Source organism: Musa acuminata, chromosome BXJ2-7 (assembly GCF_036884655.1).
Source record: "Musa acuminata AAA Group cultivar baxijiao chromosome BXJ2-7, Cavendish_Baxijiao_AAA, whole genome shotgun sequence".
Taxonomy (NCBI): domain Eukaryota; kingdom Viridiplantae; phylum Streptophyta; class Magnoliopsida; order Zingiberales; family Musaceae; genus Musa; species Musa acuminata.
Genome location: NC_088344.1, coordinates 12,441,884 through 12,510,880, shown reverse-complemented (window position 1 = coordinate 12,510,880; position 68,997 = coordinate 12,441,884). Strand labels below are relative to the sequence as shown.

General features: G+C 40.0%; 10 protein-coding genes across 13 annotated transcripts in view; 5 read left to right on the top strand and 5 right to left on the bottom strand.

Moving 5' to 3' along the window:
• Positions 1-371: 371 nt before the first annotated feature.
• Positions 372-6,074, top strand: LOC135617281 (adagio-like protein 1). 2 transcript variants are annotated; one of them, XM_065117339.1, is made up of 3 exons: positions 797-924; positions 2,475-2,598; positions 4,113-6,074. In XM_065117339.1, the coding sequence occupies exons 2-3, from the start codon at positions 2,582-2,584 to the stop codon at positions 5,713-5,715; spliced, it is 1,620 nt and encodes a 539-aa protein (XP_064973411.1). In that variant the 5' UTR covers positions 797-924; positions 2,475-2,581; the 3' UTR covers positions 5,716-6,074. The 2 variants fall into 2 exon arrangements, with proteins under 2 accessions (XP_064973410.1, XP_064973411.1); XM_065117338.1 differs by lacking the exon at positions 2,475-2,598 and having other exon boundaries at positions 372-924.
• Positions 6,075-8,086: 2,012 nt separating this feature from the next.
• Positions 8,087-11,890, top strand: LOC103991921 (uncharacterized). 3 transcript variants are annotated; one of them, XM_009411464.3, is made up of 3 exons: positions 8,087-8,238; positions 10,095-11,023; positions 11,610-11,890. In XM_009411464.3, exons 1-3 carry the CDS (start codon positions 8,146-8,148, stop codon positions 11,644-11,646), a joined length of 1,059 nt encoding a protein of 352 aa, XP_009409739.2. In that variant the 5' UTR covers positions 8,087-8,145; the 3' UTR covers positions 11,647-11,890. The 3 variants fall into 3 exon arrangements, with proteins under 3 accessions (XP_009409739.2, XP_009409737.2, XP_009409738.2); XM_009411462.3 differs by having other exon boundaries at positions 8,097-8,295; XM_009411463.3 differs by having other exon boundaries at positions 8,102-8,295; positions 10,095-11,017.
• Positions 11,891-12,791: 901 nt separating this feature from the next.
• On the top strand, positions 12,792-15,514 carry LOC103991922 (ribulose bisphosphate carboxylase small subunit, chloroplastic 3). Its single transcript, XM_009411465.3, has 3 exons — positions 12,792-13,083; positions 13,778-13,909; positions 15,110-15,514. The coding sequence occupies exons 1-3, from the start codon at positions 12,934-12,936 to the stop codon at positions 15,353-15,355; spliced, it is 528 nt and encodes a 175-aa protein (XP_009409740.2). The 5' UTR covers positions 12,792-12,933; the 3' UTR covers positions 15,356-15,514.
• Positions 15,515-25,289: 9,775 nt separating this feature from the next.
• Positions 25,290-25,917, bottom strand: LOC103991935 (homeobox-leucine zipper protein HOX7-like). Its single transcript, XM_065115534.1, has 2 exons — positions 25,580-25,917; positions 25,290-25,467 (listed from the first exon to the last, which is right to left on the bottom strand). Exons 1-2 carry the CDS (start codon positions 25,915-25,917, stop codon positions 25,290-25,292), a joined length of 516 nt encoding a protein of 171 aa, XP_064971606.1.
• Positions 25,918-32,967: 7,050 nt separating this feature from the next.
• LOC135617280 (protein ENHANCED DISEASE RESISTANCE 2-like) lies at positions 32,968-34,300 on the bottom strand. Its single transcript, XM_065117337.1, has one exon. The coding sequence runs from the start codon at positions 34,142-34,144 to the stop codon at positions 33,161-33,163; it is 984 nt and encodes a 327-aa protein (XP_064973409.1). The 5' UTR covers positions 34,145-34,300; the 3' UTR covers positions 32,968-33,160.
• Positions 34,301-36,792: 2,492 nt separating this feature from the next.
• On the top strand, positions 36,793-38,649 carry LOC103991925 (WRKY transcription factor WRKY51). Its single transcript, XM_009411467.3, has 3 exons — positions 36,793-37,549; positions 37,656-37,781; positions 37,881-38,649. The coding sequence occupies exons 1-3, from the start codon at positions 36,873-36,875 to the stop codon at positions 38,053-38,055; spliced, it is 978 nt and encodes a 325-aa protein (XP_009409742.2). The 5' UTR covers positions 36,793-36,872; the 3' UTR covers positions 38,056-38,649.
• A 2,454-nt stretch (positions 38,650-41,103) lies between these two features.
• On the top strand, positions 41,104-42,239 carry LOC135617279 (protein OXIDATIVE STRESS 3 LIKE 4-like). Its single transcript, XM_065117336.1, has 2 exons — positions 41,104-41,613; positions 41,698-42,239. Exons 1-2 carry the CDS (start codon positions 41,297-41,299, stop codon positions 42,047-42,049), a joined length of 669 nt encoding a protein of 222 aa, XP_064973408.1. The 5' UTR covers positions 41,104-41,296; the 3' UTR covers positions 42,050-42,239.
• Positions 42,240-46,519: 4,280 nt separating this feature from the next.
• On the bottom strand, positions 46,520-53,234 carry LOC103991927 (coatomer subunit beta-1). Its single transcript, XM_009411470.3, has 4 exons — positions 50,910-53,234; positions 48,067-48,576; positions 47,107-47,192; positions 46,520-46,932 (listed from the first exon to the last, which is right to left on the bottom strand). The coding sequence occupies exons 1-4, from the start codon at positions 52,965-52,967 to the stop codon at positions 46,728-46,730; spliced, it is 2,859 nt and encodes a 952-aa protein (XP_009409745.2). The 5' UTR covers positions 52,968-53,234; the 3' UTR covers positions 46,520-46,727.
• Positions 53,235-55,901: 2,667 nt separating this feature from the next.
• Positions 55,902-60,155, bottom strand: LOC103991928 (protein SMAX1-LIKE 4-like). The gene is made up of 3 exons (XM_009411471.3): positions 58,231-60,155; positions 57,583-57,781; positions 55,902-57,494 (listed from the first exon to the last, which is right to left on the bottom strand). The coding sequence occupies exons 1-3, from the start codon at positions 59,499-59,501 to the stop codon at positions 56,025-56,027; spliced, it is 2,940 nt and encodes a 979-aa protein (XP_009409746.2). The 5' UTR covers positions 59,502-60,155; the 3' UTR covers positions 55,902-56,024.
• Positions 60,156-64,883: 4,728 nt separating this feature from the next.
• Positions 64,884-68,997, bottom strand: part of LOC103991929 (probable inactive purple acid phosphatase 28) — a 12,750-nt gene continuing 8,636 nt past the window's right edge. The window contains exons 3-4 of the mRNA XM_009411473.3: positions 66,633-67,024; positions 64,884-65,451 (exon numbers count right to left, since the gene is read on the bottom strand). Of these exons, the coding sequence (XP_009409748.2) occupies positions 65,008-65,451; positions 66,633-67,024 (836 nt within the window). The 3' untranslated portion in view covers positions 64,884-65,007. The remainder of the gene's footprint in view (positions 65,452-66,632; positions 67,025-68,997) is intronic.

Here is a 68,997-nt window from a genome sequence, read left to right as displayed (position 1 = left end):
GAAAATATAATTCGACATCAACATTAAAAGATTTACATGAATTCGAAAAAGAAATCATCCAGACATTATTGCCTGTTGTTGTGGATAACTGAGCAATAATTAGTCATTACACATATCTTCACATTAATTCTTCTTAATTTAGTTCTATTAAGCATGAATAATCCAATTTGGACGCCGTAAAACAATCGTCGCAGGCTTCGGTAATGTCCGCAGACTCTCCCACCTCACAGTCGCACGCACACGACCGCCCGCCCGCATAAAAATGGCCCATCGAACCACACAGATCCGCCGTTAACCACTACTAAAGGGCGAGAAACTGACGGTGCTTCTCAAGCCACCGCACCGAGATCGACGTACGCGCGGTGGGAAGCGACCGAGGGCTCGCGTTCGCGTTCCCCCTTCCAAACCCGCTCCCGTTTCGGAGTCGACGCTGTGCGGCCAACATTTCGACACCCTTCTCTCCACACCATCCACTCGTTCTCCTCCCCCACCCTTCTCCTCGCCATCTGCCCCAAACCCTCGAGAATTCGAGGGAGATTCCGGCGAACGCATCGAAACCCTCGCGTTCTCGGATCCCGAAGCGGCTTCCTTTTCCTTCCGATCGGCGTGGTTCCTCGGCTCTCGCTGCGGTTCCCCGCCTACTAGATGGGGTGAGGAAGAGGTTCGATCTAGATTAGGCGGCGCGCGCTGGATGGAGTGGGACAGTGATTCCGAGGGCCCGAGCGACGGCGAGGAGGAGGGCTTCCTGCTGAGCGGCGGCGCGGGGGCGTTCTCGTTCGCGGTGGAGGGCATGCTACGGCCGGCGTCGTCGTGCGGGTTGGTGGTTTCCGATGCGCTTGAGCCTGACTACCCGATCATCTATGTCAACCGGGGCTTCGAGGAGGCCAGCGGCTATCGCGCCGAGGAGGTGCTTGGAAGGAACTGGTAAGTCTCAAGTCGCTTGAGTTTAATTTCGGTAGAAATTTCTTCTTTTTTTGGGATATAGGCATCCGTGAATTCGGTGTTTTTTTATTGTTTTCTGTAGCTCCATGCGCATTGATTTTTTAGTCCTTTCATTCGATGGGAGGAGGATGTGCAATTTGCTTATTAGTGGGTTTGTTCTTGTTAGACGTATTAAGGTATTAACTTTGATCTTTGTGTTAGCATCCATGCCCTCCTACATAAATAACTACGATCATAGGTTTACCCAACACCCACTCCGACTAAGACTAACCGGCTAAATCGATGCAGTTTGAGACCGTTTGAGATTAAGGCATTTCTTAGTTGCATTGATTGTTTGATCTATGATATCGTATCAATCTGTCGAGGCGAATTGCAGGGATATTCATAAAAAAAGATGAAATAATGGCTACTATATCCATTTCTTTGGATGAATAATGGGCAGTGATTTGTCCTCAAGATAAGCAAAAAGCAAGAAGCACTGTTTTGCTTTTAATATTGTTTCATGATAAAGCCATTGAGTCATGGTCTTTCAAAATTTGAATTTGTTGCAATGATGATATTTAGTTGTAGTTGTTGTCTCTATAATGCAAAAGTTATAACTTTGACCTAGAGTTTTCAGGGCACGAGACTCATGGATACTCAGGCTATGAACCTTGAATCACTTGAGGCTCATAAGCTTCATGAACACCTGTCTTTCTTTATGAGCTTTTTCAAAAGAACAAGCACCTCAAAGGCATGCATGTAATATAGTGTGTTTAACTTTTGTCTTCATTACTAACGTGAAATATATGTGATGCAAGAGTAAAATTTCGTATGCATGGAATATAGAGTGTTTAATTTTTGTCTTCATTACTAATGTGAAATATATGTGATGCAAGAGTAAAATTTTGTTTTTTCGTCAAAAGGAAGGGCCAAACAATAGGGAAGTTTTTCTTTTATTGGGAGGCACAAGACTCAACCATACAGTTGTGACATTATCTATTCCTTATTCTCATCCTCTTCTCCTTTGTTTTCTCTTTGGTTCTTTTGTGCCTTCCATTGCGGTCGTTTTATTTGTCTGATACTTCGTTCTTCCTTTTTCTTTTTTACAAAATTTTGTGTTGTTGAATTTTTACAATAGATACAAACACTGACGTTTGAGCTAATAGGCTGACATATCTTTATATTATATAGTTAAATAGTTTTTAATGAACAATGATTGTGCGTCAAATTTTGTTTTGTTTTACCTTTTATTTATCTGTATGTGCTTATCTTGTGCACCTTGTATCTTGCCTTTATTCCCATTCCTAGCACCACTAAATCTTGTCACTTCAATATGCCTTGCATTTTTCACAACTTTATTAAGAAAATGTATCCAGGTTACTCAATTTGCTTTTACAGGTTGATAGAATAAAACATGGGTGGTTTGAGGGGAAGAAAAAGCTATATAGAATAAGAATGCCTTTTGCTCTATTAATGTTTTTGTACTTTAAATGCATTTCATGTGACATCAAAGGGGTTTAGTTGGCTTATGCTGGTCATGTGTCTGTTAGGCTGTTGCATCAGTTAGTACATATCACAATGTGCTTGTGGAAGGACACATCCATATGCTCTCACCCATTCAAGCAAAGACGTGTGCCGTGGCATATCAGATGTGACAATGGTTTCTTATCCATGGTATGCACAGTACAGAGTTGCACATTGTGAACCTGCCCTCCTCTATGTCGTTCTTGCGTAACTCTACCATGTGATGTTCTGTACATAGATAGAATATCTGAACTCATGGCCATGTCATGTGTTTTTCTGCACATATAACCTCACTCGCTGAAGTTTTAGAAAGTCTCCTCACCCAGGCACGTTGTTGCAAATGACAACTCCTTTAATGTGAAACTGCGTACCTGTAATAATCAGTCCTTCACGCTTATATGTATATGTATATATATGTATGTATATATGTATATATGTATATGTGTATATGTGTATGTATATGTATGTATATGTACATGAATTTGTGTATATATATACATATGCATTATATATATAAGTTTATTATTTATTTTCTGTTGGGACTAGCAGTCCAAATGGTGTGGTTGTCTATCTTTTACAAGTACAATGAGTCATAAAGGATCTGTCAGAAATTGGTGATATTTGTGTATTTATTCTCTTGCATGTTCTGATCTGGATATTAATTCAACTATGATAGCATGCAAGTGCTTGCTGGTTTGGAGCCTCCATTATTTGTTTGCCTTTTTTTCTAAAAGTAAATACTAGAGATTAGAAGAATTTGGTATTCAGAGGGTTTAGGGGTTGGTTGGCCCAGTTCTAAGCGTTGGATCTTGAAGTCCATTTTCCTTACTTCTAGTTTCTACCTTTATGTTCTTGGGTTGATATAGGTTCTCACATCTCAGTTCTGAAGCATGCTTATTACTCATAAATGGGGTCAAACTCAACCTTGTGTGTTCCATTGATGCTTGTGGTTTTTGGGGAATCTATGATCTTGATTTCTTTCTCAACTTCAAAGATATATGAAGCATGGCATGGCATGGCAAACTTCTCCTAATGGAGTGCAACTAACATGGACTAGCAGATTGTGAATTTGCAACTACCAGATGTCGAGATGACTGTGTTGGATTACTAAAAAGATAAACAATATATTTTTATTATCATGAAAAATTAGATGTAGCTTAAGTAGAAGATAAAATAAGGGAGTATTATTTAAGATAGTATGAACGTGCCTAACTGAGATTTATAAAAGCCCATTAAATGAGGTGAGTCAATTAAGATTAGTGGTGCTGGAAGTGGTAGAAAAATATCTAAAAAGACTCTGTAAAAGGACTTTTTTGTTTTCTTTAAGTCTGACTGGTAGTATTGCCCTAAACCAACTTTAGTGACCGGAAACGATCCATATGGTTGACTCCAGTTACTTGAAACATTACAATGAACCAATAGCAGTGTAGTGTTTTCCCAGTCAATTTATACTTCGTTGTTCACTTTTTCATTCTAATTGGATATACATGTCCTGTTACACTTGAATAAAGTTTTTCACTTTTTAGCAACTGATCTATATTGAAAAGTTATTATTTTTATGAAAAAATTCCCTGGCTGTAAATACTTTAGCGAGTGCTTACAAGGATCTTCAGATCTATATGTTTATTTAATGTGAACCATTTTTTTGTATTGTTTTTCTTCAGCCGGTTCTTGCAATGCAGAGGACCATTTGCTCAAAGGCGGCATCCTTTAGTAGATGCCACTGTAGTTTCTGAGATACGGAAGTGCCTTGAGGAGGGAATTGAATTCCAAGGTGATCTATTGAATTTTAGGAAGGATGGTTCTCCATTGATGAATAGGCTTCAGCTAACACCAATTTATGGGGATGATGATATCATAACTCATTATATAGCCATTCAGTTCTTCACTGACACAAATGTTGAATTGGGACCTCTACTTAGTTCTACCGTTAAGGAATCTGCCAGACCTGATCGTTTGATAGCTAGTTATGTGGTCCAACCTATTTCAGCTGGTCATGGACTTATCTGTCGTGAACTTTGTAGCATGTTGCAACTGAGTGACGAGGTCTTGTGTCAGAAAATATTTTCAAGGTTGTCTCCAAGAGATATTGCATCTGTTGGTTCTGTATGCATGAGGCTGTATGAACTTACAAAGAATGAGGATCTCTGGAAAATGGTTTGTCAGAATGCATGGGGCAGTGAAACTACTCGTGCATTAGAAACTGTTCCAGGAGCTAAAAGACTTGGTTGGGGAAGACTTGCAAGAGAACTAACCACCCTAGAAGCTGCTGCATGGAGGAAATTGAGAGTTGGAGGTGCTGTGGAGCCATCTCGTTGTAACTTTAGTGCTTGTGCAGTTGGGAATCGGGTTTTTCTTTTTGGTGGAGAAGGTGTTAATATGCAACCAATGAATGATACATTTGTTTTGGATCTGAATGCCAGTAACCCGGAGTGGCGGCATGTCAAAGTAACCTCTGCACCTCCTGGTAGATGGGGTCACACATTATCTTGCTTAAATGGATCTTGGTTGGTTGTGTTTGGTGGTTGTGGTACCCAGGGCTTGCTCAATGATGTCTTCATCCTAGACTTGGATGCCCAATTTCCAGCATGGCGTGAGATATCTGGACTTGCACCTCCCATGCCCAGGTCATGGCATAGTTCTTGCACTCTTGATGACACAAAGTTGGTGGTTTCAGGTGGGTGTGCTGATTCTGGAGTACTTCTCAGTGACACTCACCTATTGGACGTCACAATGGAGAAACCTGTATGGAGGGAGATCCCAGCCTCATGGACACCACCTTCCAGATTAGGGCACTCTCTGTCAGTGTACGATGGGCGTAAAATTCTGATGTTTGGTGGTCTGGCTAAGAGTGGGCCCCTTCGACTTCGATCTAGTGACGTGTTCACCATGGACTTGAGCGAGGAAGAACCCTGTTGGAGGTGTATTACAGGTAGTGGAATGCCTGGTGCTGGGAATCCAGCTGGAATTGGTCCACCACCCCGCCTTGATCATGTGGCTGTTAGCCTTCCTGGAGGGAGAATCTTGATATTCGGAGGATCTGTGGCTGGTCTTCACTCAGCTTCCCAACTTTATCTTCTGGACCCAACCGAAGAGAAACCAACATGGAGGATACTGAATGTACCTGGTTCTCCACCTCGATTTGCTTGGGGCCATAGTACATGTGTTGTTGGAGGAACAAGAGCAATAGTACTTGGTGGCCAAACTGGAGAAGAGTGGATGTTGAGCGAGTTATACGAGCTGTCTTTAGCGAGCTCAATTATTTAACAAGGGAAAGATATCCGATTTGCTTCTGCTAATATCAAAGCATATATGCTACTTTCCATGGAGGAAACAATGACCATATCTTGTCTGCTTTTGGAGATCTATAGATATTCCAGCAGAAGATGTAGACCTGATTAGCGATATATTCTTGCTTGTTTCTTGCCTGGACATTCAAAGATCAGTTCCTCTATACCTTTTGTCATCCTTATCTGGGATTTCTACCTTAGATGTAACATCCAGAAGGTACTAGCAAAGTTTACTATTTTCTTTCTTTAAATATCTTGCTTCTGGCAAGAAATTGTAATAGGAAATCAAAGGGGTTGCCTGTATATGGAGTATTCTATTACATATTTGCCGCTTGATATGTGTTTGTAGTGGTTGAGATATGTCTACTCTATGGTGATATTTTACTTGGTTTTCTGAACTCTTAGCGTATTTGTTGGAACCTATAAAATTTCAATGGTTCAATTACTGACACACGCTATTAAGTGATTCTTGTGCTTGATCCCATGTATCATTTTGCTGCTGTTAGGTGTAAATAAAGTTGTAGTTCGTAAATTTATTACAGAATTAACGAGTGGAAATTGTAACAGGCTGTAAGATAGATATTGAGTCGATTATTGGCTCTTAGAATGTTATGTTGAATGATTGTATGTTGTCAATCCTGATGATGATTCTCTCTATGATTGAGCTGCAGAGTGCACGAGTATGATTTTGTTGCACCTCCACGTTGCTTAGCATTGCAAGCATGTTTGTTTCAGTGTTCAGCTTGCTGAGTCTTGCAACCGCGAAAACTGAGCGGTCGATGCAGGGGGTTGTAATCAACCGAAATTCCAAAAAAAATCCTTTTTGTGTGCATTTTGCATTTTATAGGTGTATGTATGTGTTTGCAGAAAACTATTACGAATTCTCAACGAGCCGTCGGCGGAAAAATAAGCTATTTCCACCTTTGGAATGCACTTGTGCTACTTGCGGTGGGAATGGGAAGAAGAGGTTGATGGTGGTGTGATAGATAGCCGCTCCAGTTGTACTGCTATTGGTGATGAAGACTGATGCTGAATCAAATCAGGTGCTACTTCACTTCGTGCTTATATTTTGTTTGATTGGTAATTTAATTGTGCATATTATTATTCGATGGGCTTAATTTAATTGTGAAAATAAGCATTTCCACCATGTAAGAATACAACTACTTTCTTCACAATAAATGTGATGAACTACAATTCCGTTTTTCTTTGATGAAGTCATCTGCCTAATGTTTGACTTGAAACTACCATCGAACTTTCCTATTTGCAGTGTTGATCCATCCTTGCCCCTTGTTTTTATGTATCAGGTCAGTCTATGGTTCCCTTCCCAGGTTTCCACCACGAATGTGATCGTTCATGGTTGACTTCATGCAACATTCGCAAGTCTAGTCTACCTCGTGTGGTGGCTTTGACTCGTGCAAGTAGGAAAAAATTGTCTCCTACTTGATTTTAAGAGACAACATGAGATGAGATGGACAAAATTGAATCGTTTTATAGTTGGCCGTATGTTCATATCTACATCAACCTAGATGGGGATGATAAAAGACTTTGATCGTGGCAAATGAAGGTGAGTCAAGTCATTTGAATTGCTTTAATTCACATTTATAGCCTCTTTTATTGTTCCTAACATATTACTATCATCACCCTTAACCTCATCACTATAGTTTGATTATATATACATATATATATATATATATATATATATATATATATATATATATATATATATATATATATATATATATATATATATATATATATATATATATATATCATCTTGATCAAACCGAGAACGTTGACATCTTTATATAATTATCATCTTATATGAAATAGATCAATATTGTTGCTATCTATCTTATCATATTTTTTGAACTATTAATCCTGCTTTGCTGATGACCCCTTCAATTGATTAACGTGCAAAGCGATCCAAGTTATCCCCGACTTAGAATTGTTTATGTATAATTATTATCCTTATCGATCCATCAAAACTTCATTAATTTAATATGTTTAGGTTTAAGTCCGTGTCACGGACTTGTATGTAATTTAATATAATATAACATAAAATATTAATTTTTTCCAAAAGAATTGACTTGTGGAGGGCCAAACACACATAAAATACATACAAACCATCCAATCAATTATAAGTTTACATCATATATATATTTTTTCCGTTCAAGCGTTCACCAACTTCATCCTTGTGCTTTGCACGTGGAACCCACGTGGCAAATTCAAAGTCACTCAGCTGTAATTTTTCAACTCATAAAAAAAATATTAATATCAATAAAATATTTATAATATTATTACTATTTTAAGAAAAAAAAGTGGACTTTTTATCCTCCCTTAAGCTCCTCTCCACTTCTCCGCTTAGTGACGTCTCTCTCTCTCTCTCTCTCGCCTTCCACTTTTCTGCATGCCAAATAGAGATCTAGGGTTGGGGTTTTCACGTTTTCTGGGATCTGACGGCCTCTTACCTTCTCTGGGAAACCGAGGGATCTTTAAGAAGGTTTGCTCTCGCTTTCTTCCGATCGATATCGCCCTATTGGGCATCAGTTTGATCAAGGTCTTTTTTTAGCTGTGCTGATTTTTAATTCTAGAATTTTGATGGCAATTTTTGTTTGTCTTGTTCCGATTCGGGCATGCGATGTGTTTCCTTCGATTTGGCTGCAAACAATTGGTTTTAAGATGGTCCAGATCGAGAATTGTTCATGCTGCGTTTTCTGTGATTTTGGCAGTAAAAATTCGGTTTTGTTGTGTTCTATTGATCTGATGAATCAGCTTCTTGTTTTTGGCATACCGATGATTCCTGCCCATCGGTGTGCACTCGTAATTTGTCGATGGTTCCTATGTATAGACTGCGCGGCGTTCTTTGTAAACTCGATTGATTTATGTCGTTTTATTTGGTATTCCAAGTTCCATTATGAATCTCTTTAGATGATGAAACGTTATGCTGAATTGATACATTTTTGCGGAATTTATAGTTCACGCAGTTTTCGCTCCATCTCTGGCTTCTAGTGCTTACTAAACACTCGGGTAGTCCGAATCAGCGAAGGGGTAGTGAGCAAATGGTTTGTCAGGGCGACCAGTAAATTCTATAGAATAGATACCTGCTCTGTAATGTTTTCTTGGAATTGCAATGATGCAAATGGGATAGTGTATTTATAACTCAAGAGAATTGATTGAAGGAAATGGCTTTATCTAAGTCTTCGAAACAAAGAGGAGGATTATTTGACCACACTGACTGAATTACTCATAGAATATAAGAACTTTCTAGTCCAGTTAACTATATTAAACATGAGCTATTGTTACTCCACATTGCAGACCCCATTGTTTTCTAGGTAGATGCTATTTGTGGAGGTGTAGCCTATTGGGCATCTGTCACCTGTATTAGTTTACATTTGTTGGTAATATGTTGACATGGCGTTCTAAGTAACTATGGATGGAGCTTTTCATGTCTTGTCAAGGACTTGAGGACAAAATTTTACAGTAGAAAATTCTAATGCATTGAATTTTTAGCAGACTCAGTGATATGCCTGGAATTTGATCAAGTTCCTAACTTTTCATGTATTTGATCAAGTTCCTGGAATTTTTAGCAGGACAAACTACTTAGTGTTTGGTTCATTTCCGGCATTGTAATTGGAATTTGAATTAAAACATAATGAAGTTTGAATTGGAATAACCGAATATTTTCAAATTTTTGGTCATGTACTCTTGGGATTGAAATGTCCGGATCCTCTTGACATTTGTTTGCCCTTCAACTACAAAGTAAGTATCAATATTAAAGTTGTTTATAATAACCAGTAGTACTATATTACCTCCAAATATTTTTATTATTAATGTGACAATTTTTTTTTTTTATCATTTTTGTTACTGTTATGTTGTATTTATGTATTATGCTCCCTATATTTAGAAAGAAAATGGAGGAATTTAAGGCAAATGCACAATATCTTTGAATATCACCACCGAAGCATATACAGTTCTAGGATTATTAGTCTGGTGCTTTGCCACCCTTGACCTTGTCATAGGTTCTTGTAATGTTCACCTTTATGACAAAGCTGTTTCTCTCCTTTGCTTTAGTTTTTTATTTTAACAGAGGCTTTATGGTTGTCAATATCTTAAATGATCCATTTTCTGAGATTATTAGTCTGGTGCTTTGCCACCCTTGACCTTGTCATAGCCTCTTGTAATGTTCACCTTTATGACAATGCTGGTTCTGTCCTCTACATTTCCTTTCTATTTTAACAGAGGCTTTATAGTTTTCAATATCTTAAAATGATCCATTTTCTGGAACCTTTCTCCTTTTTCGCTCTTTGATGATATGTCAGGTCCTTAACGTGGATTTTTGCCCAATTATTTATGCAGAAAAAAATTGTGATGGCTTCATTCACATCTGACAAGAAGGCAGTCAAGGTGAACCCCTATGTGGACTGGGTCAACATAAAATTGGATTTTGATTGGAAAGATGTGACTTGCTCGATCTGTTTGGATTTTCCTCACAATGGGGTACTACTCCTATGCTCTTCATATGACAAGGGGTGTCGGCCGTTCATATGTGATACTGATCAAAACCACTCAAATTGTTTGGAGAGGTTTAAAAGTGCACACGGAGTGCCTGCTGTTGCAAAAGACATATCAGCTTCAAATGGTGTTTCTATGGTATGCATTCAGGACATCTCTTCGAGCCCCAGCAGCCAACCAACCTGCCCACTGTGTAGGGGAGATGTAACAGGGTGGCTCATTATCAACGAGGCCCGTGTCTACTTGAACACGAAGAAACGATGTTGTGAAGAGAAACATTGTGAATATGTTGGAAACTTTTCTGAGCTTCAGAAACATGCTCAATTGAAACACCCACATTCACGCCCTTCTGAAATTGATCCTGCACAACAACTAAACTGGGAAAATTTCCAGCAGTCGTCTGAGATCATAGATGTTTTGAGCACTATACACGCAGAAGTACCCCATGGAGTGGTTTTGGGTGATTATGTCATCGAATATGGAGATGCAGAAGCTGGTGATGAATATGAGGATTTCCATAGGAACAGGGGCAAATGGTGGACGTCTTGTATATCTTGTAGGGTGTTTCCGAAATTTAGGAGAAATCGACAAAGATCCAGTGGAGGTGTACGAAGCAGTCATGGGTCAAGTTCGGATGGATCGTATCGAGGTGAAGGTTCTTCAAGATCTGTAGATATAAGAGAGTATAGATTTGCTGAAACTGATGATGAACTTGCATGGACTGGTGTTGGTGCTGCAACATCACTGATGATTCCCAGCCATTACAGGTGGGAGTAAGTTCTTTCTCAGTTCATACAAAATTTTGGCAATTATATGATCTGATATGTTATACACAGTGTTATGCGTCATTTGCCGAAGGTCCTAGAAACCTTTTTCATAATAACCTGCCAAACAACCTTAATTTGTGGGACTAGTGTTGGGTATATATTTATCCGGTCAAACAATGTAACCAATAAAATAGTTTTTCTAACAATGTAACCGATATAATAATTGGTGATTCTAACAATGATTCATTTATGTGTTATTTAGTTAGAGGGGGGAGAGGTTAGTAACTTAATAAAATTTGTATAATTTTCTTTTCTTTAACCAAATGCAAAATCGAGCAAGTAATTAACTTGTGCGTGGAATAAGTTTACTCTTCTTTACCCAGTGATACATTTCTTATTTACTCTTCTTTACCCAGTAATACACATTTCTTATTTCCTGCAAAATGTGGTGCATGTGTGTGTGATTTAAAGTATGAGATAATGAAATCAAACTGATCACAGAAAGACAGGCAAGACGAAATCCGAGATAGATGGGAGTAGACTAATACTTTTGCATTTTTTGCTGATATGCTACCTGTTTCATTATTTACAGATATGGGAGGCACCAGTCCCGTGTCTATTACCGATGATCTCACCGGAATGTGCAGCAGCTAGCCAGACCGGTTAAGACCGCCCTTATATCATGTTAGATCTAAATTCTTTCTGGTTGATATAGGCTTTGCTTGTCGACAGGCATGTATATATAATAACCATAGCAAAACACACATGGCAATCCTAGATAAAATAGTAAGGGTGCATCAATGTGGTTTTACCTTCTTGTTGTAGGCTTAATTTTGTGGTTTAATAATAGATGAAAAATACTAGATTCACTTAGATCCACACACACATGAACATGATCTCTTAGGGTACATCAATCTAGTATATGCTCCACAGTTTTTTTCTTGGATGTATGCTATTAATTGAATTCAGTGTCTGAATGAAGAGGTGACTCCTTTCAGCTGCTCCAAGTTATGGTCTCCTAATCCTGTGTTGAGATCAATTCTAGTTAAAGATCTTGTAATGAGACGAAGGAACAGAGTACATTGATATCATCAGAGTACTGTGAGATCACTCACAGTGCGCTGATATGATCTCTAACAGGAGAGCACCAGCCACAATTCCATGCGTGGAGTGTACTTACTACGTCGATATCATAAGCTCCATTATACCTTAGCAATAGGCACTACAGTGCTTGTAGATTTCCAATTCAATACCTAATCCGAACTCAAAATCTGAGGTCTGGGATGGGGATTTTGGTAAATGCGTTCCAAGACTTGCTATGAAGGGAACTCTAAGATCATATGACGGTCACGATCGATGCTAAAGTTTAGCTCAACTTCATTTTTCTCCGTATCACATTCTTTGGAACAATTCAGTTGATAAGTTGACATGAATCACATATTGGAATTCAGAGAGTAAAGTAGTACAAGTAATGTAATGGTTCGAACACTGTAATCTAATGGGTTTTCACACGCGAAAAAATTTGCCTCGTTGATCTGCCAAGCACACAGTGGCCATGTCCCGTGAGCCATGAAAGATCAGAGACTACAAGTGTCCAAACACAGTGAGAGGGGCCAAGGTGGAGGAGGAAGGTTCGTGAACCAAAGCTAGTGGGAAGGAAGACTGCGTCATCGAAGCATGCGACTTTACCGTGTGCTCCTCCACTCTCTTCTGTTGGCTTTGGCCATTTGTTTCATATTTTAACAGGTTGGTATTAAAGGTGGCAGCAGTCGGGGCGGTGGCGGGGACATCAAAGTTCCATCATCCACTGCAAACCAAACCCTCTTCCTTGCGCCCACCGTCTCTTTCCTGTACTTTTATTCATCGGCGCCCACTTATAGCGACGCGCTTACTCTTCTCGAGAGCAGCAAGGTGAGATGTCAGCTGCGTTCCTTTCTGCTGGGGCGGTCGCCGGCTACGTCGGCCTGAGGGCTGATGCTTCAGCTAAGCGTTTTCCAGAGAAAGACTGCTCCGTTGGGTGGCGATCGAGGACCGTCTCCAATGGCTTCAGAACTCGGTGCATGAAGGTATGCTTGTGAGGATCCTATTTTGGGAGGTTTCTATTTGTTTCTTTGGATTTTGTCTTTTGAAGGTCTAAAGGTTCGATTAAAAATAAGAGATGTGAGTCTTATTGGAACTCTTAGATGTATTAATGGTGTTGGAGATTGAAATCACCTTACTGCATGTGAATACTTGGGAAAGACATCTAGACATCTGTAGGGGCTCAAATCTTTTTCTTTTTCCTGGGATACTTTAGATTGTTTGTTATTTTTCTTATTCTTATAGAAATCAACTTTGGGTGATGCTCTTCCCATTGACTCTGTTTGACTTTATGACACCTGCTTAATTTTATATTGTTATGCAACTGCATTTTTCTTTTTTGCTTTTATACTCTGAATGAATCCAAGTCAACATTGTTTGCATCAAGTAAAAGCAGTGGCATTTAGGTTACTAAGAGAATGTAAAGCATGTTAGTATAAAGTGATTTAGCATGTGGAGACACAATCTAACTGAAGCAATACCAATGAGATTTATGTCTTGAGCATATTTTTATATCAGCTCTTGGTCAAATGAGTCAATTGAATTCCTAAGCTTGCTGTCAGAGTCGAGTAATTCAACTATGATATGTGTCATAGCATCACTAAGAAGCTTAACATTCATCCAAGTTTGGGGTTTCTTCCTGATTAGACTCTGCCTTTTTTTGCTTTGATGTGTAATTAGACATGGAACCCATTCAATAACAACAAGTACGAGGCGCTTTCTTACCTGCCACCCCTCTCCAAGGAATCAATAGCGAAGGAGGTTGATTACATGATAGCTAAAGGATATATCCCCTGCTTGGAATTTGATGAGGTATTGTTCTTACTAGGACCTTATTTCTTTATTGGAAATATATTTATTGATTAGAAGTTCATGCATCAATATCGTCATGTGTGATCGATTAGCCTTAATAATTGATCTTCATGAGGTGAGTATTATACTTCATATAAGGAATAAAGATCTACCATATTGTGATTGTGATACTGACTAGTTTTAGTGCAAATACGATGTTGACTAGTTTTAGTTTTGGTTAGTTTATTTTTATTAGCAATAGATCCCTTTGCATAAAATTTGAATGCTACCGCTACCATAAAATTAGTAGAAAGTTTGGGATGCTAATCCTGATCAACTTGGTGATCTTTTATAATGACTGTATAAAAATTGATGCCAAGGTGAAATGTCTTATTATTTCCACACTGTTTTGCATGTGGAAGCCAGGAATGGTAGGCAGATTCACAAATTTAAACTTCAGTTTGGTTGATGTGGCTTTTATCATGTGATCGATCCTTTCAGCAATATATCTTTAGTTGACTTATGAAGTTGAGTTTTTTTTCTTTTTGTTAAGAAATGATTCATTGTTGACATACATTTAAGGGTTTTCTGTGACTACTTAGTAATTAACATATTTCCACCTTTTTTTTTTCCTGGAGTGACAAACTGGGAATGGCAGGAGTATTAGTCTTTGGTCGACATAATTTTTTGGCACTTCGTTTGCAGGATTTAAGAACACTGAAACTAATAAGGTTGTTACAAGTTTCTGATAATTCTATACCCACCCAACAAGTGTTTGATCTTGCTTGAGGTATTTGTTTAGCTGCAGAGTCGAAGTTCTGCAGTGTCATAAAATTTTGCTAAATTCATGGAGCCATCTCAATTTTAAGCAGTGCTTTAAAAGTTGACCATGCATCAGATTAAAAAACAATGATGACGATGATGCTGATGGTGATTACAGTGGTGTAGATCAATCTAAAATATTGCAAGTCGTGGCTCTTTCAGAATCTACTAAGGCAGAGGTTTAATCACAAACTTGTAGTGCATATCTGTTTCTGTCTTTAATCATCATTTAGATCGTCAAATAACAACTATCAGAATGCTTGTGAAGTTTTACTTTGGCATTCAGCAAAAATCCTCATCGCTTATTGTTGCATTATCTTTTTTCCGATGACCATTACATGATTATCCATCACCATTTATCTTGTCAAATTCCTGATCTTAAATTTTGGGCCATCGAAGGTGGGACAAGTGCACAGGACCAATAGCCGAATACCGGGCTACTACGACGGAAGGTATTGGACACTCTGGAAGCTACCAATGTTCGGATGCACGGACCCAGCCCTAGTCCTTGAGGAGATCGAAGAATGTAAGCAGGTTTATCCTAATGCTTACATTCGCCTCCTGTCCTTCGACAGCCAGCGACAGTGCCAGTGCATGTCATTTGTCATCCAGAAACCCACATCCGCCACTGTTGCTAATGCCTAAACCTCTTGTTGTAGGCACTTGTGCAAGATAATAAGGTGGGAGAAAGAACTCTTTTTAAGGTTTCGGAGTTGGATGTTTGTGGTAGTTTCGGTTAAATAAGATGAAATGCTTGTCATAAGATTTCAGTTTGCTAAATGTGCCAGGCAAGTATTTAGTTTTTGATGGCATTGGCAATTTGTTCCATTAAGTTATCCATCAGCAGCAGCTAAGATCTACATGACGTTTACTGGTGCTTTGATGAATGATCTCCTGCATCATTCAAGAACATAAATTCTCTGATATTTTGATGATAGGCATGTGAACTTGAACTTTTGGATCTGGTTGCTAATTTATGATTTTTTTTTAATACCAAGTTGGATAGGTTCATCACTATTTTAGGTCAATGCCTTGGATAGAATGAACCTCCTCAAAATCAATTTAGAAGTTTTGAAATCTAAATAATTTTTTTTTAGGGTTAGAGGAAGAGTTGGATAGATGAGGAAGATGAAACTAGAAAGAGAATCAAAACATGATCAAGCCAAACATGAGATTTGGCTAACCTTTTCGGTTATTACACCAAGTAAAATAAGAGTCATTGTAACCAAAGATCTATTAAGCCACGGAGAAAATTAAATTATGAAAACTGAACTCATTGATGAAAAAATGGTTTTCTTTCTTAGTTCAATATTTAAAAGTAGATACAAGATGATGTTGTCATTATTTGTTGTATATAGTCGACTTCAATGAATGATGTATATGACTTGACTTAATTAATTTTTATTATAAGTTGCTAAAATAATAATATTCTATCCCTATCTAAAATTTTTGTATCCTCTAATTCCAATCTCAAATTTCTATTGATTTTAAATATGATCCCCTTTATGTTCCTGGGCACTATATATTTGTACAGACATTCCACTTTATAATTTGACGAGTAAAACCCTATCAAACTGGATTAATATAAAATATATAACATTAATTTTCCTGCAGGTTCAATTGAGTTTAAGCCAATTCCAGAAATAGTTGCAGTTGAATTTGTTCCTTCAACAATTATAAATAAAGAAGTTTAACTAGGCATAAATATTATATTGTATAACATTATTAGTGGAATAGTTTTAATGGTTTTACTTCTAATAGTATTTATTATAGTTTGTATTTTTTTTTTTTCCAAAGGAGGAGTAAAAATCAGAAACTTAAAGAGTCTGACAGACGTTCACGTATAAGATCAAGATATTTTCAATATCTTTTTATTTCATCTTAGAGTCTAACTGCTCAAATGAAGTTGATACTTGTATAATATGTTTAGAAGGATTTACTCATAGAGAGAATTGTTAGATTGTCTTGTCATCGTATCTTTCCTGACCTATGCATAAATTATACAAAAATAAAAAAATCAAATATGATACATCAGATTTAAGACGCAAACATTTCAATGTCATCCAGAAAGCCTTTATTTGATTTGTAGACCAACCATCATGAGCAATGGGCTAGAGACGAAAGGAGATTGAGAATATCTAGTCTTTTTCTAGGTGAGAGCATAGGATCTAAGATGATAATTTTGATAGTCCTTACTATCAAGGTGATCTCCTAAGGAATCTTAATATAATTAGACATAATTTCTATTGGCCAATAATTATCATCAAAATATAATCAGATCTATAATATATATTACATAATTAGATATGATCACATAATCTAACATTCTTCCACTTGACCCATTAATTAGTAAAGTATTACAAAAATTAAAATTAAAATAAATAAAATAAAAGTTTATTTAAAAATAATTTTCTTTAATTAGATTCTAAAAAATTTTATAAAAAAATTTATACATGATCATGAATTTTAAAATAAGCCAATATGTCCAATAAGCATAATAATATTATATTAAGTCTAACTATTAAGGCAAATCATAGCGAATGTACCATAATACTATTAATTTTTCGTAATATAATCTATAATAATCCTTATAATTTATTTGTCAAGATAATTTTATTATTATATTTAATTATAATATGCATAAATATAAATATAAATAAGATAATAGAAATAAATAATTTTTATTAAAGAAGAAAAATATCAATAATAGCATCCACCTAAACATACATTGTTATATCTTTTATGACTTGCTCACAAATTTTATTCTAAGAATATATTCTTTAAATATTTTAGATTATAAGCTTTAGTAAATAGATTAGTAATCATCAAGGTGGTGTTTAGGTTCTCAATTGATGGTTGTGATTTCTAAACTCTTTCTCTAACCACCAAGTACTTTATCTCAATGTGCTTGGAATCACTAGAGTACTTATCATTCTTAGAGAAGAAAACTACTATAGTATTATCACAAAATATATTCAGCGGTTTGACAATTGGATCGATCACACCAAGTCTGAAGATAAAATTTCATAATCGTAAAACTCGATTTTTGATCTCAAAGTATACTATAAATTCAGCTTCTATTATTGATAATACAAAAAGTGATTAGTTTATACTTCTATAAAAAATTTTCTCTCTAACTAATGTAAATATAAATCCGGAAGTGGACTTCTTACTATCGAGACAATTTACAAAATCAATATCTAAATATCTCGTCATTTTAAGTTGATATGATATCTTATATGTGAGTATATAATCTATCGTCCCTCGTAGATATCTTATAACTTTCTTTATAACTTTACAATATTTCATTCTTGGGTTGTCATGGTATCTACCCAGCATTCTAACTATAAAATTGATATATAATCTTATATAGGTTTGAGTATATAATAGACTTTCAACTGCACATGCATAAGAAATATCATTTATTTGATTCTTTTCTAAATTATTTTTAAGACACTAGTTTTGTTTGAATCTTTCACATTTAGTAATTGATGTATTATTAGCTAAACAAAACTACCTATTAAATTTCTTTAAGATTTGATGAATATATCGACAATCGTAATAATCTTTGGGATCTATCCCTAAACATCTTAATCCTAATAACATAAGACACCTCATTCATATCAACCATATTAAAATTCTTGATAAGAAACATCTTAGTTTTGTACAATAAATCAATATCACTACTAGTAAACAAAATATTATCCACATATAAAACCAATACAATAAGCTTGCTTTTACTAATCTTTAGATATATGTACTGATCAGCCATATTTTTTTTAAACATGAAGGAAGTAATGATATCATAAAATTTTATATACAATCATTTGGAAACTTGTTTAAGACTATAAATGGATTTTCTAAGTTTACAAGCTCAATTTCTCTTTTTCTTTTTTTAAATCCTTCGTGTTGTTCTATATAGATTTCTTCATCGTGATCCTCATTCAAAAATATTATTTTTATATATATTTGATATAACTCAAGATCATAATGATCCTCAACGAGTTATTTTTAGAAGCTAGATAAAATGTCTTATTATAGTCGATGCATTCTTTAAAAAAAACTTTAGCAACAAGTTTATTACTCCTTTAATTATATTTTATCTTAAAAACATATTTACAACTAACTCTTTTATGGTTATTAGGTAATTTGATGAGTTCTCAAATACTCTTTTGGTCTATTGATTTTAACTATTATTTCATTGCATTATATTATTTTTTAAAATTACTATTTTCCTTGGCTCATGAAAATAATAAAGGGTCCCTTTTAATCTCTGTGTGATTCTTATAATATATTATTATAAAAAAATGATAGGTCTTTTTTTTTCCTTTGAGATTTTCTCAAAATTATCGATTATGGACATTCTATAAAATCATTAACCGTGACATCAACAAGTTTATCAATGTTATTTGATTGTTTACCTTCATCAATTCTTTTAGTGATTTGAGGAATGATAATCTTCGGAATATAAAATGATAAATGTGTATTAGCTTGTATCTCTTTGATATCAAAATTGATCATTTAAGATTTTTCACTCTCATTTATTTTATCATTTTTTTAAGAATATTATATTACTAGATTTTACTATTCATGAAATATGATTAAAATAATAAAATCTGTATCCCTCCAAATCTTATATTATCAAATGGTAGTATGATCTTGAATCTAATGCAGGTGGTGTGCAATACCATGCATAACAGGCGAACAAGATTCTTTTCCACCTTCTCCGATAGTACAATTTAGGGATTTCTCATTCTGTGTTCAACAAGAATGTTGCTTTTCACCACTGCCCATCTTTTTCCCATATTATTTCTCTGGTTAATGTTTTGTAAGTTGTAACATATGCTTAATTCGCACAGCCTGTAGGATAACAACAATCTCTTCATGCATCCAATTATTATAGTTAGGAATTCCTTAATACTGTTCTTCTAATCCCCATGAGCACCTGAGCTTAATTAGTGATGAGATTGGTATATATATATGATTAATTGGTTAGTTAAGGAAAAACTGATAAATAATTTAACAAAGATAAAATTTATTTTATTGTTATTGTATAATTAAATAATTGAATGTTTATCATTTTCCTTAGGACTTCAACGATAGATTGGTTGAAAGCTTGGACTTGAGGTAAGTGGCTCGTCCACCCAAATAGGTGTTTTTAGCACAATAATATTTATTTATAAATAGTTTAAATCTGGGTAAGCATTTAGTTTTATTGTTTGGATATGATAACGTGTTATAGGCTTTGCTTTAAACATGATTTATGTTTACTATGATTGTACTATGATATGCTTTCATTATGTGTTATTATGATTGTTTTAATCATATTTTTTATCATAAATTAATGCACGTGATAATAGCAAATATTTATATTATATATGTATTTTTAAGTTAATTCTTATTAATTTCACTATAAGAGCTTGTACCTCGTTATGGTATCCAAGAGTGGTAAACCTTTAGTCCGATGAAGGGATGACATTTAATTCCACCGAGACGAAAGCAATGAGGTAGTAGGAGTGATACCCGCTAGTAATTTTGTAGGAAAAATTATAGAGAAAATAGTTTATAAGATGATTTTTTAGGATAATATGCTATCATCATATGAAAGATGTACCTTTATAAGATGGTTGGAGTTGTGGATTCAATGTGCTCGACTCTCCAAGCATTGCTAATATCAATGTCTCGAAGCACATCTCTATGTCTCCAAAAAGTGAATTTGGATTTAATCAAAGGAAATGTTAACTTGATTGATCCAATAAATATTCAAATATGAAGAAGATATGGGTATTTTCCACAAGTAATAATACAATATTATAAAAAAAAATTTACTATTTAAAAAAAAAAACCATGATTGGTCAACAATTTTCCTTCATAAACATATGTTTGATAGAGAGAACATTTAGAAAAAAAGATTAACAAGACAAAAAAAAAATTAATGGCAATATTGGCAACCACTATTGTTTGTGTTGAGTGTAATAAGAAACACACCAAGGTAAACATTTTAAAGCTATAAGAAGATACTAAAATTTTATTGATATTTATCAATCACAAGGTAAAATTATGCATTTTCTATATTTTATTGGAATTAAAGATATTTTGTGTGTTTCCTGTCCTATATTTATCATTATGATAATTTTAAGAAAAAATATGTTGTATATTAGAAGATTTATGAAAAGAATAATTCAAAAGAACTAAACAACGATGATACTCAAAATATTTGTCCACGTGAAATGAAAATCATCTTCAACCGGAGGGATCCGACATTTTTTTTCTAAAATTAGGAGCATTTATCTTTTGACATTTCTTTATTGTAATATTTCAATTTATTTTAGTTATGTAATATTTTATTTTCTAGTTTTAGGTGTTTTGAAATTCTTATTAGATACGATATATCGGAAGGCATCTTATTCATTTAGAATAGGATATGTAAGCTAAAAAAGACATTTTATGATATTATAAGATAATTCATGATATATATATATATATATATACATATTTATTTATTTATTTATTTTCATGATGACTGTTTTACTTCATTCTTTTTATGAATCTTTGCTAATATCTGCACACTTTGTTTCAGACTTGAAGGTGAGAAGAACATAGCCCCTGCAATGGTATGAGTCCTGTAAAAGGTACCAACATGGGCTCATAGGAATAAAAGGTGGACTTGACTTAATGCCTCGGTCACTTCTCCATCATTGTTTGAAGGAAGACATACTGCAACGTTTTAAGTCGAAACATGTGCACAAACTTCTGACCAATTTCATCTCCCTTATGCAGGCAGCTAAATGAGTAGGACACTTTTAACTGTGGCTTCCATATCTAAGAAACATGTGAAATGATACGCGAATGAGAGCATCTTCGAGTTGCCAACATATATTTACACTTTGAGTTGGAGCTGAGAATGCACATAACACCAATTGAAACTTGATCTTGAACTACTAAATCTTAATCACTTTCTTGCAGTGAAATTGATTAAGGAGCTTCCAATAACCAAATGTGTCGGAGTTCCTGGTTTACTGCTTCGAGTACCATTGAAAAGAGTTGTGTTGTAGGAAACAAACCTACAGATGCCATGGGTTGTTCAAGCATGCATGAAGCTTACGAGCTTGATCAAAGAGCAGTAGGATCTAGAAAGGATGGCGATGATTCTACAGTTAGGTTTGTGGAATAAGTGGGAATGTGACCATTGGGAATTTTGGTGTGCCATTCTGTGCAGCGCATGCCATGGGCAGAATGATTGATCCAAAAGAAAGGAAAGGAATGTAAGCTGGGCTCTCTCTCTCTCTCTCTCTCTCTCTCTCTCTCTCCAGGCTCAATATTCCTTGTATGATGACACCAATGAATACTCCACCACTAACTCCCTCATGAAGCTGGGCAGAGTTGCATCCCTCTGGGGATATGGACTGCATGAAGGGTTACAGAGGAATCCACTGCAAGTCACCTTGGGCTGCCCTACCTCGAAGAAAGGTGGCATTCCTCCTCCCTTGTCGGCCTCAATTCATATCGACCAACCAGCTGTGCCTCTTTTACCCAGCTGCACAGTGGAGGACTTGGAATATATGTACTTACATATGTGATGGATGGATAATGCCTCAAACATGCATCAACCTTTTCAAAATCCCTAAAGGTTTTTAATTACTTGAACATATACTTCCACGAGTACTAACTGAGAGCAATTTTGATGTCAGAACAGACTGTTTTTAATGGGCAAGGATAGCAAATAAGGGAACATATTACGATACAACATTTTCCTAGCTGAGACAACTGTTGGAACACAGCATGAGAAGTATACAGTGGAGTGATGAAGGTCCAAATGGTAGTTGAAGGTGGTATTGTTTTCTGCAAACAGTGCCCTCCAAGTGGAAAGGAAACAAAGAAGAGATTTATGATGGAGAAGTCTTTACAGGCCACTCTTCCTTTGGCTTTGTCTCCAACAACCTCAGCACCTCTTTCCCTTCCCTCTGTCTCTTCTTCTTCTTCTTCTTCTTGGTGACCTTCCTAGCTATATTTCTAACACTCTCTAGGGTTTATCTCAGACACCAACAGAGAGAGAGAGAGAGAGAGAGAGAGAGTAGGAATATACAAAATGAGAACTTGTAAGCCTTTTTCTTCTAAATAGGTGTTATGATCAGGTCTCGCTGTACGTTGGTTTCTCTTTCTCATATTTATCTCTCTGCTTCCCTCTCTGGCCTTTAGTTCTATGCCTGCAAGAGAACTGAGAACGCATTAATGCAGCTTGGTGCGAGGCCACTGATGCAGGGATGTGGATGTCTCATAGATGCGACTGTACCTCCGAGGAACCTTTGTAATTACTCTCTTTGACTTCCTCTTTGGCTCCCCCCATCCTCCATTCTTAAGCCTTTGGCCTCTCTTCCATATTCTTTAGAGTCTCTTCCAGTAAGCATGAGGAGGAGATGGGCTCGAGCAGGCTTGGTCGCATGCTTAATCCTTTGCTTTGCCGGCTTGCATGGTTTCGCTCCAAGTGTCAGCAGGAAGCACACCCACCATCGTCAGAAAGCGGATGAGTACCGGACATCGGCGAAGGAGTCGGCTGCCGACGTCGTCACCATCCATCCCCACAGATGCAAGCTGAAGCGGTTCGATCTTTGCAGCTACTTCACGCCGGCGGAGAAGAACGAGAGCTTGGTGGAGGACGATAAGCGACTCGTGCCGACCGGCCCCAACCCCTTGCATAATAGGTGAACAAATCGTCGAACATATATATATATATATATATATATATATATATATATATATATATATATATATATATATATATATATATATATATATATATATATATATATATATATATATATATATATATATATATATATATGTATATGTATGCATAGCTTAGTAGTTTCATGGCTTGTCGGAGTCTAGTTGGTCTTGTCTTCTTTTTATTCCTTTTCTTTTCTTTTAGATATGGAAGGTTTGTCTAAAAAGAATCCTTTTGATTTTGACAGTATTATTGGGTGATCTGAAAGCTAGTGTATATATATATATATATATATATATATTTGTGTGTGTGTTTGTATTGGGAGTGTGGAAGTAAAGCTTCCAGGTGCTCATATATTATTTACTCCGATCACACGGATCGATTTAATATTATTCTTGAATTTTGACTGAGTAATATGTTTGGTATTTCAAACCATTGTATCATTCGTACTCCATAGATGAATAGGTTGAAGAGTTAATACCACTATGTGGCAATTAAATAGCTGCTACTGCTCGGCAGGCCATAAGCAATGCTATAAGGACCGTCAGCGAGCACATGAGTTCTTTGCAGACTCTGCAAGATAATTGTCTGCGATCTCCTCTTTCTCTTTCTCTCTTTCACAGACACATAACACCTTCATCTTCCTTGTCATATGATGCTGCAACTTGATCTCCTACAATTGATGTCAAAAAACCATGCTCGCTCGCTCTCTCTCTCTCTCTCTCTCTCTCTCTCTCTCTCTCTCTCTCTCTCAGCAATGCTGGTTTCACTGGAGTTGGTGATGGTTCAGTCGACAGCTTGGATATGGTGGGTAAAGGCACAGCAGGGCAATATGACAAAACTGTAGCACCTCCTTTTCCAGGCCACCATCTTCTATTGAGTCTGGCAGCTTGGATTTCTCATATCCTGAGCAACAGATTGTGGAACATTTTGCGGCTCATTTGGAAGATAAAGATCTGTGTTCTCTCTGCAACTAAAGATCTCAAGCACTGGAACTCCAGATCTATACATGTCAGCTTTTTCTGACCACTCTCCTCCCAAAGCATATGCTGGCCCAAAATAGCCTCTGAGATGTGACGAAAACATTAATTTGGATGAATGCAACAGTTCAACTTAATGCGGAGTTTATGCAACTGTGAAGTTTCCAATGCAGCAAAGGCTTTCATTTAGTAGCAGGGAAAGCTTTAATGTACACTAATCGGCTACAAGATTTGACCTCATTAGCAGACACAACTTTAATTAGCATGTGATGGCTCTCATAGACACAACATTAATCCACCATTGCAATTTATATTAATTTGTTGTGATGTTTAACTGGAAATTTATCTATCTTTGAATATGAAATGTTTGCACCACAATCTTAACTTATCTTTCTCTTCCAGCAATCCAATTGCACAACAGCTCAGCTCAGCTTGGAGGATTCCCAAGGACTGCTGCTGCAGTCCACTCAACACAACATCATTGGGGAGCAGTACAATGTTTAAGCCGTATTAGAAGAGGGGATGTGTTGACACGTTGAATCTTCTGCCTCATTCCGAGATGATCCAACAAGTTAATTATCAGTCCCTTCCTATGCATGACCAGTCAAATCACCAAATCAAGGACTTCAACCTTGGAAACTTCCCCATTGTTAGGGAGCATCATCATGACTGTCATCTATTTGATAGCGGGAAATGGATAGAGCTGCAACTCTGTAATCCTAATCTCTTACAAGTTACTTTGCCATGGATGATGAACCGTGCATAAAACTTGAGAAACAGCAGTCAGACCAATCACTTCTTATTAACAAGGACTAATCTAGAGCTTGAATCGTGAGTTACATGTCCCTTCCTCAGGCTGGTTATCTTAAGCTTCTCAGGAATTAATGGTCTTCTTCTCGTCCCTCGCTATCTTCTCGCACGAGGAACACGTTATTAGCCTCGCTGCCCTCAGCCCCATCAACTCCCTCTTGAGTCTTCTGTTCTCGTTGGTGAGCCTCTGGCAGCACTTCCTCAGGGACTCACAGTTCTCTTCGGTCTGCTTCAGTTTCCTCCTACAGATCATACAGGACCAGTCCATGAAGACACATTACGTGATCCGAATAGGGTAGAGGAGAGTTGCAGTTCTACCTGGCTCTTCTGTTCTGGAACCATACTTCCACTTGCCTTGGCTGTAAGTGCAACCTCTGCGCCAGCTCTCGCTTCTGGTCCTGCCAAGAGAGGTCGATGATTAGCCCGCGGAAGCAAGAGCTGAAATCCATGGGTATAACAAGGATGGATGATACAGGGGTGCAGACATGGGCGAGCGTGTTGTGGGCTCTGAAGCTATCTTCAAGCAAGCTCAGCTGCTCTTCGGAGAGCCTCAGCTTCCTTCTCGTGCCTTCCGCCTCCTCTCTCTCGTTTGCCGGTCTCATGAGCCTCTCCGAGATCTCTCGAACTGGAGTCTTCTCCCCGCCTCCTACTGCGAGACGGAGGACTACGTCGCACTCCTCCTCTTGTATCATGGTGATGCCGAATCTGCCCTTAGCAAAGGTGAGGAGAGGAGAAGGTTGGGTGCAGGTGATGGATGCAAGAGGATTTGTAGGAAGCAGTAGGGCTCATCGATGAGAGGGTACATTCACAATGATGTTTCTCGTTGGACCAAAGAAAACAAAGACTACATTGTCTTCTAAGTCAGCACAAGAGAATTTCCTGGAAGCATTTTCAATGCAGAGTATTCCACAGTCAACAGTAGAGAGAGAGAGAGAGAGAGAGAGAGAGAGAGAGCAAATAAACGTGAAGGAAATGACAAAACAGACTGTAATCCCTATCAAAATGCAGACAGGAAATTTCCACTTGCAATATTGGATGCATCTGCCGGTGATAATGAATGATCGATTGATATTGCTTTCTTTTTTCTTCTTTTTTTTTTGTCTTTGTAATCTGTGATTCTTCTCTCACCATCAATACTAATTATAGTCATCTCTCTCGTTATATCTTCTATCGAACCATGTTTAATAATTGATGAATAAAAATATATATATTTTTTTATGTTCTATATGACCTCGAAAATATTTTGCATTTAGATATGTAAGTAATGGTTGAGAAGCTATTAGCTTCCAAACAATAAAAACTAGATTCATGTCAATACGTTTTAGTTGGGTCGGAGAGAACGCGTCGCGTCTTTCAAGGCGTTTGAAGTCTCCATGGCGTCAAAACATTAGCTTCAAGAGATTGGGGAAGAATGAAAAGGTACAAAGGTGTCAATTAGATTGGTTTTACCACCGAGAAGAAAGAAAGATAGTCGAGAAATCCTAATTGCTATACAATCTTTTCATATTGATAGGGGGCGGCAATATTCGTCCCTGATAAGAATTTAACGATAATATATATTGGCCAAAAAGACGAACAAAACAATTCAGATTCAACTAGACACAGAGTAGAACGACAATCGTATTTATACTGCAACAACATCGTTTGGGTCGTTTCTTTATTTATTATACTGCATCAACTAGACACAGAGTAGAACAACATCGTATCATGTTTAGCTATCCTCCTTAAGGACTTTGTATTTGTGATGTAGACTGGCTAGGTTGAGAATTGTTTCTGCATTTGTTCACCAACAGGCATAATAATCTTTGAGGAAAGGTCAGAAATATATAAGCTTAGAAATATTTGACAAGGTTCTGCTGGTATATTTAAGAGGATTCTAGAAAGAAAAAAAAAATAGTAGAAAGCATTTTTTTTCTCTCTTTTTTCATGAATTTTGCGACTAGTACTGAATCATAGTTATTTAGTGACTGGGAGAAACAAGTCTAGTATAGCAACAATGCAGCTGAACATTCTGGTGCATAAACATGGTCTTTGAGTCACTATAAAATATAGTCAATTTAAAGATGCTGTTGAAAATAATAAAATATTGGTCAGCTTCTTTTGCTCCTCCACAAAATCTATTACTTTAATGGTATTTTACGTTTTGTCCAAATGATGGTTGGAGTCTCACTATCATCCCACACAATTTAGTCTAAGGTCATAGAATGTTATTCATTTCTTAATTAGTGATTTAAAAAGTGTTACCAATGCCCAAAAATGCTCGAGGTGCTAGGCGTTCGGCCGAGCGAAACGAAGCGCTAAAATATAAAAATATATAATATAATTAATAAATATAATTATTTAAAATTTTAAATTAAAAATATATTATTAAATTAAGAAAATCTAAGACAAAATCATAATATCACATTAACAAAAAGTTTCAAAATTCAAAACAATAAAATTTTACATCAAAGTCATTCATCATAATCAATATTATCATCATTTTCCCATAAATCATCTTCATTGAATTCGTCCTCTTCCGCTTGTCCTCCGACTCCTTCCTCTTCATCAAAAATATGTTTTATTTTCTATGTCTTCAAAAATAGCAGGAGCCGAGCTTGATGCTTTTGCACTCATTTTTCTCTTTGTCATCTGTCTTGAATATGTTTGTAATTCTCCGGTACCTGAAGCTCTTACCACATCTCCTCATGTCAATCTATCATCTTCAAATATAAGCTCGGCATCTTGCAAGTTAGCACCCATTTCTCCTACCAACCACTCATTTGAATCATCAATATCTTATAACGAGATTGAATCAATTCTATTTTACAAATCATGACGAGCCTTCAAAGCTTAATTATACTTTATGTAAACAAGATCATGCAATCGTTAATGTTCCAACCGATTTTTTCTCTTTAAGTGAATATGTCATATCATATAATTTAAAAATATATTAATATATTTATCTAAATAAATTAATTAATTAAAATAAAAATATTTAGTGATCCTTACATGCTCAAAGACACTCCAGTTTCGCTCACAACCCGAAGCATTACATGTCAAACTAAATACTTTGATAGCAAATTGCTGTAAGTTCACAGTGGAATTTTCAAATAGACTCTATCATTCAGTTGTAAAATTTATGTTATTATTAGCAATAACATAGTAACATAATATATATGAAATTAATTATATCAAATTATTAATACCTGAAGACGTAGTTATCCTGAATCGAACGACTATTGGAATTCAAAAAAAACCTTCGATATTTTTATATAAAGATAATTTATAAATAATCTTATCTTAAACCTCAAGGCTGGGAACTAATCTTGCAACGCACTGATATAACCCATCCAAAACTTCTACATCAAACCCAATAGATTTAATCTTATAAAAAAATTCAGGGTTCAAATAATATCCTATTGCATGTAAGAGACGATGAAGTTGACAATTCCATCTTTCGCCAATGATTGTAAAAATTTTCTCATATTTTTCTTCATTTTCATTAAAAGACCTTTTAATTGTCTCCTTTGTTCTATCCATAGCCTCATAAATATATTTCATTGCAGGCTTATTTTCATTATCTACCAACCGAAGGACTCGAGCAAGAGGACCGATTACCTTTAATGTATAAACTACATGATTCCAAAAGGATGACATTAAGATGATATCAGTAGCCCTCTTGTCTTTTGCTTCTTTTGCCCATTTGCTTGTCACCCATTTCTTAGAGATAAACATGTTTATCAGATTTTGTTTTTGATGATGCACACTCTGTAATATCAAGAATGAAGTAGCAAATCGGGTGACACCATATCTCACTAATTCTTTGTTCCCTGTAAATTCTCTCATCATATTCAAAGCCCTAATATGATTATAAAGAAATCCAATAATAAAAATTACACTTTCTAGGGTTTTCTTGATGTCTAAGATCTTTCCAATATCCTCTAACATTAAATCAATACAATATGCTGCACGTGAAGTCCAATATAAGTGTTGTCTTTTTGTTTCAAGCAATTTACTTGAGACAAAGGATAACAAAAATGATAAGACTTAAGAGTTTAATATATTTAATTAAAGATAAAATAATTAAAAAAATTTAAAAGATGAATATTACTAACTAATATATAGTTGCTCGACATTTTAGACTCCAATTTCTTCCATAAAGTTGTCAAGTAAACCATATATCTTGTCTCCAGATTTTACAAAAGATGAAGCATCTATTAACTTCACAAACATAGTCCCTAAAGAATAATTAATCATAAAATTAATTATACTCATGCGCCTCCTGTCAATCCAAACATCTGACATAATAGAGCAACCATGTGTTGCTCATGATTCTTTATGACCCTTTAGTAAATCATTTGTATAATTTAATTCTTTTTGCAATAATAGAACTCGCATCTCATAATAACTTGGAGGTTTTAATCCCACACCATATCTTCCAATAGCTTCAATCATATCCATAAAATTGTCTAAATGAGTTGTATTGAGGGGAAGACCAGTCTAATAGAAGAAGCGAGCAATGTGCTGAATTGTTCTTCCTCTTATTTCTTTATCACAAGCATCACTTATATTTGTTTGTCTAAATTTTGAGCCTCCTACTTGCCCTTATTGCTTCTGGGATCCTTGAAACATATATAGATCCATCGATCCTTTTTTACCCTTCTTAGTACTCATAACTTCTTTTCCTTTTTTATCGTATATTTTTTTCCTACTTGGGTTAATATTCATAGAATAATCTTCTTCTTCATCCCTAAGATATTCAATATTGTCTTTGGTAAATTCTTATAAGATTCATTCTTTTGTCTTCTTTTCATTCATATAACTCAGCAACTCTTTTTTTACCTCAGGTGGACACTTTTGTAAGCTGCTGCATTCTTAAAATTTCCTACTAGATATTGTTTTGCATGAAAAATACCACCTCTAGTAGTCTTATTGTAGAATATGCAAGTCACTGCTTTAGGATCTTTCGGATCCTTCAGATAATTATACTTCCATGCAGGATCTTTTTTTGATGCCATTGAAGACTCTATTGAGTTGCTCTATACATTTGACATTTATCTTGAAACCTAACAATAATTTCAAATAAATAAAAATTAATAATGTTAAAATTAAAATAATATATTATTAATCTAATAAATATAAATAATATTATTAGTATATTGTTAATAGTATATTGTATACTATTAACAGTATACAGAAGGAGAAGAAGAAAGAGGAGTGTAAGGGGGTGCTGACTGAGAAAAGAGGAAGCGACAACGGCAACGACAGCGACAGTGGGAGCGGGAGCGACGATAGCGGCGACAGCGGCAACAGCAGCGATAGTGGCAGCGACGAGCAGCGGGAGCGAAGAGCAGCGGGAGTGGCAGCGACAACGAGTAGGGTTAGGGTTGGGCAGCGACAACTGGTGCTTTAGTTGGTTCGATTGAACCAACTAAAGCACCGAAGACCGAACCAGACCTAAAACACTAGTTCGATCGTCTGGTTTTAACTTAGGTGCTCGCCCGAAGTGCCCAACGCTTAGGCTCGAGCGAGCGCCCAGGCGGTGCCTCTTTGAAGTGCGCTGCTTGGAAGTGAAATGAGGTACTTGGGCCTCGCCTCACCTCACCCGAGCACCCGAATGCCTTTTTTAAATCATTGTTCTTAACCGATTAAGTCCGACTAACTTTGATCCTCCTCCGTAGAAAATGGCATATAGAGTTTTGGCATAGACCTTCAAGTTCCCTGCTTCATCCTTCCATGGGGTGTATCCATCCACACTTGTGCCTGATTCCTTTTCTTACGTCTTGTTTTTTCCTGCCATGGTCATCAAGTAGCAGGTAAACCACACACAAGAAACAAAGAATGGTAATTGCCAGGAAAGATGATATGGTACTCTGGAAAGTCTAGGAAAAATTGTCATTATGTGAGATAAAGAATGCTTACTTGATCTTTCTCGCTCTGTCCACAACAATCTTTGTTGGATCCATCAGCAGCCACAATAAATATCCGATCCAACTTAACATGCCATTACATATGAAGAAGACGATAAGAGACCCCAAAAGAAGCAGAACTATATCTGATGTTGTTTCGGTGGAGGAAATCATGAGAATGAGCCAAAATAATGAGGGCACTATTATGATTGTCGTATTATCCTTCACTCTGCATCTGTCTTGCTCTCAGCTATCATTTTCTCTTGCTCACTTAATCTCAACTTACCCCATTTTGATATTATGTCACAATTGAAAACATAATGTGAGCCAAATTAGTCAACGCGTCGATATGACAATGAGATATCAGTACAATTCAAAACGTTAAGCTTGTTATACATCTACTAACTGAAGAAAACTCAGCCTTACAACTGATGAAGATTTATGATACATCGATTGTCATGAAAGTTCAAAGGACTTAACATACAAGTATAGCAAATGTTTGCTGCTCAGATTAAAAGGAAAAGCAATGCAGATACAAACTGCATTTGATTATAATGCACCTGTATCTGATTTTGCATTGCACATATATTCCATGTTTATCCACATAAACGACCACTTGGATACATATAAGATTCAAATGCACAATTATATCTGTTCAGTCCAGTACCCTCAAACCTTGATATAATAAGATCTCCAAGATACCAGAGATCCAATCACTAGAGAACAACTTGCAATCCACAAGGACCACAAAACAGCTTGCAACCATAAACCAGGCACATTTTACAGCACCCAATACAATTTACTAATAGAAGGATTGCAGTCATTGGTAGACGCCATAAAAGTGGCACAATGTTACAGAAAAAACTTGCAGAAAGCAGATGCAGAAGCATGGACCACACAGAACTGCAAGTGATAGTTCATACTTGTTGATGATTTCAGAGATAAGCATTCTTACTGTTAGTGGCCCGGAAAGCTATCTTTAAAGGGAAGCGCACTCCTCAGATTGATTGCTTTTCTAGTCAGTAAGAAGAAGAAGAAGAAGACCTGATTGTCTTAGTAGAAAGGTAATAGACAATATATTACTTCTCTCAGGGTTCCAAAGCTCCAGTCACATTGAAGAAACTGCAAATGTATCACATGAGATTGGCTCAGGATATTCTCTAATTCTATACTCTCGTTAAAAGACATGAATTAAGAATTTGAGTGATTGCTGTGGCGGATATCTATCTTGCTGTTTAAGCTTTCTTTCTCGCAATGAGATCCCTTGCTGCATGGAAAATCTATGATGAAAAGAACTGAGCTTTAGCACTTAATTCTGAACCAATACATACATATAAGTTCAAGTGTTTAAAGGAAACTGCACGGCACATATTGGGACCTCACGATTTATAATCAGAGAGTTTGCTTTTCATTCTTGCTTGGTTTTAATCAACCTCAAGCAAATAACTGTTTCAGCAATCCGCAGCTGCAGATGCCAATCATCTATATATCCAATTTGTGGGCAAGGCTTGAAATTAGAGACACTAGTTCAACCTATGTTTAGAGTTGTTCTTTACGTAGATACACATGCAAGAACATTAAAGGAGCTAAAAGAATCCCAGGGCATTTTACACCGAGTCAAGAGTGGATCCAACTGATTCAATTCATAGTCACATTTCCCCTCTCCTACATTACTAAACTTTATCAGGAGCAATTTCGGGACTAATATGCAGGAAATCAAGATCAGAGTGCAAAGAAGATCCAACCAATCCATCATCATACCTGCAGGCATAAATCAGACAAGTATCCATTGGCAGCATCTAAAATCAAACAATTGGTGGCGATGTTCAATGGAACAGTAATTTACCACAGTGAATACCAACAAGCAACTTGATTAAGCATGGAGATATCAACTCGAGCAATTAAACATAAGATGCGTCTGAAGAAGATGAAGACATGCTATATATACCCTGACGATCCCACCATCCCTTTCCAGAGTTGGCAGATTATTATCTGCATACCCTAAAAAACTCGCCTTTTTGACAAAGAGCAAGTGATGAAAGCCCTAACCTTCGTTGCGTTCCTTGCCGTCTCCTGATCTCGATGGCTTCGAAGTCGAGCTACTATCCTGGTGGTGGTTGACCTTCGCCAGCCCGCGGAACCCCCCCTTTCCGGCCTCTGCTGACTTGGGTTTAGTCTCCACGTAGGTGGCCGAACTCATCTCCATCTGCGCTACCCTGACCGCACCCAGGAGACGCTCCGGCAGCTCCTCCTCCGCTTGCGCCTCCACCAGGAACCCCATGTCGATTGTGACCGCCGTCACGCAGCCGAGGGCGAGGTGGAGGATGGCGTTGGCGAGGGCGGAGCTCCCGATGTCAACGTCGATCTCGAGGTAGTCCTCACCGAGGAGGTATTTGCAGGTGAGCGCCTTCCCCAGGAGGCAGGCAGCGTGGTTCCCGACGGCGGCCCGCACGATCCAAGGTCCCTTCACGATCCGGTTGACGATTTTGAATCGCGCATTCCGGAAGGCGTCGTCGCCGTGGACGAAGCGGTAGAAGAGGGAGCCCGGCGGGATTGGCTCCTCGGCGGCGAAGTAGAAGACGGCGGAGTGGCACTCACGGCCAGGAACCTGGAGATTGACGGCGAAGATAAAGGCCTTACGGGCGACGCCGAGAGCGCGGGCGCGTCGGAGGGCACCGGCCACGCGGTTGTCCGGGCGGCCGAGGACGTTGTCAAGGCGGGAGGTGGAGCGGAGCCAGTCGACGCCGGCGGGCCTGAGGAGCCACTCGCCGGAGGGGCACTTCTGCCGGCGGGAAAAGTAGTTGGGGCCACGGAGGTGAAAGAGGTCACCGGGAGGGGAGGCCCAGCCGTTGGTGCCCGTGTGGAGATCAACGTGGCGAAGGGAGCCGCCCTCGATCGCGTCCCGTCGCCAGTCGTAGCAGGGGTCCTGCGCGGCCCCGACGGGCTCCGCAGGCAGTGCTCCTCCTCCTCCTCCTCCTCCGGTGGCCTCGGTGGCTGTCTCGGCCGGCTTCTCCGTCGTCGGGCTCATCTCCTCCGATGAAGCCTCCTCTCTCGCACTAAATGGCAATTAAATCCACGGGCGATGCAGGGGAGGAGAGACGGCGGTCATATTGACATCGAAGATCATAAAATTACGAAAATGACATTGCCAGCACGGCAAGCTGGACTCTGTATGAGTCTGGATAGTGGAACCCGCGGCGTAGCATTACTGGCATGACGTGTGTGACAATAAAGAAGAAGAGACACGAGGAGTAAATAGAGAAGCAGTGGATCAGCTGTCGAGTGGAGTGCAAGGTCGTACATCTCGGCCCACCAAATCTCTTTAAAATTGTGCTAGAATACCACGCGATGTGGTCCGTTGGTTGGTCGACACGTGATTAGATGGAGCAGGTGAACTCCTTCCTCGCATCGATCACCGGGCCATTTCTTTCCATCTTCTATTCGAACCTAACAAATCAGAAGGTAATGAACGGCACATTATGAGATAATATTACTTTTCCACCTCAGTCGATCAACGTAGACCCCAAAAAAAAAATCGTTTTTACCTTTTTTTTTTTTGTTTTTTCGCCACGTACTATCCTTTTTATTTCATACACAAATAATTTTTTTAAATATAATTATTCATATAATTCATGAGGAATCTAATATGAAACTTGAGGTCATTGACGATAGATTCAAAAAGTAAAGACGAAGGACATAAGTATAGTTTTATCGAGAAGAATGTACGATTTACCATATATCATATCGGAGAGGAGAAAGAGACAATCCATAACCTCCTTTACCTCAATGATAAAAAATAATAATAATAATAATAATGATGAAGGATGTCCAGGGCATGATCATATGGAGATAGAGGTAAGGCCTGATGACAAGATTGATGAGATTAAGATTAGGATAATTTTATTTTATTTATAAAATAAAAAAAAACTTAACATAAATATAAAAAACAAAAAAAAAATCTCTACCGAAACAAATGGAAACTTGATTTTTTTTTTTTATAATATTTGGCCATATAAGAATCAGGAAGAATTCAGCAAATTATCTCCTTCGAATCATTGGTAAGGGGGATGGGATGCGAAAAGGTCCAAAGATCACGTGTCGGATCAATGTGGATGGTTTAATTTGGAATGCAGTGCGACGCGATCGTCAAGAGTGGGATGTTTGCGGACTGAAGTGAGGCGAAGGCACCGAGACAAATGGAAATGGGAAGCAGCGGACAACAAGTAGGTGGAAGATTGGTATCATCTCTATCTGACGTGTGGTGAGTAGCATATTCAGGTTAGTTAGACATCAGATTTATTCATGCCATCGCCACGCACCCGATGGTCTCTATGTTTCCAGTAAGTTCCTCGACAAATTAAAATCCGGAATTGCTTGACCATTTATATTTCGCCCATGGGCTTGGCTGGGTTTCCAACTAAGCAATGTTCAGACCCTAATCTTTTAGCCCATTTAAGTAAGGCTCGTCAGAGCTGACGACGGCACACACACTATTGACTATTGGATAGATATCCTACATCAAGTCAATTGGAATTCCTAAATTGTAACAATGTGAAATTACAAAAAATGAATCGGAAAATTAGATAGATATTTCTGGTATCATTCTACTCCCAATTTAACACTTGCTTGTGTCTCGTTTTTCTTTTTCGGGTTCTTGTTTTGAATTTAACCATCTTAAACGACTATCGTTCGTCTCAGCCATCATCCTTAAACGGATGGTCGAGATGTAATGGGCGGGAGGGAAGGACGGTCGATCTATGAGTCCCACCGGGGAATTGGGTAACAACAGGCGCCTTTCTCAAGGTGATAACGCACTACATGTTAACGGTTCGATTTCATGATCCAACGGCTAAGAGCGTCAGTTATGGTCAACACTCGCAGCTGCCAAGACGAAACCCAAGTCTCCGCCCACCGTCGGGCGCACTCAAGTTCCGCGACCAAGTGCTGGGGTCCACTTTCCAATCCTTTGCGTGGTCAGCTCGCATGGGTCCTTTTCGCCCGGTATTGCTTGACGGGTTACATTTCCCCGTGATGGATGGGTCACTACCGAAGCCAACCACTCCAGCTTTTGCCCAGAAAGTCCACCCTCTCCGACATCAACATGAGATGCTACTTTCACCCATTTGAAGACGATCGATAAAATAATATGAAGGGGCAATCTTGGCAACAACTCACAGTCAATGCTACAGCTCCCCTCCTGTCTTACCGGCGTAAATATGCTTTGTTCCTAATTTCCTTTTGTCCTTCGGAAAACTCGCGCGACAAAAGTCCACCAAAACCATGGAAGAGGAGAGGCGCCTGTCTGCACCCGTTAATCTCACCCAATTTCTGACCCACACTCCGCGGTTGCACCAATCGGTGGTCCCACGGACGCAGACCATATCATCTCTAATGGAGTAAACGAGTAAACACAGATGGGTACAGAGAAACTCCTTCCATCTTTTCGACCGAGATCTAGCTTGACGGCCCGAGTTACCTCTGACGTGTCACAATCTTTATGGATACATGGCTGTGGGCTCAGTCGGCGCACGACATGGATGTCTCCAAGGGAATATAAACGTTTCTGATTTCGATCCCATCACGAAGAAAAAGTAATCGATCACAGCCGTCGGATGGGTCACCTTTGACTTCAATAATAGAGGTCCTCTTCCACTTCGTCGTTATAAGACAGCCTCCTTGTTCCTCTTTCTCCGCCCTCGCTACTTCGGCCTCTTCACTTTCCCATGCTCTCTTGACAGGGTTCCGATCTGGGAACGATGGCCGTTGATCTGATGGGGTACGCCAAGATGGACGACCAGATCGCCATCCAAGAGGCGGCAGCCGCCGGGATCCGCTCCATGGAGCACCTCATCAGCCGTCTCTCCCAGCAGCAGCAGCTAGACTGCCGCGATATCACCGACCACGCCGTCTCCAAGTTCAAGAAAGTCATATCGATTCTCAACCGCACCGGCCACGCCCGCTTCCGCCGCAGCCCCACGGCGCCGCCACCTACGGAGCCGTCGGTCGAGCCGTCGCTCCCCGAAGCAGCGAAGACCCTGACCCTCGCCCCGATCCCGCTCCGGGTAAAGCCTCCCCACCATCCCCTGCCGCCACCTTCCCGACCGTTGACACTGGACTTCACCGAGCCGGTCGCCACCTGCGAGGTGTCGGCACCGAGCCGGTTCAGCAAGGAGTGCTTCAGCATCTCGAAGCCAATGTCTTCGGCGACATCCTCGTTCATGTCGTCCGTCACCGGCGACGGCAGCGTGTCGAACGGCAGGCCAGGCGCCTCATCCTTCCTCCTCCCCCCGCCTGCGGCGGCCGTATCCGCCGGAAAGCCTCCATTCTCGTCCACAATCAGTCGGCGGTGCCACGAGCACGGCCACACCAACTCCGAGCACGTCGCCGGCAAGTACGCCATCCCCGGCTCTCGCTGCCACTGCTCCAAGAGAAGGTGCGAGATGCAAGGAAGCAAATTAGCAAGCCGTGATCTTTGATTAGCGCGCTCTACGAAACCTACGCCGTAGCTTTGCATCTAACTAGACTCGTATACAAAACAGGAAATCACGGGTGAAGCGGACGATACGCGTGCCGGCAATAAGCTCGAAGCTGGCCGACATCCCGCCGGACGAGTACTCGTGGCGCAAGTACGGGCAGAAACCGATCAAGGGATCTCCATATCCCAGGTACGTACGCCCCTTCCTTCCCCTCCTATGCCCGTCCGATTTCCATCAAACGGCTGCAGTTCGATCTAACCCCCGTTCCTCACACCGTGGTCGTCTCAGGGGTTACTACAAGTGCAGCACGCTGCGTGGATGCCCGGCGAGGAAGCACGTGGAGCGGGCGCCGGACGACCCCACGATGCTGATCGTCACGTACGAGGGCGAGCACCGCCACACTCCGAGCGCCGCCACCGTCGCGGCGCCCGAGCCCGTCACCGCCTCCGCCTCCGCCTTCTGAGGGCGCCGATCATCTCCTTCAGGCTTCCATGTAGCCATATCCCCTTTCTTTTTCCCTCTCTGTGGACCGAGATGCTCCGATGATATCTGTCAAAATGTTTCATTTTTTTTACGTTGGCAAAGAAAAAAAAAAAAGGAGGAAATTTTGACTCGACGGGGTACGGTGTGTCATCGGGGCAAGTGAAGCCTTTTGTCGTGTCGTGGTTGGTTGTGAGTCGGATTGGAGATGGGTTTGAGATCCGTGTGTGTCGTCGCCTTTGCCTCCGGAGACGTGTCAGTAAAGTCAAAAGATGCGGGCCGCTACTGTCGTTGACTGGTGTCAGCTGTGAAAGCGACGTGAGACCAGCATCTCTTTCTTCATCCGTGTGAGATGTGCGAGACCGGAAGTGGGTGTAGGATCCACACTTACGAATTCGGCAGCTGGACTTCGTGGTGGCGGGTCAACCATCTTGTGGTCATCATCGATCAACATAAATAGGTTCAAACGGCCACTGTTACAATGCTTTTGACGAGGAGTGCAATCTCTGTAGGGTCTCTATGTGGATTATTTAACTGTCCCTTGCAATCGACGTTGAGCATTTTGACTTCGTGTTCATGAGCGTCCAACTTGGCTGATTCTTATTGGTCGTTCGGCAGTCAACAACTTCTTCCGCGCTTAAAGCCGTATATTAATTCCAGTGGGTGGAGGTTGGCGGCAAGATGATGAACCCTATTCCTACGCCAGTAACTTTAGAGATCAATTCGAATAGAAATAGTTGACAGAAGGAGGGATGGATGATCCACGGAATCGTGTCCCGTGGTCAAAATTAGCTGGCTTGTGATTTTGACCTTGGGCCCGCCCTATCACCAATCTATATGTAATGGTTCTCTCAGGCGTGGGTGGATATTACTGGTCATTCACTTGGGAGACCACTGACAGCGATGTCATTGACCGAAGGGCCTCGATTAATTCCAACCCAACTATGCATCGTTCTTATCTTCCCGGCAGTCGTCTGAAACATGCATCGAATCCCTGGCAGCGACGGAGTGCAAAGCATGGAAGAAGGGTGCACAAGTCAAGATCTAGGGTTTGACAAAGCTCACACACCTGGATGGAGATGGGGGCCCACTGCAGACGTCAATTTTCCTGTTGCTTGGTGGGCCCCCCTCACATGTTCTGCCTGTCTCCAAGTGTTTGGTCTCCAGTGAGGTTTGACCCCAAGGCTGTGTGTGATGATAATAGCACCGGGAAGGTTAGATCCTGGTCAACACTTGGAATCCATTTATGATCAGACTAGAAAAGCAAAACTTGCACAGAATGACTGCATTAAATTTACTGCTGCATAGGTTGGGCTCAGTTCATAAGAGTTATGATTCGATGAAGCCCATAAAATATAAGTATCAGCAAAGATTACATCAACTATAAAGATCTAATCTTGTCAGTGACCTTGATGACTGCTCTACTAGAGGGAGAGGGAATCCATGGATACATGATGCGTCCATCTTTGTTGGACCATCGATCTCAGGATCCATTGCTGCTCTGCCAGTAGCCTGATGTGTGGAGCTCGGTCTTTCATGGTTCTACTGTGTAGCTTCTTTTACTGTTCCTACTAATGTTGATGAGAATCCCAATGCCGATGTTGATTACCTTCAATCAGATCTTTGCACGTATTACAAAGCCACCGTGCAATGCTTTATTTACGTTGTGGATATCCTGTGCACTTTCACCCTCCTAACCTACGTTCTCCATTGTTGACCTTTAAGAACATGGAGGAATACAAGTCACCGAAGAGGACAAGGAGTTCTTACTGTGGATTGCCACATTACTTAGTTCTATAGGCTATAGCTGAGAATTACCTTATCCCATCAGATATTATCCGGTTTCATGTGCAGACCACAACAGATGTGACAGAGAACCACCATCATCCTCATCCATTGCTCTTCAGTTGCCTCACAATGTCTACTCTATTTTCGACTGATACACAGCTTCAAGAGCACTGCAGATGCATGCATGGAACAATAATACTTTTACCTACTGAAGAAGATAAAAAGCAAGACCTGCTACCGTCAAAGCTTTAACCACATCATGTTTGGCAAACCTCACAATGGCTCCTCTACTGACTGATCAAATAGTTGCAGCAGATATCAGAGAGTTCAAGAGGCTGTCAAGTGTTTTCCGAACCATCATGTGAGAAGGAGACACTCCAGATGCATGCATTATTAGAACAGTACATTTTTTTATGTAACCAAAGCTTTAGCTACATCATAATGAATGAATCTGCAAGTGATCCTAATAAAATAAAGACAGATAAATACTTTCCCAACACCCAGCATGGAGTATCTCTGTGCCAATGAGTCTATTAAGTTTGGGGTCTGTAGGACAACTACATTGCAGTGTGACCATTCTTGGCAGAACAATTGCTTTTGCTGGGCTTTGTGTCAGGGAAAAAAAAAAAGTCTTGATACCAGATAATCTATAATAAATATGAATTATAAAAGCAAATATAAGATTCATGCAGGGGAGAGAAAAGATCATGAAATCAACATTTATCTTCTTTTTTAAAAGTTAATAACCTAACTAAATTATCTAAGCCTTTTGGTTATGAAGGAAAATTAAGAAGAAAAAAAAAATGTATCTCTATACATTCTTCAAACAAATAATTTTACATTGTACTAGTAATTTGATTATAATTATTGTTGATCCATCTTCCTCATAATCCTACTAGCTATTTAGCAGGCAATTACATATTAAGATACCAAGTTCTCCGTGAAAAAATCGTCCAGATTCATTGCACATGCGTAGCTGGTACTCGCACCAACGTGTAACGCACTTTGATGGGATGCATGCATGTATTTTTAATGAATCAGGTCGATATATACGTATAAATACATGCGGACGAGAGAAGACAGAAAAAAAGGGTTGGAGTCGGAGCAGCGGATGTGTCAGAGGTTACAGTGAAGTGTTACAGGAGTTGTATTGACTCCGGTATAACTCGATGCTTATGTGTTGGGTGGTTCTGAGGTCGCGTCTCTGTCACCAACGGGGACACGTTTGCGTACGTGGTGGACTCCGACTCCTCCAACCTTATCCCTCCCCATCTTATTCAATCTCATCACACTCTCTCGTGATCTTTGCGGGTGTGTTTTCTGGCAGAGCAAGAGACAGGAAGACCTGCCGGTTGGTCCATCGATCGATTGACAGCAGCGCCACCGGAGGTGGAGAGCAGGAGGTGTAAAGGAAGAACAGGAGCTGGAGGAGGAGGATGTCTTCTTTGGTGATCTCCAGCGTGGGGCTGAAGGACCACGTTAGTCTTCCCGCCTACCTCCATGCAGAGAAGAAGGAGGAGAAGGAGCAGACTCTGGTGGAGGTGGTGAGGAAGAGGACCTTATTCTGCCTGGAAGAGGAGGAGGAGGAGGAGGAGAAGGAGGACTCCTCGGATAGCTCTTCCATCGGGGCTGCGTCGTCCTCTTCCTCGGACAAGGAAGGTGAAGGAGTTGGGGAGGGAGAGGAGGTGGAGAGCAAGAGAGGCGAAGGGGCTTTCGGTTCCTTGGATACCCTGGAAGAGTCTCTTCCCATCAAGTACACATTTCTCTTTCGTTCCTCCGCTTTCCTCCTACAATCCATGCTGTTCATTATCATCTCCTATGTTCTCTCGAATTGCAGGGGAGGGCTGTCAAATTTCTTCTCAGGGAAATCCAAATCATTTGCGAGCTTATCGGACGCAACAGCCAACGCAAATGCCAACGAGCTCGCCAAGCCGGAAAACCCCTTCAACAAACGCAGGAGAATTCTCATGGCGTACAAGGCAAGAAGAGCTTCCTACGGATCGCTCATCTCTGCATCCACGTATCTGCCATCGCTCCCCTCATCAGACCACACCGTCCCTGAAGGCGACGAAGAGGAGGGCGAGAGATGCGGTGGAGACCTGCTCTCGGTGCCTCCCCTCCCCAGTCACGGCAATGCTTTCGGATCATCACCTAGGTGTTTTTCCCTTTCCGATCTCCGACATGTTTGACCAGTAGTACATGTATGCAATGAGCATCAAGCCGACGGTGAAGATAATAATTATATGATCGAACGCAATCTAACCAAAGTTTAGCTGTAAGACAATGGGAGGCACGAGTGATATATCTTCTTCTTCTTCTTCTTCTCGAGTTATGGTCACTGTGTAAAGAGTTATGATAAGAGATAAGGTTTAGAGGTCATGAGGGACCACAGCAATGTGCATGGCGTGGTGGTCTTATCCTTTCCCACCTTACCAGCTAAGAGATATGCCTGCTTCGTACGCTTACCTGTTGCCATGCTTTGCTTGCCTCTCCCTGTTTCCAACGAGGAAGATGATGGGGTACGCTTCAAAGGAAGGAGATTCCCCATGAAAAGGAAGTCTCATCTTCTCATCCTAAAAGAGTCTTTCTTTCTTTCTTTTCCAGCTTCACCCTCTCTCTCTCTTTTTTCTTTTTTAATCGGGATGAGATCACTGCTGTGATCACAAGTAGGTTGAAGACATCATGCGTTTGATACAATGTTTATGATCTGACATACAGACAAGAACATAACATGGAGATGAAAAGATCTGCTTCATGTTTCGGTCTACGTTGTCCAAGCATTCTGCCCTAGGTCATAATATTGTGTAATCACACATGATAATGGAAAAGAAGCAGATGAAAATTCTACAAACTAGGAAATTTTGTGGATGGTCAATTTGGAGACAAGTGGATTTAGGGTTGGACGAAAGCCAAACAATATGGTTTAGTCACCCACCAAGAATTAGAAAGGTTGGTGGCAGTCAGATTTGTTGCTCGGTTAGGAGACAGACAGTTGGTAAGAGATGACTTATGGTAAGCTCTAAATTATTTCAAGTTGAAATGATAGCAATGGCAGATGCTAAACACAGTATCAGATTAGTAGGACTCAATGCTGTAAAACAATTAAGTAATAGCAAGTGAAATGATAGAGAAAATATTTTGTAGATCCTCAAGCAGGATACCTACCTGACAAAAATGCCTTATGCTCATAGCAACCAGAGGAAACCATTAGAAACTTGTTTGGATTCTTCTTTCAGATAACCCAACACAAAAGGAGGATTAGAATTCTGGAGCAGATGCAACTTGAAAAAGAGGTTCACCGGCTACGATTCATAATTGAGCAGACACGAAAAAGGTGAGCCATCAACAAACACACATGGTTGCAATCAGCAAAAGACTAAATGTTGATGAGTAAAAGGTCAGTTGAAGACAAAATAACAAGCAATAGACATGAGTTGAAGGAGTCATACTGTTGTTATCTGCTCTGCAGTTCTGCTAAGTACAATTGAGAAGAAAACTGTCAAAATTCAGTGGACCATATCATAGGAGCAGAGATCGAAAGCATTTCAAATTAACTATTTTCTTGTGTGAATGAGAAGTTATATATATCACAAATTGTTATGTTATTTACAGTATTCCTAGTCCATCAGAAGAATATGTATGTATGTATACATCACAAATTGTTATGTTATTTGCAGGATTCCTATTCCCTCGAGAAGAATATGCAAGAATGAAAATTCACAGATGGGGAGAAACATAGAAACCATCTGCTAAAGCAGATCTGTTCAACCTCTAAAGGAAAATCCAATTTGATATATGACAAGAGAATCTACATCTGCTATTGTGTTAGTAGTACCTCCGTAAGTAGTAACTCGAGAAACTTTACAAAACTCAAAAAGTTGTTATTCCCTGATAGTATGACTTACTCTTTCAGTAAGCTTGCTTGTTTTCGTGAGAGCTCACCGAGTGCGCAGAATAAGTTTTGACTTCTTAGACTGCTTCAGTGGCGGCATTATCTCCACCATGTTAGTCAAAACACTTCCCTTATTAAGACCAGATTTTGCCCAAGATATGCCAATTGCCATGTTGCCGACTTGGGTTCTTGTTGATGAGAACCTAACAGGTTGAGGTGTATGTAGACAATGACATCCCTCCGAGAGCTGTGATAGCTCCATTGGTGCTAGTGATGCCTGGATTAGAATTGAAAAGAAGGAATCCTCAAACAAGGATAACACATGTTTTAGATTGTCCAAGAACAACGTGGGAAGTTTGCCCATGTCTGGAGGAACGGCATCAATTAAGCTAGAACAATTGTCGGTGACACAGCAATCTCATCCATCTGATAGAAACCCATGCTAGACATATTCACAGCAAACGACTTACCGACAAAAATTGCTATCTATCTTTGAAGCATTGGAAGAAAAAAGATCTAATCATACCTGTTATATTTCGAGCCGACAGTAGCAAGGCCATCAGAAAGGGACATCACAATGCCAAGAGTCAGCAGGGAACAGATTGGGTTTGACTTGGGACGAAGTGAGGTTGGCAAGAGGGAGAAGGCCTCGGAGATGATCATTGATACCCAGCTAAAGCTGTGGTGGATCAAGGTGAGAAAGATGGGGCAGTTGAACCCTACTTTTCCAAGCACCTACACCAAATTAAAGACAGTAAAATGAACATTCAATGACCAAGAATAATACAGGACAGGAGAGCAGCAGCAAGAGAAGGAAAGCACATCAATTTGTTCGTCATGATAATGCTGACAGAAACCATCAACAAAGCAATGGGTGAGCCGCTAACACGTTGCTGCAAACGCTTTGAACCTTCAGATGAATGCAATTAATTCACCGAGGAGTGAGTGAGGCTTGAACAGTTACTCTGCCTGACAATCCAGGGAATATAGAGATCGCCGGGGTGGTCAATAGCCGAAGGAAATTGATAGATAGACACTGTTGCTCTGCAATTGCTTGTTTGTCAGAAGATTTGACCAATCAAATGGCGCAATTAAGGAGAAATGCGCTGCCAATTGACGAAAAAGAAATTTCTACACAATGAAAAGGAGCTTCATTGGGAAGAAAAAGAAGGAAGCAAACAAGTGATTGCCCTAAATCTTCCACGTCTCGATCAAATGGTCATTCTGGAATTGGGAAGAAAAAGAAATTTCTACACAATGAAAAGGAGCTTCATTGGGAAGAAAAAGAAGGAAACAAACAAGTGATCGCTCTAATTCTTCCACGTCTCGATCAAATGGTCATTCTGGAATTGCTCTCTCCGTTACTCAGAATAAACACTTCATATTAATGTAGCAAGCAAAACCGCAAACAATAGAAAGGCAAAATCCTGCGAATAAGTAAGGAAATATATCGATTTTTTGACATGGAAAATGCACTACAATACACATTAAAAGTGATCACACGGCAAAGAGTGGTCTTTGGAGGAGGAAAGGAGGGGGGCAGGGTGACCTCTTCTCCGGCGTCGCTTTCTTTGCGCTCGAGGAACCTCCCAAAGTTCGTCACCATCCTACTGCTTGGCATGAGCTCAATCACAGAGTCAAACCCCACCAAACTACTTGCCCGCCACAGGAAGAACCGAAGAGTCGCCCAAGAACAGAAATAGGAGGGAAAAAAGAGGCAAAAGGTGCGGAGATGAGAGAGAGCGAGCCGATGTATGGTAACCGACGGCGGGAAGCGTGAGATCGGCGATCGGCGATCGGACCGCGGTCGTGGGACCTGTGCTTCACGACTCATCTCGACCGTCAGATAGAGGGAATCAACGGTTCGATGCGAGTACTGAGGTGCGTGTATTAACATTGGAATTGCGATTTAAGATAAATTACGGGTAGGGATTTGGAAGCCAAATCCAATTCCAAAGCCCGATTGGAATATGAAAGATCGATAAGAATTGACTCATCAAACATTAATTAGGGACTAATGCAAATCCTAATCTCCCTTGACCGGCTAATGATATTCAAACAAAGGTTAGATTATTAATTAAGAGAAATAATCTTTTAATTTGATTACGAAATCATGTGGACAATAATCTATGTGTCCAATACAAGCGATAAACTAGTTTTGATGCCAAAATTAATTGGAGATATTACAATATTTTCTACTCAATAGTAAATTTTCCATGTCCATTCCCAATAAGCCCGTTCCGTAAGTATAATAGCTTTCCGCATGTTTTACCATCTCATAAATATGGGTCAGAAATATCCATTTTATATTAAAAGAAATCCTTTATCTTTATCCGTACTTCCTACTGGTATCAGATGGCTTCCAACGTCTGTTCCGTGATCATATTGAACATCTAAACTATGTAGTATAAAGAAAATTGCAAGACCACGCGACATCTATTTCATGAAAATGAATTCTCAAAGATGCACTTTGGGAACGAACTAACTGAAGGTATGTGCTCTACTCTGTTTAAATTTTGTCCAAAAAAGAAGACAATATATCATCTTTCATTCGAGAATTGCAAACAGAAGAGAACACGTAAAACAGATGAACTGAAAAATTGATTATGAAAGCAGAATACCTTCAGTTATCTCAACCAGGCAGGGCAATGGTTCGAGGAAACTTTTAGGCAATCACAATGTCTCACCTACACAACACATAATCGCCATGAAAATTAAGATTACACAATGATAAATAGAGGAAGAAAGAAGATGGAAAGCTCAAGAGTAGGCAAAGCAAGTATAGAATTCAAGTCCCTGTATCACCCATGTACTACAAAACAGTGGCAATGGAACAAGTGCGGGCCCTGATGAGACTTGGTATACGACAACATAATGGAAACGGTTCTGCAAACAAAACAACCAGAAAAGAAACCTTTTCGAAAGAAAAATTACAGGGCGAAATGTTGGAGCGAATAGACTAGATATGGTTCTTACTAACTACCACCCTTCTGTTTGAGAGTGATCTTATCCCCTAAACTCAGAGCAATTCCTTGTGTCTTGCTCCGTATCCGGATGTAACCACTGAGCTTCCCATCTGCCTGCTTCTCGACACTCACATTGACCAGAGCGTCCTCTCCAAAGACACTCTTTGCGTATAGGTTAGCAGCAAGAAACCCACACTCCCCATCCAAGGCCGAGCTGGAACCAATAGAATTAAAGAAAAAGATACTGATAAATATTGACTGATGACAGCTTAGAAAAAATGCCCACCAGAAAAAATAAAAATCAATTGATTATGCAAAAGTAATGCAATTATTTTTTTAATTGAAGATATCAGGGCTGACATTATAGTTGGGTGGATTGACAACTTACAGTGGTGTGAGGCACTTCATGTTTGTGGACTTGATAATGTGATTCAAAAATTCCTTCTCACCCTGTATTACAGTGTTCACTGCAACCTGCAAAAACCAACAAAGATAATGTTACTTATAATTCCCGGATGTTTATATGGTGCCACAAAGTGAAATAGAAGCACAGGGGCATCCGACAAAAGGAGCATTAAATTCAAAATATATGCATGGAGATTGAGATTTAACTGGGCATCATCATCTTCTATCCTCATCCAATACTAATTACAACCATTATCGGACCAAAAGTGACAAAAAAGCTTACCGTGATTTACCTTGGGTAATATTATGACATCATGATGTAAACAGGCTTAATTACACCCCACACGCAAAGTATTATTAAGCAACAAAAAATGACATTGTACATGCTCAACGAAAACTGGAAAGGAGTCTCCTTACACAAGTATATACTTTGTCACCCTTTCGTACAGAGTAGCACCATTTTAACAAATCCTTCGAATAAAAATTGAACTACCAACTAGTAATGAAAAATCAATATTCAACTGTTGAATAGTCTGTCAAGGTAAGGAATTTCTCCCAAAGGTTTCCTTATTAAATAATAATCAGCTTCTTTTTCATGCCGCAATCATGACCCCTAGGGACTCTCAGATTCCTTCTAGTTGACCTTTCAGAAACTCAAGAAATCAATGTGCAACATGTAACCAACAACTACATACATTGATGTTCCTTGTGTGTCCACAAAATCAATTATCAGAAATGTGCCTAACTGTATATATCGATGTTGTGATTTTCCGAGACTAGTTCAACATATATTCTGCCTCCACTATAATACACATTATAATATATTACCTGAACTCAGTACATCATTCATTTAGAAATGTCATAGCATAATTGATAGAAATGTAGAAATGCTTTAGCATCATTAAAAGACAATAATATAGTTTGAAAATAATGAAGAGAATACCTTGTTTTCCCACTCAAATTCTGCCCACATGTTCCTAAATGTCACATCAGCACAGATAGCAGGAGATATGTAGTCCATGATGTCAATGTGGATGTCATTGAGGACAACAACAGTTCTCTCAAGCACATTTGAAGTTTCATATACAATATTACCAAATATGACTCCAGTTTCTGTTGAAGAAACCTTTATATTGGCTCGGATTTGTTTACTTGTTTCTGGAGCTAGTGTATAGTTCTGTGGTCGGTCTACAAGTTTGAGGTCTCCCATTGTTGCTAATTCCAAGCACAAATTCTGAAGTGTTTCCTTTGTTCGATTAATCACTGTAACATCAAGGACAATGTCATAATGATGAACTGTCACATATGCCTCAGCATACACAGGATCACTGAATCCTGTTAGTTGAAGAATTCGGTTCAATTTATTTGCATCATCTCCATCCTTCATGAATTCTCCAGTTGCTCGTTTTAAATCATCTTGGACTTGATCCTCCAACTCAAGCTGGCTCATACCCTATTTACACCAACACCAAAAGAGATTTATGGAACATTAATTCTTTGGATTTTTGTGGCTCTGGAAATATATAGCACCAAAGTTGTAAACAGAAAATAACAACTTCGAGTATTATTCAGATATAGCCCAACTAAAATCTCATACAGCAATATAAAATAAAAGTCTTACAACACCTGAGAATAAGTTCAGCAAGCCAAAGATTACGACAAAGAAGGAAAAAGAAAATCATAAAACATGATGTTATATTTCTAAATATTATAGGTTAAAAACATCATCAAGCAAGATCTTAAAAGTTCTAAATTTTATAACTTATGAGGATTTAACTAAAAAGGCAAACAAAGGAAAATTATAAATACAATTCGTTAAGTGCCCTTGATTGTTGACTGACAACCATAGATCCTGAGTTATCATAATTTTACTATATGTTGACCGTTCATTTTGTTTGTTTAGGAGAAATCTGGAAATGTAACAGCATTGACTCGTATACAACTATTATTATTATGCTATTATTGAACTGAAACAAATATTTAGTTTTCAAAATGCATGGTTCTTTCAAGTTTGAAGGATCATAAAGGAATTTCTTAATTCAATTAAAAGATTAAAACCACAAAGGTTGTGTATATCATATACTATATAAACACAGAATTACTAATTTTGTCAATAACTTGGTAGAGCAAATTAAAGTTCACTCTTTCTTATCTGATTACAAGCAACCATATCAACATGTGAATCATATATATTGCTATAAAGTAAAGAGCAATAAATGAATATGGAACAAAGTTTCAAAGTTTCACATGGCAACAGTCAATTGGCAACAGACACCAATTACAGGAAGTTATCACCATGATCTTTGTTGCCACTTCAGTTGCTGAAGTGCATTTGCATTAAAAAGCAATTTTCTCAGTGTATATGGTAGATGACACACCCTCAACTTGCATAATGCCAAATACAAGATATGTCTATTGTTCCTGACTGCAGATCTGATGAAACAAAGATGCCTAGGACAAAAACAAAATATCCTAATTCCCTAGCATTTCCACAACCAAACATGCCTTGAGACTCAAAATTATCTTCTGCTCAGGCTGGCCGACCAAGTTCACAGGCATAACCAGCACAATAAGATAAGGTCATCACCGTGCAGCATATCTAGACACTCAAATGCTATCATGTGACAAGCTATCGATAACACCTGCCATGATGATTCACTTTGTGTACATGATAATTAGATAGGTTAACCATCAATAATTTCTACAACTGAATAACTGATGTTTATAAAATTGATACTCGCATTGACATTATTTCTACTGCTTGGAATTATGACAATTATCTTAAATATGAGAATAAAACATAGCAAATAAGAGAGAAAATTATGGAACACAACAAGATCTTCCGACCAAATGAATTTATTGTATCAAAATATCAACAAATCATAAAAATCTTTCTCAAAAGCAGTACAGAATCCATTTTTCACTAATGCATTACAACAAGCATTCAAGTAATATGTATCACTTACACCATATCAAAACCAATAGCAAAATATATCTAAGTACATGAATGGGAAAATAGATCTTACTTCCAAAGTGCAGATTGTTACAAGAAAATTCAATTTCGATCTGTTCAATGAATTTCCAGTCCTCAGTATAGTAAATTTAGAGTCATGTGTTACATTGTCTAGCCATGTAAAAAGAATGAAGAACAGTTAGAGAAAGATCTCAATTTAAACCGTTTGTAAACAATATTTTGTCCCAGATCAACCTATGTAGTTCTGCTTTCATCCTTAAACCTAATTTAAACTCAGATCTCAGTGAGTAACAATTTAAATCAATCGTCATTCCTAACTATTCAACCAACGGTTAATATTACAGAAATATATTCTATTCAAAACCTTGTATAACATACTTCAAATCCACAAGAGGTAGATGCTATCCATCACAAGCCAGTGTACAGGTATAGATAATTTACACTAATAGATGAATTCCTTTCCATTAGATATTAGGACCACACTATTTTAAGTCTTTGACCACTACTTTTCAGGCCTTTTTAATGTGTTTTACTTTATCAGATCTTTTTGGCATTGGAAGCAGAATCGTTGATTCTTTCAATTACTACTCATATTCAACATTCCTACAAGCAGAAGAAGCAAAAATTCTTTTAGTCACAGAACATAGAATCCGAAACTAAAATAATTTCCTACAGGACTACTAGTCTGAATATAGATTTCTTGCATGATAAAAGTTTTGTAGAAAGTCAAATGCAAATAAACATAGGCATATAAACATTCATCAACCATGGATCAAGTAAGATCATTTAAACAAGATACTAGAATTCCTTACCTTCCTACTCTTCAAGTGGTAGAAATCAATGAGATCATCAGGTTGTGCATGGGAAATCTGGGCCTTAGCCTTAATCTCCTCAGTTTCTTGGAACTGCTTCTCTGCGAGCATTTTAGCAAAACTCTGGCGGCATGACTGCAACCATATTCTCCTCACCTCATCACCAGTGTTGCAGAGCAACCTTATGCACAACACAATCCTGTCGTAAGAATCATTATCGATCGGGTGGGGAAGAAAGGTAGACTGTCCCAACTGCAACATAGAAGTCATTATCAGCAAAGCCCCAGTGCAAGCTTTGTTTACTTCAGCCTTTGACGGCTGGACCTCTTCCAGTCTCAAAACCAGCTTAGTCAAAGTGCAAGCAACGACTGCACCTACAAAGAAGTCACCAGACAAGATTAGTGACCTCAAATTTCCAGGTGAACCCACAGATCCTGGAAGAACCGTCGGAGCAGACACAGCAGTTTCTGAGGCAGCACTTTGTGTTGCATAAGTTCCATCCGCCAAAACCACAGGCCGTCTTGAAGAAACGGTACCAGACAAGTTGACCTGCTGGGGTTTCTTTGAAGCATCCGCCACCTCCCCCTCCTCAGTGCTAGTGTAGAAAGGAAGATCTCCCAGGCACTGCTTAATAGTCGTGATCCCACTTTCCACCTCAGAGAGCGAAAGGCAGTACTCACCAATGATCCAAAGAGCACACGAGCAGACCCTCGCAGCACGAATCTGATAAAACGTGTCGAGTAGCCTCGTGATGATGGACACTCTGAGCTTTGGGTTGGTCTCAATTATCTCTCTGACGAAGAGAGCCACGTCAACAGCAGAAGCCACATTCGTGTCCCCGAGGAAATCCATCAGCAGATGCACCACGGTGCTTGCGACCTCGGGGAACTTGATCGCACATGAATGAATGGCCTGCACCAACATCTGCCGGTATTCCCCATTTTTCTCGAGCTCAGTGCTCTGGGTCTTGACGACCTCCTTCTTGAGCGTGAGTACCACCTCATCGACGTTCCTCGATGTAATCAGCTCGAGGGCGATGTCCAACGTCTTGCGCCTGATGTCAAGATTCGGACTTGACAGGGCACGGAGCACATCCATAATCATTTCCACCATAAGCTCCCTGTGCGACGATTTGAGCTCGTTGAGGCGGTCGAGCACGATGAGCTTGACGTTGTTGTCGCTCTGCGTGAGAAGGAGCTGGCAGTAGGTGTTGGCAGCAGCCCGGATGGCAGTCGGAGCAGAGGACAGGGAAACGAGAGTGCTGGCACACTCATAGACGACGGCGGCAGAGGGGGAGTTGAGAAGGGAGATGATGATCTTAATGTACTTGCCCTTTTCAGCGGGGTTGGAGCGGCAGACCTTGCGTATGAGGTCGAGGGCGGCCATCTGAAGGAGGTCGCCCCAGTCGGGAACGTGGTCGGCGTGGGACAGGAGGTAGGTGACGGCACGGGGCTGGGCGCAGGAGGCGAGCATGAGGAAGGCGTTGCGACGGGCGGAAAGATCCTGCTCAGACGACAAGGTCTTCTCAACCAGCTCGGGGGCGTCAGGAAGGAGCTGCTCGCCAGCCTGGCCGGGAAGCCGGTAGATGGCGGCGACGGCGAGAAGGGCGTGGCGGCGGATGAAGGGGTGGCGGTGGTCCAGGTTGGCGAGGACGGAGGGCACAAGGGGCTCCAGTATCTCGGGTTCGGATAGGCGGCAGAGAAAGCGGAGAGTGACCCCCCGGATGTACTCGTTGGGGTGCTGCAGGTTGTTGCGGAGGTTCTGACAAATGAGGATCATCTCAGGGAGCACGCGGCCGCGGGCGTCGGTCTTATCGATGATCTCCAGGTAGAGGAGCAGCAGCTTTTGCACGGTGTGGTCCTCGGAGGGAAGCACGTAGCGGACGATGGTGATGAAGAGCTGAGGGAGCGTCTCCCCGTTGAGGAGAAGCATGACGGCCTTCTTGAGGGCGTCGATCTTGGCCCCTACGTCGTTGCCCTCGAGGGCCTCCTTGATCTCGTTCGCCATCGCCGGCGAGCCCTTGTCGAAGTGGATCAGAAGCGAGCATGACTTCTCCATCTCGTCCACCAGCCTCCTGCCCTGCAAACTACCTTAAAACCCTAGATCTGGATCTGGATCTGGTGGATCCGAAGGTACCGAGAATAGATCTGAGGTGAGGAGGGGCGAGATCCAAATCGGCGCGAGATAGGGTTGGAGACGATCCGATGGACAATTGGGGTCAACCCTCTGTGGGGATCGAAGGGTTTCTTGGGGCGACTCGGACGAGGGGGAAGAAGGAGGAGGAGGTGGCGGAGGTCGTGGATCGAACACTGCGCTTTCCGTTTGCACGAGGGGGACTCCACCACACTAGCAGCTTGGGTTTGGGCTTTATATTGGGCTTGGGCTTACATGCAAATCACCTATAGCCCAAAATAGAGCCCATATCGACGACTCATGCAATCCATGCACGTCGAGTGTTCTGCTCCGCCGCCCAAGTCACTATGCGAGGCATGGAAGAGGAGGTGCGGAAGAAGGGAAGAGAGAACGAGGGCAAGGGAGATGAGAGCGGAGAAGACCATCCGTCCCACCTTAGTCCAAGTACCGCAAGGCTGATCCGTGACGCCATCGCGAACGACTCAGGGGTGCCAACAACGAGACAAGAGGAGGCGGCGATGGCCCGGGCGCCGTCCGACATGCTTGTGTTCGCCAGGGCCGTTCATCACCTGGGTTCCTCTCTTGAATGATACGTGCTGGTGGTAGCAGTTCGCCGGAACGCATGTGATCCACAGAAGAAGAGCTCCTTCAAACTTATATAGATGAGTTCTCCTCTTGCTTGCTACTTCTATTCTTTATGGATGGAAACCATGACCGCCCCGCCGCAGAAGCGGCAGCTCTTCGGGGCTCCTCGTGGTTCCAAGCATTGGAAGCGCAAATCGTATGTGGCGACCAAGGCAGGAAACACGAGTTTGTCTAATCGAAAATGACGATCTGAGAGGGACCCACGCGCTCCGCGAATAGGGGATCATTTTCCCATGACGCGTCGCGGGAACACGAATCTGTCTGGGACCGGATCCGGCCCGACGACGGCCCGACTTAATCGAAATCCAACTGACCCGTTAGCTACACGGGTCGAGTTCGTGGCAAAGAATTGTAGGATGGATCCGATTAAAATCCTACATTTTGGCGTCTTCCCAACTTGGGAGTTGGATCTTTCTTGGGATAATCGAGCCCAATAAGGAGGAAAAGATTCCTGTTGAGAGTACCTATTGTCCTGCGCTTATCTTTTGCTTTGCTGTTCTGCTGAGCTCATTGACCGATGCTTCAAACTTGGTGTGCATTTCCACCTCCATATCCTGTTTCAAGGATTGGTTTGTTCATCATCATTCTTAAGAACCGAGGATTGCTGCTGCTCAAATGATGCTCAGCACATCAAATGTTCACGTTCTTAAGGTGGTAATGGATCCACTTAGGACTGCATCAGAAGATTATATCCATCAAAAGCACGAAAACCATTGCTCAGCACATCGAAGTCTTTATGTTAGCTTTTTGTACATCTTCAGCATGTTGAAAAGTTGGGGAGATGACATCAGACAAATAGTGATACCTTTAACACAAGATTGTATAAGATCTGAATCTTGGAGCTTGGATTTAGATTTGCAAGCCACGAAAGTGAAGTCATTGAATGGTTTCCAGGGCATCAGAGAGAAAAAGGCCTGCCTTTTCAGTTGGGTGTAATGATGTTCTTGCCTGTGTGCTCAAGCGGTCAAGAAACAACAATAATAAGTTGAAGAATGCCTTGGAGCGGTGGGATTCTTTTGGGTCAAAAACCATGAAATGGACTGCAAAAGTTTTGCTTTTTTGATGAAGAATAAAGGAGGATGAGTCCTTTTCTCAGGTATATAAATAATTGCAGTAAAGTATTCATTGAAGTTGAATGGGTGGGAAATATTGCTATTGCTGGCCTTCTTTATTCAAGTGAGTTCCACATCCTCCATTTGTCATCCTTGCTAGTTTATTTCCCTCTACTCTACTATTTTCACAAATCGCAGCCAGACAAGTGTGCTTAGTTCTTGGGGCCTCTCAAGCTGAAGATATGCTCCATGGAGATCCAACCTCTCTGTGAGAAAAAATGATCATAGATGATGTTGAAGTTAGACTGTGAATTAAAACTTCCAACACCATGTTGATGGCACTTCCTGTATTCATGATGAATAAATGGATTTATGGGAAGCAAATGGCCATCAGATTTGGCATGAAGAATGCATGATGACTATTCTTCCTCATCAAGTATGCTAAAGTTCAGAGAAAGCAAAGTGAACAACAAGGAAGTTGATGTAGGACCTTCTTCATAAAGACAAGTCAAGTGATCAAAGTAAGGTATTGCGTCCTAAAATAAAACAATCGATCGACTTTCTTTTCCTTTGTTGTGGGTGTAATCCTTTTGGCCATGGAACTCAGTAATAGATGGGAAATGATAGCTTCATGAGTGACACCCCTCTTTTCAGTATCGAGACAAATCATGTTATGGTCTTGGATGGGCTTAACTTTCCAAGTGATGGTGCACATATACCAACTATGATGGTACTGATTAATTCGAGGTTAACTGGAGTTAAGCTATATATATTAGTGGCTTAACCTGTCAAATCAAGTTAAAACAACCCAATCTATTAGCAGATACCAATTCATTTCCTTTGTTATCCAGCACACTTTCTCGGTCAATCTATAGCCTTAAGCTATTGACTCCAAGGACAGCATGTCTTTTTTGACCGCAGACGATGATGCCTTTTCCCGCGTGAGCGCAAAGCGCATGCAAACACAAGGGAAAAGAAGAACGTTGGAACTCTTGTCCCCCTGCCATGTCTACTTCCATGCAGACATGACAAAGGGAAGGGATCTGTGTTGTTGTTACACTGTGTCACCAACAATGGCAATGCACTGATGGCACAGCAACATGGCCCGTAGAGGAGCTCTCAGAAACGGCAGTCATGGAACATGAAGACTTTGCTGGGTATGTGTAGAGATCAACACTAGTGAAGGACTTTGAAGTGGGAAGTTTTTGCCAGAAGAACATGTTACAGGGTGGCGTTATGCTCATCTCTGCAAGTTTACAACAGGAGGGAGGGTTCACTTGCAGCTTCAATCCACATGTATGCTATGTGGTAGAACAGAACCCATGAATCCGGACTCTTGAACGTGTCTCTCTTCACCTTCCAAGCTCAATCTCACATTCCTGCCCTTTTTTATGCTCTGCAAGCTCACTTGGAAGACTTCCCTCACCCAATGCTCGAAGAAGCTCTCTGAGAAGGAACCAGAGGCCTCCATTAGCTCCTCCCCCACTGTGGGGTCGATGAAGAGGTGTCCCTTCTTGTCCTTGTCATCGCTCGGGATTTCCTCGAAGGCTCTATGGAGCTTTGAGAGGAGATTGAGCTTCATTTCCTGGAACTGGTGACTTCCTGCGTCCAATGTGAGCTGAGCGGTGGCTTCAAGAAGCTCTTGTGGGAGATGGAGACTGATGCATTCTGTCTCATGTGTGAGATCACTGGGGACGGCGTCTTCCTCGCTGTCCTCGCTCGGTTGCATGTTAAGATCGAAGCTGGACTCACCTGTTCTCCCCTTCTTGGATATGCTCTGCAGATCAGTTTCTGGCCTCCTCTTAGCATCTCTAGGTGATGAATCTTCAACACAGAATCTCATATTCACTACGTTGTTGGCAACATCGAATTTGGTCAACTTGGAAGTGGTAAGAACGAAGATTGCATCACCCAAGCTCACTTCTCCACCAAATGAGTCCTTGAAGGATCCAACTTTCAACGCACCCGTGAAGGAGTTGACGAAGTTGCAATGCATTCGATTGACATCCTCTATCAAGACCACACACTTCGGTTCCTTTCTCAAGGCATCTATGAGGGTCTCCAAGCATGAATCCTCTCCGGTTGTGGACGAATTCCTCTGATTAATCTGGATCAGTTTATTGGGGGATCCAAAAAAGGACTCGGCCATGACCCGGGCAAGTCTTCTCTTGGCAACATGATCATTTCCTTGGATCAGCAACCGAACAACCTTCTTGTCACCATTTCTGCAGTCATGCAATGCTTCGACAATCGAAGGGATGGCTTCAGATTGCCAGGGGATGTTCTCTTGCAGTTGTCGTCCAAGGTCTAATGGTTCTGCCATCGATCGCCTTGTCTGGTCTTTTGATGTTGCTGAATCAGAGTATAGGGGACTGTACAGTGCAAGAGCAGTCATAACCTGCTGATTTGCTGCCATTTTAAGGGAATTCAAGCTTGCTTCAGACAACCATTGATTTGACTCGGTTCTCTCCTGCCAGTTCCCAGTTTCATTCTTCTTGTCAACTGCAGTGCTTGAGAATCCAGCATTGAGTTTTAGACTAGTCGCCGAGAACGATACAGGATGTGGTTCGATCAAGTTTTTGTTTTGGTCGGAGAACAAGCCGCTAGACCACCATGAATTTGATGAAGGTTTGGTGGAGTAGTTTCTACTACTGATAAGACTCTGACTGAACGATGGAGGGTACAAATGAGCTTGACTGTGATGAAGACTCTGGCACAGCTTGTTCCACTTCCTCTTCAATTCTACCAAAGCTTCCTGGAAAAAAGGAAGAAAAAGTCAAGAAAATTATTAACGGAAGCTGTCAGGGAAACACAATGAAAGAGTCAATATGTGTCTGATCTACCTTATGATAGCTTGAGGTCTGGGTTGAGATATTGCTGATGTCTTTGATTTCTGAATTGAAAAATAATGCTTCTTTCTCAAAATTGAACATACACTCGTTGCAGCAAGTGAGCTTCTCATCTTCTTTTGAGCTTAAAACCTTTGATTCAACCAGTTGGAAGGGAAACTGACCAAATTTTTGCACCCTTGAATCCAGGCCACTGCAGAACATGAAAAGATAAGATGTTAGTGCAAACTAGTTCGATCTTACATAAAATTGACTCAATCTACAGTTAACCATGATGCAACCACATGAATATCTCACTGTATATGACACTTGGATGGCACTGCTTGATGAACATAGAATATATGTACATGAAGCATGGAAGAGAGGAATCACAAACACTTTCAGTCTTTGTGAGATAGTTTGGGTGTTAGTCTTGAATTGCTGAAAGTGATGTCTGTGTTATGGCCAGAGAAAGGAAGAGAACTTGCATATATTTATCTTTCCACTGAAACCTATCAATGTGGTCCTACATTCACAACATCAGAACTTCTAAATCAACCAAAAAGAGAATCACAGATGCATACGTTTCATAGGAACAATCATTGACACCAGGAAACAAGCATCCACACTGAAAGAGAAATAGATTTCAGCCAATGATCTCACCTGGAAGCTTGGAGGCTCAGCCCCAGCCAACCCGAGGGAACCACCACTGCTTGCAGAGCCCATTGCATCTCGAGAGATGGCTGTCTCATCTGGCACTTCACGTATGTCTCATAGTTTGCACTAGCCAGCAGCCATACCTTGTTGCTGCCAGCCCCAACACCATTGCTGTTGATGCTCTTGAACTCGGATAGCAGCCTACCCATCTCTGCAACCATGTGCTGCACTGCGTTGAAGCCACACCCATCTCTTGCTTCCTCATGCACTGCCCAACTTAGGTCCCCTGCATGGATGATCACACCCCCACCAACTCTATCTCCTGCTAGAGAATTGATGGTTCTTCTGAGATCAGACACCTTCAGGTCCACATCACCCTTGCTCATGAGCCTGAGCTGCACACAGGAGAACTGAAGGTTTATGAAACTAGCATGCTTGAGCTCATCAGGGACCTCACCTCTCTCCACCCTCCCCATAAGCTCAGCCACCAGCCCCTCTGTCATGGAAGCAGAATCCCCCACCACAACGGTGTTGCTCCTCCTCCCCTCCTTCCTTAGCATCACCTCCAAGACCACCCTCAAGTCCTCGTTTAGGGAGGATTTTGGTGCATGAGGCGGGCTCTGCTCAGCGGACAGTCTCAAAAGATACTTCTGCCAGAAATCTCTGCCATGGTTGATGATGTCCTTACTGGACTCGAACAGAAGTGGTGAGGACTGGCCTAAAACAGAGGTCTCCTCCTCCAGGTTGTTCTTGACGCAGCTGCTAGAGAAGCCCGCCTCTTTCATCACCCTGCTCACGCTAGGGTCGTCCAAGATGGAGAGCATGAGCTGCTCCATCTCCACCCTGATGGCCAGAAGAGGCGGCTGCTGCTGCTGCAGAGGCTGCTGTTGTTGGAGCTCAATGCAGCCCCTCCTCTGGTTGGCCTGGGCTCGCTTGAGGGCTGCAATGAGGGAGTTGGAGAGGGAGGACGGCGAAGGGAAGAGAGGGCCGGAGGAAGGAGGGGCGGTGGTGGGGAGCCTGTTGAGAGCCACATTGAAGCAGAGCTCAAGCGCTCTGCACCGGAGCGGGTGGGAGGCGGGGTGATGAGGCTGGGACCTGAGGCAAGCCCTTCGAAGCAGGTCTGATGAGGCGGAGGAGGAGCTCATGAGGGTGGCGGCAACATGGAGCGGCGTGACCTGGCCATGGCCTCTTCTTCTGGCCAGGTCGAGGGAGTGCTTCAGGACTGCGGCTACCTCAGCTGTGAGGGCCTGCTGCACTGTGCAGACTCCTGTTCGCATGACTTCGCCTTGGAGTCCAACCCGTGCGGCGCTGCCAACAGAGCTCGTTCCACTTCTTGGTGGCGTTCTCCTCCTTCAGCGACACCAACCTTGGGGTGAAGTAATGTGTTACGGTGGAAAAGGAAGGAGCTGCTTTGCTTGCTCTCTCTGCAACTGCAACTGAAACTGCAACTGCAGCTGCGACTAGTTTCTTTGGCTACAGCAGAAGAGGAGTAGTGACGACTACACTTTGTGGGGATTGGAGAGAGTGTGTTCAGTGGCAGGGGGGGAGTTGGACAACTGGGTGGGAGGAGCTTTATACAGCTGAAGTAGCTCCTTTTCCCTCTTATCATGTCCCTCTCCTTCTCTGGCTTTTTCTGTTGCGAGTGTTGCAGTGTTGGTGCTGCTTTTCTACATCCACTTCAGGGATTGCTCGCTTTCACTTTCTGCACCTTCTTTTGGCCTAATTCACTTCTTCTTTGTGTTTGTTTATGCTGGTGCAAGAATGCTACGACATGTTCAAAAATATTTGCGTGAAATGGGCAGTGCCCCAAAAATGCACACATGAAATGATTGCTCAATTGCACCATTCATTATTTACACGGCATAATCTGTGCATGCACAGCACTGCTCCTCCTTTCATCATTGCAGAGGACCAAGAAATAGCCTGGTGATAAAGTGTGAAAAGAACACACACTGGATGTTTAGATGCAAGGAAGTAAATCTCATGTAATCAAGGAGAATGCAAGGCACCAGGAATATCTCATGCAAAGCTAATCACACGGTTGAGCTAATAATAATACCATTACCTTTGATTTGATCGATACTTGCATGTTTGCTGCTGACTGGGATTGTACATGAATCAAGCAGAGCAGGGTGGTGTTCCTCAGCATCAGCATTTCTTTAAAGCATCTTATCAGATGGGTCACTTGGGGGGGGGGCTGTTCTACTACTCTTTGTTCTCTGCCATCATATTGTCCTGATCTGGAGGTGTAAAAGATGACTAAAGTTATTACATGATCCCAAGAAATTGAGGAGCTGATGGAAGAATATTCTCTTCTCTTGCAAGTGGATCAACAAGACATGCCTACCATCACACAGGTCTGCTCCATAGACAACCGCAGTGGCTTCTTCATAGACGTGCCAAATGAGTTCAACAGGTCTTCCCCCTCCTCTTACCATATGTCCCCTTGAACACACAGACAAGGCCATCAGAAATGTTCAAAGAAACACAAGGGAAAGCAGAAAGAGTCAGAAAAAGAAGGAAAAGAAAGGATGGAAAGGTGGGCAAAGCAGCAGGGAATTTTTGAACTTTATACAAGCATATTTGTTTGTGTCTGCGAGCGAGTACTGGTGCTCCCACCCCACCCCTTTTTCTCTTCCTTTGAAGCAGCTGCATGAGTGATCTCTCCTTGTCTCAAAAGAAAAACAAGTGTGCTCTTGCAGCAATCCTCACACAGAGACAGTGTTGCATTCCCTCTCACCAAGTACCAAAAAGCATGCTCATGTCTGCTCCTCTTACGTCACACTGGCCTGCCTGCCTTCTCCCTCGCATCCCCAACAAGCCCCATCCAATCCTTGTTTCATTTGGTAAAAGCTTTATTATCTCGGTGCATGAAGGTTCCTCATTTAAGAATGCAACCCCTAAATGTCATAAATGCTATGCAAACAGTGTCTCCTTCCAAGTACAAGTGTACAATAGGAATGAAGTAACGCTGAACAGGTATCATAGACTCTAAGATCACTACACGCCTAGCTTTTCACATGTCTGCATCTTGTGATGCCTGAGCCAGAGCCTGAAAGACTAGCTAGCTGCAAGGAGAACCATATGATACTATCTATCTAATCCTAAGTGTTCAAATCCTACGAAAAGAGTTTATGTTATTCTGAAATCACTGCCACGATGTCCTGAGTAATAACCATGCTATAATCCTGGCAGACAACAAGTCAAAAATGTGAAAAATATAACCTGAGTACTTGGGGCATTAAACAATACAGAACAGAATCATTATTCTTTTGAGAACTACATTTGCATCAAAGAAATATCAATGCTCAAATCCTTTCACTTGCGACGAAACACTGATTAAAACTTAAGTGGAAAACAATAGCAGATAAAAACTTACAACAAATGCATGTATTATTGGCCAGAGTTTAAGACTAGCATGAAGAAATAAATGTTTATGAGTTTTACACCTCTTACAGTATATTTTTTGTTCCCCTTCATTCTTGTGAGCAGATGCTTTTTGACCAATCCTTTTGGTATCGGACTCTTTTTTGGGACCTGTGAAAGAGGAGCTCCATGACTTGCTTTCTCTTCCTTTCCATTAGCCGTAGGTGTATGGTGCCAATCAAGGGTCCCAAGCGTTGGAATAATGGCATGCTTCTTCCTGTTGTTCTTCATGCGAGTGATGGTAAAAGGCTGCACCAAAGGAAGCAGACAAATAAAAGAAACTGAGGACTAAATACTATGCTGTTTTCATCTCTAATCAGCCAAAAATTTCACCTCAGAGAATGTTGTTGGTGAAAACTACTCTCTCAAACAAGTCTTACACCAATGTGAGATACAGCAAAAGCGAAAGGAAAAAAAAGGGAGGCTGTTTACTTTCAAAAAGTCCTAAATACCTCAAGCTTGATTTCCGCTGGAGAAGTTCTGAAGTCACAAAAAAGTGTTAGCTTCATTTCCCTTCTTTATTCCCTCTTAATAATATACAAAAATTACATATATATATATATATATATCTCATGATACAACTTATCTAAAGCTCAATTATTCCTACTTTGACATCCATGCATACCAAAAAAAAAAAAAAAGAAGAAAAAGAAAATCAGGCTTGGATCAGATTATTCTGTATCATGTCTCTTAAATCTCCTTATTCATCATTTTATTCTACAATCCCTGAGAGAAACAACCTACATTTGAGGAAAACAGGGGAAAGATCAGGAAAAAGTGGAGTAAAAGGTGAGGACTCACACAGTGACATCTCTACATATGTTTCCTTTGGAATAGACCCAACAAGGAACCACCTGCTGCAGCAAATAGCGCCACCCAACATTTGCCTGGGGCAATAGAGGAGTCTTGTCTCATGGTTCAAATTTCTTCTGCCACTGTAACCCTAAAAGCCTAAGAACATCAAAAAAATATTCATGGTAAGATTACTTAATAATCTCTTTCTATATTAATTTGTATTATAGAATAAAGGATCTCTAGAAAAGAAAATTCACTTCATCATGTAAATGATTTCTGGTACCATAACATTTTTATCATGAGAAGAACAGTTTGAGTGCAGTCCCAACTCAGAAATAGTTAATGTTACCTAAGATAACAATTTAACCTGATCAGTTTGATACAAAACCTAGATAATATGTGAAATTATAAATTCAGTTCTTAGAATTTGCATGACATCAGAATTGCTTGTCATGGCAGAGGGAGACATAAATCAGATGAAAAGCAAGTGACAATGTTCATGTCCTCTCCACTGGGTACTGCACACTGGGGGAGAAACGAGAACAAGTGGTGGAATGTTTTCTTTTTTCAATTTTCTACATGTTTTTTTTCCCTTGAGAATCAAAAAGGCATAGCCACCTCACAAGAAAAGAACACAAGTAAAAGATTGGGGAAAGAGTGAAAACGAAAAGAGATGGGATTGACATTGTAGCTTGACAGGTAAATAGCATAGGAAAATAAAGCAGCAGGGGATGCTAGTGATGCAGCAAAATGACAAGAGGGTGAAACCCAAGACCCTAAAATTCTCCAATAGGTACTTGAGAGGGAACAGCACAGCACAGAAATGCAATACTCTCTCTCTCTCTCTCTCTCTCTCTCTCTCTCTCTCTCTATATATATATATATATATATATATATATATATATATATATATATATATATATGCATTTTCTCTCTTTCTTTAGAAATCCCTTGGATTCTCTTTGCCAGTATAAAGCCCACCATTCCTGTCGATGAATGAATTGTAGACCTTTTGTTCTTCTAGGTTCAAGGCTGTCTTTGTCATTGTCAAATTGTTTATGTTTTGTTTTGCTTCCAAGTAAAATGGGGACAAAAGTTCCCTTCACTATCAATCCTTCTTTTCTTTCTTCTGGCAGAATAAAAACCTCAATTGTTAGTCTGTGTCAAGACACCATATGAGAATCTTTTGAGTAGGCAAAAAAAACAGAAAAGAAAAGCTTATCATCTTACAAGCTTCAAGAAGAGAACTTGACTAAAAGATAAAAAGCAATAGAGCCAATACATGATAACAGTTTGACTGCAAATAAATAAATCTTTAAGCTTTATAGAATGGCTACAATATTCTTACACAAAAATACACTCAACACAATTTGCTTTCTGTTTAATGCAAGTCTCACAAGTAAATGTAATTGAATTTAAAGTAGAACAAACATGACACATTGTATGCATCTAAGATTCTATGGATTAAGCTTGTTTCGTAATGGCCATCTGAAAAAAAAGAAAAAAAAAAAAAGACAATCCAGACCATGACTACATATGAAAATTAATGCTGATGAGAAGACAAAGAGCAAATTCCACTAATACATGACAAATTGACAGTGACAGAACATCACACATTCACGAAGAAAATGCTATAAATTTTGTGACTATATGAAGATACAGTACAGACATTTATGGCAGTTTCAGATGTCGAATCTGACCAAAAGTGATTTCCCCCTGCAAATTTGCATATATGTTCCAAACCAGGATTATTTTGAAGATGCTGATGAGACATAGCCTTTGGCCGTATTAGCAGGAGGCTGTTGTTCACTGGAAGCAGCAGATGTTCTATTCTTCGGAAAAACAAAAGACTAATAGAACAACAAACAGTAGGAACCATCATTAATGGAAAACTGATCAGAAAAAACAAGACATAAAAATATTTAAAAAGCTTGACAAAAAGAAAATTCAAATCTTACTTGAAAGTTGGAACTACTTATTTTCAAAGTGAGACTCTATTTGCATCTATATTTGCAATCAAGCATGCATCAGAAAAGAGCCACATTATCTTAGTGGCTCTGTGATCAGCAATTACCATATTTATTTAAGCTACGTTCTTTAGCTGGCAGCCAAATAACCCACCCACTCTAGTTTAATAGTTCGGGATGTAATTGTCATGTCTCCACACTAGAATTTTCTGAAATAAACTAAACCACAATTATCTACAGAACTTTCTGATCTGTGTTTAGCATTCAACCAAATCAACAATTCCTGAATTCCAACTTGTCACATATACAATCATCTGATCACCGAATATTTGATGCAGGATTTTTTTTATCTGTATAGTTACTCTACTTTCTCATCAAGAATTAGCTCACAAAGCAACTGTTTTATTCCATTCTTTGACACAAGACAGCAACTGAAGTTAAGAGTCAAATAAATTCTTAAGCACTGCAAAATTTACCAATAAATGATATGCTTCCTTCATATCTCTTCCCCAATGTAGGTAACAAAATTGAAGTACTGATCTAACAATGATATACAAAATACAAAACTATACAAAAAATGGCAATTGGGCACTGATCACACATATAATGTTCCAGGTTGTAGATGATCATGGCTCCAGAGCAATTGCTCATCGATTTTGGTCAGCTTGTCATCGTCCAGGCGCTTCCAGGTCCTGATTGTCTCAACCCCCATCCATGCCTCCTTCCCTTTTGCAAGATGGGCAGAGATTACCCTTGCTCTCCTAGGCCACCCGACTCTTCCATACCCGTGGTAACCAAAACCTCCTCCATAACAGAACCATATACCATTTATTTTGCCACAGAAGTCATTAAGATGATCGTGGCCGATGAATACTGCTTTCACATCTCCCATTGAGCTTAGGGACTGAAGGATTCCTGATTTGACAGAAGAACAGGCGACTGCCTCTTGAAACTGACCCACAAAACCCCTAAACCACAGGTCACGAACCTCTGGAATGGGGATATGGAAGAATGAAAGTGCTGGAGTTGGATACCTGCTCTATTATAGATTTGATTATATCTTAGTCCATTTAGCAAAACAATACATCCGACATAAAGATTGTTTTAGCCTCATAGGAGCCTTTCTCTTTGAATAACATAAAATGCAAAGCATAATTTGCATAAAAGTCATGTAAGAGAGCTTTGCTGGAAAAGCAGAGAAAATATAGATTCTTCTTTCTAAGAAAAAAGGAAGTATATTTCTTGGTGGCAGCAAAACAAGATTCCAACAATGCTAGATTTTCTCACTAGATTTGTGTATACAGTACACAACTTGGAACATGTTAAAATACAGTATCTTTCAAATTCACATAAACTCAGGAAAGAATTCATTACCGTAAAATGAAAGTTGATTACTTGGACCTTGTTGCTAGTCAAAATTTGTCAGCATGACAAAGTAAACTTCTTTTTTCTTTTGCCTAGAGTTATAGATCATAATTGATTTGATAAACATGATATACAACATAAAAATTTTGTTATTTGGTAGCTCTCAGTAATCTCATTTTAACTTAATATCATGACAATTATACACAACTCACCATATGTATCTGATCGAAGCCAAATTATTGCACAATGTTAGCTTTTGTTCTCAGTAATTAAATGTTTTATATTATGTAGCCAGATCCATTATTTTCATTTGCCAAATCTAACTCTTATAAGCTTCAGAATCAGTTACGCATTTGATGTTGGTATCAACTATCAATATAACACTGCAGACAAAAAAATCATGCAGAAACTAAAGCGGCATTTGATAGTTCACCAAGAACACTACATTTTCTCAGCTACCGCTATAGTAATATCAAAGGGAAAACAAATGGTGCTTGAGAAGTCACTAATAAGCATTCAAGGTTATGGGCTTCTACAAGGGTAATTATGTGTTAGGAGGGTGTATTTACTTAACAATTCAATGACGCCTTAATGTGATTAGAAGGCCCAGATTTGATTACCACATCTATCTCAACAGTTTCTTGCCTGAGTGGAGACAAGGTGAGTCCATATCTTTCTGATGTATAACAGGAGAATTACAAAGGCTGGTTTTTGCCGTATATCAGAACAAAAGAGAGAGAGAGAGAGAGAGAGTAAGGGTTGGGGGTCAAGGAGGGGCCTTAATGCATCTAAACGGGCTACATCCTCGGAAATAAATTTGAACATTAAGCTTAAATTTTCATAAATCACTACTACCTGAAGCTCTTCAGAAATAGTGTGAAGCCAAGTTAGTTGAGAATCCCTAATCCATCCATATGTTCTGACACCACTGACCATAACACGATCACCACTGTCAAGGAAATAGAGATTTAGCACACTTGTGTTAGCCAAACCCGATCCCCATGCTCCATGCACCCTGATGTCATAATTTCCATATCCATGGACCACAAAACCAGATGGGTTTACTTGGGACACTGAGTAATCCATTAGTGAGATGAACGACATCAATTCTTCTCGTGTCATGGTGGACTCCTGGTCATGATTGCCCAAGATTGCAGCCCAGGGAGTCCTGGACTCCATGGCAGGACTAAAAACCTTGAAGAGTGATTCTGCAGCATCAGTAGCACTGGCTCCAAATATGTTATCCCCTGTTTTACATGAGAAGATGATATAGAGAAAACTCAGTTAGAAACACCTGATAAATTATTTTCTGAGAGTCAACAGTGTCATCATTAATCAACAGTGTCATCTCTAAATGCAACATCTATGAATATTCAAACAAGTGAAGGCATAGAGACCTCTGATTAATGACATCCATGGGCAAAGAATTATTTAGCATATAACATGGATAAGAACATATCTCAACGATGATCAATGATTCATATAGCCGATCTCAAATACTTTAGACTTGCAGTTTTTTTTTTTTTTTTTTGTTGCACAACAAGAAGATCAAGAAGGTAAGGTAAACGAAAATGCAGTAAAATGAATCTAAAGAGATGCTTTATTTATCTATACTATAATCATCTCTATAAGATAGTCTCCTATCATCAAAACCTCTGCTATTATCTAGCGACTTATCTTTGTCTTCAGGGTTTTCCCTGGATTCGTTGACTTTTGTATAGTGCTTTGTTGCAAGTTCCTCTGTGCCTTACCTACTGGGCAAATCATCAGACATAACATGCCTGGAATCTTGGGCTTCTTCCTTCTTATTGCTGCCCTCCTCTCCTTTCCATCTTTGTAATGACTACTCTCTCTCCGGCTTGATGTCTTTTCGGACTTCTCCTTCACTGAGTCATTCTTCCTTCTATGATCCTCATCCCTCATGCCTTCGGACTTCTTCTTCACTGAGTCATTCTTCCTTCCATGATCCTCACCCCTCATGCCTTCCATGATCTTGAACACTTGTTCAAAACAGGCCCAAATTCCTCTCCATTCCATGTCACATCCTGAAAATTTGTTTTTTTTTTTTATATATATATTTCCACACAGGCCAAATAAATAAACATCACTTTATTCATCATCTATAACCATTTATAGCGGTAGAGGAAGGTCCGCTCTCCACTGAAATCCGATTTAGTACTAGAGGGAGGCTGCTCTGAAAATCAAAAACAAAGAAAATTCAGCAACGCTGAGTAGGAACCCCAAAAGTCAAATCAAGATGAATACATGATCAAAATTCAATCAATCATCCCATTGGCGTATATCAAGTACCCGAAGGAGCACTCCCCCAACAGCAGATGGAGAGGCTTTATCCTACGGGATGAGTTTGTGTTCTCCCAACAGTGGATGGAGGCAAACTCATATCACACTCCCAACAGCGGATAGAGTGGTGTTCCACACCCGCCAAAGTGGGGACACATTCTTCCCAACAGCGGATGGAGGAACCGTCCAGCCGCCACGTCTGACGGCCCGCTAATCCCCGAAGGGAATCGCCCTACCTGCTCTCGGCAGGAATATAATCTCACACTGGTCATATCCATTTCGGGATGAAATAACATATTTAAAACATCTCTTTCAAAAATCATCAATATCAAATAATATAAATTAACCATCAATTGACTTGAACTCTAGTTTAATTGATTCAATTGAACTCGATTTACTAGAGCCTGACTGAACTGATCTCTAATCCTTATTTAACTGGTCTGGAACCACCCTAGACTAGTATAATTTAGAATAGATTAAGTTCAATTTAGGTTAAACTAACTTGAATAAGTCAATCAATTCGGAATCACCCTGAATTGATCTAGACTAATCAAGTCTAGTTTAATTCAATCAATATTTGGGCTCAAGTTCAACAATAATATTGGGCTAGATTGAGCCAGTCCATCTACTGGTCATGTGCATTATACATGATTAAGCATGCATTACATAAAACTGGCCCAGCCCTGGCCCATGGACTAGTCATAGCATATACCCATTAACAACGTAAATGAAAACATAATAATGCATTAAAAGATAGATGAGGAAAAAAGCTTTAATACAAAGAAATAACATTCTCAATTTGACTAGAAATCATAAGACATTAAAAGAGGGACTAGGAGATAAGTTTTAACACAAGGAAATAGCTTTCTAAATTCAAATAAAAATCATGTTTTCAACACATAAAATTTCAACATATTCT

What these genes read in the sequence shown, in the direction of transcription:
- LOC103991935 (XM_065115534.1), bottom strand. Translation starts at nt 25,917, where the DNA reads ATGATACAAGAGGAGGAGTGCGACGTAGTCCTCCGTCTCGCAGTAGGA. An exon ending in AGGTTGCACTTACAGCCAAG is followed by an intron (nt 25,468 to 25,579) that starts GCAAGTGGAAGT and finishes TATGATCTGTAG; the next exon opens with GAGGAAACTGAAGCAGACCG.
- LOC103991921 (XM_009411462.3), top strand. Translation starts at nt 8,146, where the DNA reads ATGCCAAATAGAGATCTAGGGTTGGGGTTTTCACGTTTTCTGGGATCT. An exon ending in TGGGCATCAGTTTGATCAAG is followed by an intron (nt 8,296 to 10,094) that starts GTCTTTTTTTAG and finishes TTATTTATGCAG; the next exon opens with AAAAAAATTGTGATGGCTTC. An exon ending in CCCAGCCATTACAGGTGGGA is followed by an intron (nt 11,024 to 11,609) that starts GTAAGTTCTTTC and finishes CATTATTTACAG; the next exon opens with ATATGGGAGGCACCAGTCCC.
- LOC103991928 (XM_009411471.3), bottom strand. Translation starts at nt 59,501, where the DNA reads ATGCGAACAGGAGTCTGCACAGTGCAGCAGGCCCTCACAGCTGAGGTA. An exon ending in CTGAGCCTCCAAGCTTCCAG is followed by an intron (nt 57,782 to 58,230) that starts GTGAGATCATTG and finishes CATGTTCTGCAG; the next exon opens with TGGCCTGGATTCAAGGGTGC. An exon ending in AGACCTCAAGCTATCATAAG is followed by an intron (nt 57,495 to 57,582) that starts GTAGATCAGACA and finishes CCTTTTTTCCAG; the next exon opens with GAAGCTTTGGTAGAATTGAA.
- LOC135617279 (XM_065117336.1), top strand. Translation starts at nt 41,297, where the DNA reads ATGTCTTCTTTGGTGATCTCCAGCGTGGGGCTGAAGGACCACGTTAGT. An exon ending in GAAGAGTCTCTTCCCATCAA is followed by an intron (nt 41,614 to 41,697) that starts GTACACATTTCT and finishes CTCGAATTGCAG; the next exon opens with GGGAGGGCTGTCAAATTTCT.
- LOC103991927 (XM_009411470.3), bottom strand. Translation starts at nt 52,967, where the DNA reads ATGGAGAAGTCATGCTCGCTTCTGATCCACTTCGACAAGGGCTCGCCG. An exon ending in AATTTGAGTGGGAAAACAAG is followed by an intron (nt 47,193 to 48,066) that starts GTATTCTCTTCA and finishes TGGTTTTTGCAG; the next exon opens with GTTGCAGTGAACACTGTAAT. An exon ending in ATGAAGTGCCTCACACCACT is followed by an intron (nt 46,933 to 47,106) that starts GTAAGTTGTCAA and finishes TATTGGTTCCAG; the next exon opens with CTCGGCCTTGGATGGGGAGT.
- LOC135617281 (XM_065117338.1), top strand. Translation starts at nt 692, where the DNA reads ATGGAGTGGGACAGTGATTCCGAGGGCCCGAGCGACGGCGAGGAGGAG. An exon ending in GAGGTGCTTGGAAGGAACTG is followed by an intron (nt 925 to 4,112) that starts GTAAGTCTCAAG and finishes GTTTTTCTTCAG; the next exon opens with CCGGTTCTTGCAATGCAGAG.
- LOC135617280 (XM_065117337.1), bottom strand. Translation starts at nt 34,144, where the DNA reads ATGAGCCCGACGACGGAGAAGCCGGCCGAGACAGCCACCGAGGCCACC.
- LOC103991925 (XM_009411467.3), top strand. Translation starts at nt 36,873, where the DNA reads ATGGCCGTTGATCTGATGGGGTACGCCAAGATGGACGACCAGATCGCC. An exon ending in TGCCACTGCTCCAAGAGAAG is followed by an intron (nt 37,550 to 37,655) that starts GTGCGAGATGCA and finishes TATACAAAACAG; the next exon opens with GAAATCACGGGTGAAGCGGA. An exon ending in AAGGGATCTCCATATCCCAG is followed by an intron (nt 37,782 to 37,880) that starts GTACGTACGCCC and finishes TGGTCGTCTCAG; the next exon opens with GGGTTACTACAAGTGCAGCA.
- LOC103991922 (XM_009411465.3), top strand. Translation starts at nt 12,934, where the DNA reads ATGTCAGCTGCGTTCCTTTCTGCTGGGGCGGTCGCCGGCTACGTCGGC. An exon ending in TCAGAACTCGGTGCATGAAG is followed by an intron (nt 13,084 to 13,777) that starts GTATGCTTGTGA and finishes ATGTGTAATTAG; the next exon opens with ACATGGAACCCATTCAATAA. An exon ending in CCTGCTTGGAATTTGATGAG is followed by an intron (nt 13,910 to 15,109) that starts GTATTGTTCTTA and finishes GGGCCATCGAAG; the next exon opens with GTGGGACAAGTGCACAGGAC.